The 72,089-nt window shown below is 35.9% G+C and overlaps 5 protein-coding genes and 3 pseudogenes across 6 annotated transcripts; all 8 read right to left on the reverse strand.

Moving 5' to 3' along the window:
- Positions 1-3,943: 3,943 nt before the first annotated feature.
- LOC147279501 ((R)-mandelonitrile beta-glucosyltransferase-like) lies at positions 3,944-5,882 on the reverse strand. Its single transcript, XM_086249599.1, has 2 exons — positions 5,313-5,882; positions 3,944-5,030 (listed from the first exon to the last, which is right to left on the reverse strand). The coding sequence occupies exons 1-2, from the start codon at positions 5,824-5,826 to the stop codon at positions 4,090-4,092; spliced, it is 1,455 nt and encodes a 484-aa protein (XP_086105725.1). The 5' UTR covers positions 5,827-5,882; the 3' UTR covers positions 3,944-4,089.
- Positions 5,883-17,729: 11,847 nt separating this feature from the next.
- LOC147279502 ((R)-mandelonitrile beta-glucosyltransferase-like) lies at positions 17,730-19,287 on the reverse strand (annotated as a pseudogene). The gene is made up of 2 exons (XR_015123637.1): positions 18,773-19,287; positions 17,730-18,682 (listed from the first exon to the last, which is right to left on the reverse strand). The product of XR_015123637.1 is annotated as a (R)-mandelonitrile beta-glucosyltransferase-like (transcript).
- Positions 19,288-20,065: 778 nt separating this feature from the next.
- Positions 20,066-21,543, reverse strand: LOC147279503 ((R)-mandelonitrile beta-glucosyltransferase-like; annotated as a pseudogene).
- Positions 21,544-22,456: 913 nt separating this feature from the next.
- LOC147279504 (putative 2-oxoglutarate-dependent dioxygenase AOP1) lies at positions 22,457-24,355 on the reverse strand. Its single transcript, XM_086252036.1, has 3 exons — positions 23,979-24,355; positions 23,571-23,892; positions 22,457-22,696 (listed from the first exon to the last, which is right to left on the reverse strand). Exons 1-3 carry the CDS (start codon positions 24,353-24,355, stop codon positions 22,457-22,459), a joined length of 939 nt encoding a protein of 312 aa, XP_086108162.1.
- Positions 24,356-24,816: 461 nt separating this feature from the next.
- Positions 24,817-26,358, reverse strand: LOC147279505 ((R)-mandelonitrile beta-glucosyltransferase pseudogene; annotated as a pseudogene).
- A 4,636-nt stretch (positions 26,359-30,994) lies between these two features.
- On the reverse strand, positions 30,995-36,655 carry LOC147279506 (uncharacterized). The gene is made up of 12 exons (XM_086252038.1): positions 35,165-36,655; positions 34,428-35,056; positions 34,047-34,334; positions 33,840-33,951; positions 33,175-33,750; positions 32,868-32,918; positions 32,395-32,772; positions 32,082-32,303; positions 31,880-31,972; positions 31,695-31,793; positions 31,121-31,378; positions 30,995-31,063 (listed from the first exon to the last, which is right to left on the reverse strand). Exons 1-12 carry the CDS (start codon positions 36,653-36,655, stop codon positions 30,995-30,997), a joined length of 4,266 nt encoding a protein of 1,421 aa, XP_086108164.1.
- An 11,111-nt stretch (positions 36,656-47,766) lies between these two features.
- On the reverse strand, positions 47,767-49,658 carry LOC147279507 ((R)-mandelonitrile beta-glucosyltransferase-like). Its single transcript, XM_086249605.1, has 2 exons — positions 49,099-49,658; positions 47,767-48,816 (listed from the first exon to the last, which is right to left on the reverse strand). Exons 1-2 carry the CDS (start codon positions 49,610-49,612, stop codon positions 47,876-47,878), a joined length of 1,455 nt encoding a protein of 484 aa, XP_086105731.1. The 5' UTR covers positions 49,613-49,658; the 3' UTR covers positions 47,767-47,875.
- An 8,762-nt stretch (positions 49,659-58,420) lies between these two features.
- LOC147279508 (protein PHOSPHATE-INDUCED 1-like) lies at positions 58,421-59,641 on the reverse strand. Its single transcript, XM_086251121.1, has one exon. The coding sequence runs from the start codon at positions 59,573-59,575 to the stop codon at positions 58,637-58,639; it is 939 nt and encodes a 312-aa protein (XP_086107247.1). The 5' UTR covers positions 59,576-59,641; the 3' UTR covers positions 58,421-58,636.
- Positions 59,642-72,089: the final 12,448 nt, after the last annotated feature.

A 72,089-nucleotide genomic window follows, 5' to 3' on the forward strand; every position in this document is an offset into this window, starting at 1 on the left:
GGAGAAACTGAGGAGAGGAGAGAAGAAGGAAGAAAGGATCCAAATTAGGTACTTCAAGACTGCGTAAAGCACCAACTAACCACACATGCTTCTATGGTTTGAAGTATATATACGTGCCTCATCAAATGAACTTCATGTCAAACATGCTGCATACTACACCAATGAAACATCATTAGATAGATCCTAGTCCTAAACAAGTTTCCCAAGTTCAAACCTCCTGCAAGTCTCACTCTCTCCTGCAACTCTCTCTCTCTCTTTCATCTGCAGCTTTATCTCTCTCGCCTGTCACTCTCTCTCGCGGCTCGGCTCGGCTTCGGCGGGCAGTAGAGGACGGAACCCGCCACCCAAGCCGCCTCTATCGGGGTGGGTCAGCTTGAGGCTAAACGGCCGGCGGTGCGGTTGGAGTCGAGGGTTGGACGGGTTGATGCCCACCCCTACTTCCCATTTGTAGTTTTGCAAGATACGTATTCATGAAAGTGCACACAATAATAGATGACATGTGCACTGATCACATTTGTGCTCACCATGATAATATTGATTACTGAATAAATCGTAATTTATTATATAACATGAGTCTCGTAGTTCAGGGACTGGACTTCCGTTTCCAACGTTGATTCACTTGAGTGGTTGGTCTTGGATTCACCATTCACTCCACTCTACTTGTTAAGTTTGTCAATTCTTTTAGAATTTAAGAATTAGTTTTTCAATTTTGTGTTGGAGGAATGGAATATGTTTTTGGCCCCGTTTGGGATTGCGGTGGAGGACCCAAAAGCTGCTGTGGATGACAATTCTCAATCTACAGCAGTTTTGGTGTTTGGTAAAAAAATAAAAAACTGCTTTTCCCCACAATTCTCAACTTCTCACAACAAAAACAGAAAGTAAGTTTCTAGGTGCTTTAAAAAACTGCAGTGACTCACAGCAACAATGAATATTTTATTTTACCCATAATACCCTCATTGATTTCTATAATTTTTATTTGTTTATTTTAAATTAAAAAATATGTTCATTATTAGTTATATTTTATATTGTGATAATTAATTATGATATTTTATTTATACGATTAAAATTATAATATACCTAAAAAAATAATAGGCATACTTATTTAATAATGTTGTTCTTAAAAAAATTAATGCTAATAAAAAGTTGTAGTCAAAAATTTCAAAAACAAGTAAAAAAACATTTTATTTTTATCAAACAAATAAGTGAAATGCACTTTCAGCATCATGTCCATTTTAGTTATTATACACAGTTACAGCATTTTTATATTAACAATTACCAAACACTTTGATATTGTTTTTTGCACTCATAGCATTTTTGAAAACATAGTTTACCAAACATTCAACTGCTTTACTTTACAGCTGACTTTACTTCACAACTGTTTTTTCTCACAGCAATACCAAACTGGCCCTTTATTTTAGAGGATGGTCCTGCGTGGTTTAAAGATTCTATTTAATCAATAAATATGTATATTTTTATCTTAATTTTTACTAAAATTCATTTTTTTTTCTAAAAAAACCTATTATCCTTAAATGACAATTTTATATCATAAACTAAAAAATATTGTTACTAAATAGCAGTTAATTTAGTGGTATTTCTCTCCTCAACGTTGAGAGGTCTTGAATTTGAATCCCCCCACTGTCCATAATAAAAAAAAAAAATAAAAAACACTATTAAGACATCTCAAAAAAATCAATATACAAAGTGAGCTCTTAAACGATTTCCTGTATAATTATATCATATGAGAAATACACATCAACTGTTAACCATTATAATTATCAAATTAAGTTAGATTATGTGATTTATGTAGAAGGTTATATAATTTTATAATTGAAAAATCACCAAAGCCAAGAGCCCCAAAACCACATGTCAAAACCACCAACATATATCATAGGAGAATGACACCCAAGCTGGAGTGAACCACAATAACAAACCGTAAAGAAGAACAAACTTGGATAATGGGGGTGAGCATATTTTCTCTTATAAGAATGAATTATATAAGCATATATGTAATTAGGTAAGATTTGAGTTATTAGATTGCGAAACAATTATTTTCTTTAATTCAAAACCTTGCAATCCAATTATTCAAACCTTATATGCTTACGTATACGTATGCTTATACGAGAAAAGCTCCAGGAGTAGATTTAACATGTTACTGCAATGACCATGATATGAGAGTAGGCCAGGTACCCGGGTAATAACAGATCAGGGGCTTTGGGTAATTGGATATGAATAAGAAAATGGAAGAGGAAGAGAGTTATGGATGTGGATGAAAAAATGAGTACCATATAGATCTAGGTTTATAAAAGATGATGTTAGGTAGTTTATATCTTTCTATGGAACGAACCAAAAGTCTTAAAATAACTTCTTTTTTTTTGACAGTACTTGGGAGTTGGGTCACCCCACCTTCCCAAATTCTGATTTCGGCAATGTCAGTGCATGATCGAAACCGTTTACTTTCTAGATAACCTATTAAAGATTATTTCTGAAAAAAAAATTAAATCAATCGGAAATCGTTTGACTATATAACTGTTGTCAATTAAATAGAAAAATGGATGAGTTACAATTAAAGAGTGATTTTTTGAACAAACTGTTAATTTTTTCCATTTAATCAACAACAGTTATATAATAAAATGATTTTCGATTGAGGTTATTTTTTGCAGAGATAATATATAATAAGTGATCTTAAAAGTGGTTTCGATCATGCGCTAGCATTACCGAAATTGCGATTTTAGGGGGTGGGGTGACCCTAAGGACTGTCCTTTTTTTTTTTTTTTTCTTGAAGCCAATAAGTTTTGTTTTATAAATTGAGATAATATATACTAATTGACCATACATATAATAGTTACTTTCAAACAAAAGTTTTTGGATTAGAAACCATTCTTTACTACATTGTTTTTCATTTAAGAAGAGAGATTCGAACTTGAAACATACAACATCTTCCTCTATTGCATCTAATAATAGTTTAAAAACCATACTCTATTTATTTATTTTTCTAAATCTCCTCTGTTTCAGTGTCCTTCAAACCTTAAATAGAGAACATGGTGTTTGGACACAAAATTTTGTCTGGCCACGTGGGAGGGCCAAGACTGATTATGCCTCTCAAAAGATTCTTTTAGCTTATGGGCGTGCCACTGACCGTATATGTTTCTAGCTGGGAATTATAGAGAAACGGCCTTTTGGTCCGGATTTGACTTCCTCTTGACCGATTGTCCGGCCAGGATTCAAATGAACCCAGCCTGGATTCTTTATGCGCCTAAATTATTTCTTAGGACTTTACTAGTCTGTGTAAATTTTTAAACGGCGAATGATAAACTAGTCTAACTTGAGAAAGGAAATAAGCAACTTTTGGGACAAAAAGTGGACGCAATATGAACACAAATGAAACTAGCAACAAGTAAGTGATCTTGATCACTTACTAAGCCAAGAATCTTACCATAGTTATGTCATTTTTCGAGAAACGCCCTAAGTAAAATGAAACGGTGGATTTAAAACTAAATAATCAAGGACTATTTTCAGAGAAGCTTATTATAGCTAAAAGGAAAACCTTGGTTCAAACAAGACATATTAACTTGAAACGAGTGAGCTAATATTTAAGCAACAAATGGCATTCATTGAACTATTGAGATATTTGATAACCCAAAGCAAACAATGATTCCTCAAACTTGTTGGATAACTAATGGGAAAAGAAAAGTTAAATAAAATAGTAACAAATAACAAAGGAGTATCAAACGTCTATCCTTGCGTTCTTGTCATCAGAAATTTCTTTTGTTTTCTTTGAATCATTTCGGCCGGAATTTCTGGAGAAGTTCTAACTTGGCCGGGATGATTGAATTATTGAAATGATTTGTCCGGCCGGGATTTTCGGGGAGTAATAGACACATGTCCATTTTAGGGATTTTTAGGTGTGGTACCAACACATGGGCCTTTTGTAAATGAATCTACTTCAAATCTTCATACCATGTCCAAAAATAAAAAGGTCTAAAAGGTTAAATACTTGAGATTTTCATATCATCTCCAGCCGCATGGTACATTGGTTTGATACATAGATGGGGATCAATTACACCCTTAATACAATAAATTAATCAAATTCTAATTTCTCAGGGACAGAAGCACCTGGTCAACCATTTTGTTCAAACCCAAGAAAGACAACCCATTAGGAGCAGCCACTGCCTCCTTTGCCAACTTCTTCCATTCAATGGCTTTCTTCCTCATCTCCTTGCCCTCCTCTCCCTCCATCAACTTTCTCACAAGCCCCTCTACATAATCCCTTTTGACATCACCCGCTATCTCCATGCCTATACCCCACTCTTTGCAACTGTACCTGCAATTGGTCTGCTGCTCAGCAAAGAATGGCCAACAAATCATAGGCACTCCACCACAAACACTTTCAAGGGTAGAGTTCCATCCACTGTGGGTCAAGAACCCTCCAATAGAAGGGTGGCTCAGGACTTGTTCTTGAGGGCACCAACTTGCAATTAGACACCTATCCTTGGTTTCTTCCACAAACTCTGGTGGAACCACAGCTGAATCCCCTGCAACAAGGTCAGGCCTAATGACCCACAAAAAGGTCTGGTTGCTGTGAGCAAGTCCCCAAGCAAACTCAATCAGCTGCTCGGATGTCATCACTGCGATGCTTCCAAAGTTGACATAAACCACTGAATTGGGTTCTTTAGAGTCAAGCCATTCAAGACACTCTAGTTCCTCTGTCCATAGGTTTGACCCAATCGAGTGCAAATCGCTATCTGCTGGGATCTGATTAACTTGTACATGTAGGGGTCCAATGGAGTAAATGGGTGGTAGCAAATGTGAAAGACCATCTAGAACTTCATGTTCCAAGTCATAGAAGGTGTTCAAAATGATAGCAGAAGCTCTTTGAGCTCGTTTGGTCTCGGACACAACAAAAGCAAGCATTTGGTCATCTGGGTCTGTGGTTCTAATGAAGCTGGGGATGTCCTTCAAACGAATACCTCCCATGCCTGGTATCCAATCTATGACAGTGTCCAAATATCCGTTTGTCAAGTAACTCTCATCTGCAAAATCAATGAAAATAAAATTGTACTGTTAGTGAATGAAACATTCTAATGCAAAATGTTAAAATAGTAATTCATATACAAAAGTAGTAAACAAATCAATAAAGATATTAATTAATAACAAATTAAGTAAATCTTTGACTTCCCAAATGACCTCTCGGAAGTACTTTGAAGTCATTTCCTCATATATATTCCAAACAATATGCACTTTATTAACAAAAAACAGAGAATCAAACAAGTAATTGAGTTTGTCTAGGCTTGAATATTATTATTGTTTAATACCTTTGAGAGGAGTGAGACCCTTTTGAATGAGAAGGTGGTACTGAACGTAGGCCATGAAGCCACAAGCACTAGTAGTCCAGAAAAGAACTTCTGGAACACCCAATTCTTTTGCTGCATCAAGAGTGAAGCTCATGACACCATCAGAGACTATGCAACTCACAGGAGGCGAATTCGGCGAAGAATTGAGGTTGGAAAGAAGGTCTCTGAAGGGTGCCAAGCATGTTCTGCTTGTGGAATCACAGAGAGAAGGTACGTCTTGGGTGGCATTGGCATCATCAGTTGGAGGGAGGCCATCGGGAATGGCCTCGAATTTAAAAGTGGGAAGGCCATCAAGAGAGTTGGGGCCTCTGGATTTGAGCAGACGCTTGTGGTTGTACTCTGTGTTCACAAAGGTTATGTGGAAGCCTTTGTGGTGGAGGAGTTTGGCCACTTTGAGCATTGGGTTTATGTGGCCTTGAGCTGGGAATGGTATGCATACTGCATGTGGCTTCTCTGTCAATGCAATAGAACCCATACTTCTCTCTCTCTCTCTCTCTCTCTCTCTCTCTCTCCCAAACTTTATTGCTAAAGAAAAATGGGATGTGTTGTGGAGAAGAGAAGAGTTATGGTGCCAGTTTATATAGAGCAAAAGGGTAAGTCGGTTCATGTATATATATAATATAATACAATATTTTACAAGTCAAATAAATCCAACTATTGTAAGTGCAAGCAATATTGATCACTGCTTCATTGACAGTACTTTAAAGGAATATTCAGGGTTAAATATGTCAAATACGGCTCTTGGGGTTGGAGATGTTCATTCAAAACTCTTACCAACTTGAATATGAACATCACCGCCGTTGGTGCATGCAACTATCCAAGCTCGTGAGTTGGAGAATTAATGTGCTAATTAGATATAGGGGGTCGGCAGCAGATCAGTATATACGATTTTGTACTCTTTCCCATACTCTGTGGTCCGGGCATTATCTTTTTCTTTATATTTATATATTTTATAATATATTAATTCTTATCTTTATTAGGCTCAACGCTTATCGAAGACAAGAGGCTGAGAAAAGTACAGAGAATTTGTTGTTTCTTACAAAAGAGGCCAAGGAGGTTAAAGGAGATTCAAATTCTGACTTTGATACTAAATACTCGTATTCACTAGAATTATAAATTTTTATATTTATTTTCAAACTAAAGTACAAAACAAATCAATCAACAAATTGACATAAGTACGTAACGGCTTGAAAATTCTAAGTATCAACAAATCAACTATTAAAATTTTTTCTTTAATATGAAGATGGTAAGAAATTTTCAACATTTTGAAGATAAATATAACTAAACTAATAGATTATAGTTGTTGATGATCATTTGGTCTAGTAGATAGCACTTCAGACCAAATAGGTCTTGAATTCATAACTCATGAACGCTAGTTAATTAATTAAAAATATTATACTGTATGATAATTACCGATTAAAATTTTAAAATTCAATTCAAATTTACCTGCAAAATGGGACAGGAAACAATTTTCTTTTCGTCAAAATGCTGAGTTGTTTCCAAAAATTTTGAAAAATGAATTGTTGAAGCAGTGATTTGTTAGTCTTTTAATAAATTTTTCTAGACATGTGTCACAATAGATTGAAGGGTAAATTACAATTAAATAACTTAATTTTACCTCAGATTTCAAGTTAGTACCTCAAGTTCAAAAAGTTGTAATTTAATGCCTCAACTTTCATTTTGTTTCAAGTTAATACCTCTGTTAGTCTTGCTGTCAAAAATGCCGTTATTTGATGACGTGATACACCACTAAAATGCTTTATTTCAATTTAGTACCTCAACTTTATCATATTTTTCAAGTTCATACCTCAAGTTCAAAAACTTGCAAATAAATAAATGTTTTCCAGTTTTTATCTCAACTTCACCCCAGTTTTTTACCCATCAAATCTCTACCAAAATTATCAATCTTATACTCATTTTGAAGCTATGAATATCCTCTTTACAACCATATAAAAATCATGCAAAAAAGAGTTATGAAACCCAAGATAATTGGTCACAAAGTAGGCTACCCGAAAGTGCCAAATTTTCCAAACAAATTGACAATTTCGGATAGCCTAATTTGTGACTACTTCTTTCGCGTTTCATAACTTCTTTTTGAATTATTTCTATATGGTTATAAAGAGGAGATTCATAGCTTCAAAATGAGTATAAAATTGTTGATTTTGGTGAAGATTTGATGAGTTAAAAGTTGGGGTGAAGTTGAGATAAAAACTAGAAAATATTTATTTATTTGCAAGTTTTTTAACTTGAGGTATGAACTTAAAAAACATGGTAAATTTGAGGTACTAAATTGAAATGAAGCCTTTAGTGGTGTGTCACGTCATCAGATAACGACCTTTTTGACGGCAAGACTAACGGAGGTATTAACTTGAAACAAAATGAAAGTTGAGGCATGAAATTGCAACTTTTTGAACTTGAGGTACTAACTTGAAATCCGAGGTAAAGTTGAGGTATTAAATTGTAATTTACCCTAGATTGAAGTAATGTCTTTATTAGTTTTGCTTTAAACACGTGTGATTATATGATAAGTTTTGACCATTTTGAACTTTTACAAATTTATATACGTTAGTGATGTATGGTACATAGCAGTCGCTTTAGCCACTGTCAGACTTTGTTGTTACTGTTACGCTGCAGCCAAAGTTGATTTCTCTTCTCCTCCTTGCCGTCGTGCTCAAACCGACTCCACCCTACTCACCCGTCAAACCGAGGCTGTCACAACTCGAACCGAGCCAAGATGTACTCGGGCAGTTTGGGTGGGGAGTTTTCCAAGCCGACCATTCGGCTCGACTGGTGGGTTGGGCCTCAACCCGACCCTACTCGACCGACGCTCAACCTTATTTTGTACCGTCTGTAATTTAGTTTAATACATTTTAGTCAACATTGACAAAGCTTACTTTCTTTTTTTGAAATATAATTTTTCATCATTAAACCTAAACGTAACATATACAGAATTTTGAGGCCCTTGGACACTAAGTTCAGCAGACCCAAGATACTCTTTTCTATAAGGGTCAATGTCAGTTACTAAGGAAAAAATGAGGCTCAGGTCCAGTGGCGGATCCAGAAATCTTCTGTTATGGGGGCAAGATTAAGAAACTCAAGAATTTTTTTTTTTGGTAGGAAAAAACCCTTCAATATTAATGAACAAAAACTTCATTCATAAAAAATAACACAATATTACAAATCATAATTGTCCACAACGAATTTTCATATTTTGAAAACGCAATATTATAACCTCATTATCAATACTATCAAATACATATTTTTCAATGTACACAATCAAACTATCATTCATCCAATAATCTCTCATTCTGTTACGAAGTTTTTCACAATCTTCATAGCTAATAAACAAATTGTTCCTTGTATGATCCCAATCTCTTAGTCCAAGTGTAGGATGGAACAATTATACATTTAAAGGTTGGTTAGCATAACACCTTTATTCTAATGTGAGGACAAGAATATTAAAGAGTTAGAAGAAGTAGGGGAACAAACACAGTTATCATTAAAAAGTAGACATGGACTTGGAATTATGCAAATATGCAAACATGCAAACCAGTGCCCACCACAACCAAATTATAAAGAAGAATCTCACCCACCCCCTTTACTTCCGTTGATTTCTCTCTATAAGAAGTTCCACTCCCAGTCTACCACCACCCACAAACACCAAGAGCATTAAAAACAAGATGATGCAAAAGCTGTACGTATTGCAATTTCTTCTTGCTTTCTTGCTTTCTTTTCTCTGCTACTCTGGCTCTTTCATGGAGCCAAAGCAGACAATTCAACCAGGCCAAAAACTATGAGGGGTCTTCTGATTTAGTGGACCTTCAGTACCACATGGGTCCTGTCCTTGCTTCTTCTCCTATCAACCTTTACATAATTTGGTATGGCCATTGGAACCCAACCCACCAATCCACAATTAGAGACTTCCTCTATTCCCTCTCTTCACCTGCCCCTTACCCTTCTGTTGCTGACTGGTGGAGCACTGTGAGGCTCTACACTGATCAAACTAGATCAAACATCACCGGGAGCATTTCTCTCTCTGGAGAGTTCTATGACTATGTTTACTCTCATGGAGATTATCTCGGTCGTTTATCAATTCAATCCATCATAAAAAATGTTTTCACTTCACATCCTAGAGCTTTACCTCTCAATCCCAACAATGGCCTCTACTTAGTCCTCACCTCTTCTGATGTTCGAGTTCAAGATTTCTGCAATTCAGCCCTTCATCCCCTTCCTCTGTTCTGGTTCTTCTTGTCTGCAATCTTGCCCCTGCCAACCATGGCTGCCACCAAGACTCAAACTTCTTTTATGGGGTCAAGATTTTTCATCAAGCCCAACCTTTCTGAGTTCATGGGGTCAAGTGACCCCATTGACCCCATTGTAGATCCGCCCCTGCTCAGGTCAGTATAGAAAAAATTTTAAAATATCATAATGTATTTACCCTTTGGATGTTGATAAGGCTTACTTCCTCTTTCTAAAATATACTATTCATCTTTAAATCTGGGCGAAATGATACAAAACAAAATAATTGTGGATTAATAAAATAACATAAAACACCTATGACCTATCTAACTGTTGTTCAATATTACAGCTATGCATTTATAAACTATTAAGTCACGTTCCTAATCACAAAACCATTTTGTTACATATTAGTATATTACGTGATGGAAACGTATTAACGTAAAGCACTAACAGAAAAAACTAATTAATTTTATGATCTATCAATTACAACGTCAAATTGGTCTGCCAAGGAGATTTTCTTTTCTTTTATGGGAAAGGTAAGTCAAATTTTGACTCGTCAATTAATAATGCTCCAGAGTTCAGAGCGTGTTGTTGACTCTAATTAAGTTCAACGTGTTGTTGACTAATTTTGCATGGATGCAAAATTGCAAATCATCGTGATTGGCGCCAGTTGACAACAGCTGGTGTGATCCCCACTATGCCCACATCACATAATAATTAACGGACTGTACTTGGATAACTTAATGCCCACACGATCCAAGAAGTGTAAGATCCAACAAGTGTAATTTCGATTTCGAAGAAATTTGAAATTTCGACAGATCCAGAAGGTGTTGGATGGTGTTTGGTAAAATTGAGTGTGTGTTGAGTGTACATAGGCTTGAGCTGTTTATTGGGTTTGAGTAAGGACATTTTGGAAAAAAAGTGTTTGGTATGTTAATAAATTTTAACAATTTAAAATTTAATATTGAGTATATAAAATATGTTGGGGATATTGATAGATTTGTTGGGTCTAAATAACACCCCTCCATTAGTTATCCAACATTGTCTTCGAAATGTTCAATACTCAAATTCCACCTATTTGAGCGTCTTACTCTTGTTGAGGATTCAACTAGCCCTTCCTTGTTAATTAATTGTCTACCAAGTTATACAATTTCAGATGGGCCATGAATACCAATTAAAATTTGAGGCCTCAAAATGTTAGGACTCCCTTTTAAACTTTATAATGATGATGATGATGATGATGTCAAGTCCAAATTTTTATGAATTTGATTTAGATCAATTGGCTATTTCCATTCTCTTCTCTTTTCAGTGAATCAAAGTAAAATACAAGATCTTGCAAGGTCAAGATCGATAAGAATAAGAATCATATTTATAAAATACTCAGATACAAAGTCTAGAATAAAAATCTTGAAGATTTCAAAATTTTCACTCTGTTAGCTAGTCATGGGCATTCTAATCAAAATCTAATGAGGAACCATATGAATAATGAATTCAAGTACCCATTCATATATGTGATTTGTCAACTCAAATCTCCGGATGTTGCATATGAAAATACTCAATAGTAGTACTTCAAATGTATATATATATATATATATATATATATATACAGGCTCCTTCTGTTGAGGTATATTTCAACTTATTTATGTTGAGGTATACCATGTTGGGGCCCACACGAGTCGTTTTGTGTCGATCCGAACCGTTCAATTTTTACATCTCCATAGATAGATCATCCTTGCAAAAAATTAGCCAAATCGGAAATCATTTGCCTATCTAACTTTGATCAAATAAATGGACGAACCAAATATTTTCGATAAAACCGTCCATTTGTTTTATCAAAGTTAGATAGGCAAATGATTTCCGATTTGGCTAATTTTTTGCAAGGATGATCTATCAATGAAGATGATCCTTGCGAACGGTTCGGATCGACACAAAACGACTCATGTAGGCCCCAACAAGGTTATACCTCAACATAAATAAGTTGAGGTATACCTCAACAGAAGGAGCCTGTATATATATATATATATACAACAGAGTTATGATGTAGCAATGTGTTTAGTACAGGGCTGACACCTTTGAGAGACTTATGATTTGATACCCTATTCAATCAAAGAAAAGATATACTGAAGACAACCCGGGAATTGAAGGCACATGTGCATTCGTGGTTGTGCTTAGGGCTGGGTTGATTTGACCGAAAAACCGAGACCGTATCCAAAACCGTTCCAATCGATGCCGAAAATAACCGTACCGGAGAAAAACCGTACCGAGATATCAGTTTGTCAACCGAACCAGTATATTCGGTTCCGGTTTAGGTTCTCAGATCTTAGAACCGTCGGTTTACCGAACCGAACCGAATATATATAACATTTAATTTAAATATTAAATTTTATACATTTTTATACCCTAAAATACCTTTCTGTAATACATTTATATACATTTTTATAATTTATATAAAATATATATAAATTTATAATCCCTAAACCCTATAATTAATAATTTATATAATAAATTTCTATATAAAAACTAATTAAAAATACCTTAAACTAATATTATACTATATTCTAAACAATTTATACCATATAACTATAAACTGAATACTAAACTCTATATTCTATTCCTATATCCCATACCCTAGACCCTATTGTGTATTTTAAAATTTTTAAATCATATACCTTATAAGGCTTATTATATCCTATACCGATATAATTGATAATAATTCAATAATTTATAATTGGTATATAACTAAAAATCATAGTCTATAGAAATGTTTAGTATGATGTAATATGATAATAGTCTATAACTAATAATTATAGTCTATATAAATATTTAGGGTATTAAAATGTATTATATAAAGTATGTTTTATATAAATTATAAAACATATGTAATACAAAGTAAAAAATCCAAACCCTAAACCCCACCCAAACCCCAAACCAAACCCCAAAATACCCTAATGTATAAATTTTTAATGGATTTTTAACTTTTTTGGGTCAAATGGATTTTTAAAACTTAAAAATCAGAGTTTTTTTTTTAATCTTCTCCTCTCTCCTGCCAACACTCTTATTTCTAACTTTCCCTTTCTCTCTCCCCGACCTCACGCTCGCTCTCTCTCGCCGTGCCTTTGACCGGCGGTATCTTTGTCGTCCGGCGACTGATGGAGGCGAGACCACCTCCGAAATGCTTGCTTCTCCCTCCTCTCTTTGCCCATATGTTTTGATTTTCCAGAAAAGTAAGGATTGCGGCGACTCGAGCTGGGGCAGAGCCGAGCCCTTTGCAGGTGATCTCTGTGCTCCGGCGGCTTCGCGACTTCCCACCACCCAAAACTTATTCTTCTCATCGAGCTGGTCCTTCTGGTACCTTTCCTCACGCCGGCGACGCCCCACGGCGGCGAATCGAAGCCACCCAGTCCGACGGGTTCTCTGCGAATCGAAGAGCAGCTCTTCTCTCTCTCTCTCTCTCTCTCAACTCAAGCCGGTCAAGGCCCATACCGAGCCAAGCCGACCCGAAATGCCGGTCCGACCGAGTGCCGGTTTACCGGCATTTCGGTTCCGGTCTAGGTAACCAAAACTGCCATCCGAGGGGGGTCCGGTCGATTGCCGGTTTGGGGTTCTCGGTTCGGTAACCGAACCGAACCCACCCCTAGTTGTGCTGGTCCTGCTAGTCCTAACTCCTATAATAGCATGTGCAATGGTTGAAATCAATAAGAAATTCAATACAAGCCTATTGATCTCCTTGTTCAATTATGACTTGACACAAGTTTATTTTGTTGTAATGTTTCAAGTTAATAGTATAAGTCAATAGTTATATATTTTTTTAATATTTTCGTATATTCTTTTACAAATCAAAATTTATAAATTTATTACATGGCAAAAAAATTATAAATTTATTTATTTTAAAAATTATACCATTAAAATTATCTCAATGAGATCTTTAAAATGAACCCAATATTTAATATTTTTAATAATTTAAATTAATACCAAAATTTAATTAAAAAATCATAATTCATATTAATACCCAAATATGTTCACAAATCACAAGGCCAAACATCAACAAGCAAGATGACCCAATATCAAGCACGTTTGCAGCAAACCTGAGGGGCCCACGTGCAGGCAGCCATTTACCACTTTCTCTCCTCCTCTCACCCATTTTCACGATGGGTTCCTTTATTAACTCTAGATCAATTTAATTTTTTGATCTCCCAATTACCATTTTAATTTATTTATTGTCAATTGACACCCGATTGCAAATTATTTTTGTTTCAAATTGTCAATAAATGTCATTTGAATTGCCAATTGGTCTCTATTGCACGTACTTTAACGCAGTTAGAGTCATTAACGTCATGGAGCCATCTGCAACATGTTTTTATGAAATGACAAATTACGTATAATTTGATAAAAATCTATTTTCCTACCTTAATCTCTTAATTTAGCTAATCTTTTTATTATAAAATGACAAATGTCCATTGTAAGATCATATAATTTACAATAATTTAGGGGGATTATAACTTCTTCTTTTTTCCAAAATAACAAAACGTGAATTTAACAATTTCACTTGGCTTTTGCTTCTTCGTCTCCTCACCCTTGGCTGCCATAGTCAAATCTTGGCTGCTATAATTTTTCTTTTCTTTGTATGAGGCTTATCACTCTTGAATAAAATTCTCATATTCTTCTCAAAAAAAAAAAAAGGTCACGCTCTCCCTATATCTCACATATTAGCTCTATGTTTTATCCTCACATTGCAGTTGCCTTTAATTTAGTATGAATGTTTGTAATGGAACTGGCTGGGTATCATAATAAATTTTGGCTTTTTTTTTTTTTTTTTTTTCTACACCATTACTTGGTCTCCTCCAAAATCCTTTTCTTCCATGGTTTTCTTTTTCCTCTGCAAAGTTTATTGTTTGATAAACCAACAAAAAAAACATGAAAAATATCTCTCCTATAGACTAGGGTAACAAAAGCTTTTTGAAGAATCCAGTCATCAACTTCGATAAATCCAATAGAATAGAGTATGAGGAACACCCAGATTGAAAAATCGTCCACAACCCAAAAAGCTTGCATCGATATATATCAATAGTTTTTGGCTATTGGATTTCTCTCATTCACAAATTTGTCATAACAATTAATTAATATAATTTGAGAAGCCCTAATCTCATATGGTAGAAGGGAGAGGGGCTGAAGAAAACAAACAGAAAGATATAAAGTGTAACATATAAAATAACACACTAGTAATAAATAGATGCATAAGTTCAACAAGGGAGCCACGACTAGTACTGCAGATCGATGTCTGTCATGCCTTTCAATAATTAATTGCCTTTTAAATTATTATTTTCATGATTACACTTTTCCTTTTTTTGTTTTTTATTTTAAATTTTGAAGTGATTGTCCTTTTTGTTTGTGATTTGTATTTTCATAGAGTAGATTAGCAGAGGATCCGAATTCAAAATTATTGTTGGTCCTTGTTGAAGAAACATTCGGCCTTGTTGCAGAAATATCTGAGACTCAAGTAAATAGTATGTTTTCTTTTGCATAGCAATTATGTACATAGTTTGATAATTTTTTAGAACACCCATGTAATTTTGAAGTGTTTGTAAGGCCTCTTGATTAATTTTTAAATGTACGTGCTGCAATATATATGTTTGGTAGGGATCGGGGTTATACATTGCTCAAAAATTAATCATACACAAAGCCAAAGAAAATGGAGTGCTCTGGGAAATAGAAGCCTTACCAGTTTTATAGAGCTTTAGGGTCAATCAATCTTCCAACATTTTCTTCCTAAATGTCCAGGACACGTGAATCTCACATATTAAAGCATATTGGAGCTTTTCAGACCAAAAACAAAACAGCATATTAAAGCATTTGAGTCGGGCCATAGTCCATTTGCTCCTGATTCTTTTGATTGAGTTGGCCTCTTAATCAGGATACTGCTACAGCAGCTACACCTTCCTTGTTTGAAAGGCTTACCAAGTTATACAACTTCCAGATGGATGGGCCATACCCAATTAAAATTTGAGGCCCCAAAGTTTTAGGATTTTTTCAGTTTTGGTAATTAAATTTTTCTAAATTATTATTTATCCCGATAACATACTCGAAATTATAATTTTTCTAAATTCGGTATATAATATGATTTTTGTCAAGTAATACTAGTACATGGCGTCAAAACCAAAGACATTTTAATCACCCCAAGTTCGTGAATAGACTTGACCTAAAGGGTGGGCCGGGTGGCCTTGATATTTTTGCCTAACATCTAGCCCACCATATGACATTGCATTGCATTTTGTTATGGCATAATACTATTATTTCACAATCATTATGGTTTCCATTTCCATGTCATGATCCCTATGGCAGATGCACATGTGGCCATGTGGGGGAGCAAGAACAACATCAACCACCCAAAGTGTCACGGTCCGCACTTAGAGTTGTGCTTCCGTGACATTAATATGAAGTATGGAGGGTCAAATGGCAAGAGAATGGCATCCATTTGGCGAAGAGTGGCCGGGTTGAGCGCTTATAAAGGTAATTTCGTAATTTGGCTGTTTCGAGGTCTTCCGGTTGGAATTTGAGAAAACTAAAAATATCGGTAAATTCAGGAGGTCGAAACGAGTCTAACGCAACTGACGGTTCGTCATTCGGAGTTCGGATGAATTAATTATGGCAAATTATGACTCATCGCGCATGTTGATGTTTCCTCCTGCTTTGTGAGAAAAGGCATAAAATGCTCTTTAGGGGGAGACATGGTGTCAAGCTCCCACCACCCTCGACGCCCACACCCATGGAGCGTTAAGCGAGCTACTCTAGGAACCTGTGGGGACCTAGGAGGCGGGCACATGACTTCCGGAGGGCGGTCATGTGTCTTCGTGGGACAGGAGGTCCCACGGACAGTACAAGCGAGCGGGAGTGCTTGTATTGCGATGGGCGCGCGCGCGCACACGAGGCTACAAGGAGAATTCCTTTATGTCGCGCCGTATGCACATCACGCCAACTACATGTGAACTCTCGGAGACTTCATGGTGCACATTGGCCATGTAGTACTCAACGAGGGCATCGGCTTGGGTTCGGCCATGCACGAAACATGATGCTAACAGGCACGGGAGGGGCGACCCCGTGCCAACGAGAGAAAGCTAACGTGGGGCATCGGAGAAGAGTTGCTCACTCGGGTGGCATGCATGCAAGTTGGCTTGCATGTTCAACTCCAGGAAAGGACTATGGGCGCGAGCTAGCCCTTAGTGCCATGACGGTCGAGATGTGGAAACAAAGTAAGACCCGACATTTGAGAATGGAATGCCGGCGTCATAAGAACCTATCGATCGGGCGAGTGTCTTGGCTGAGAACCTTGACACAAGGAAGCAATCGTATAGTCGCTACGAACGAGACTCGAGATGAGTAGTTCTTGCTGGCAAACCTCGAGAAAGTAACGAATGGGTTTATATCTTGAAAAGAATAAAGGGAAAGGATGGCTGGCCTTGATTCAGAGGAATCTTGGTGCCGCACGGGCAAATTCCGCTGCGTAAAACAGTGAGCCCGTGATACAAAGCCTCTCAATGACTTCCGGGCTCTGCAGACCAAGAGGAAACATGACATGAAGCCCTTCATGTGCCACAAGTGTGGAAAGCTGCTGGCTTCGAAAGGTAACTGGAGGACCCATAAGAACTGAGAAGAACTGTGGCAACAGCTGGCACTGCATTTATGGTACGGACTTTTGAGTCATTAATATATTATCATGGAGCCATCTGCAATTAATATAATAGACCTCTCTAATCCGCTATCATATTATTGGGAAGTATATTTTTATTAATCTATCAGAAGTTTTTTTTCACAGCAGTTATAATAAATAATTACGTGACTGCATACTGAAAAATAAGAGTGAATTACGTGACTGCATGCTGAAAAATAAGAGTGAGAGACTGAATTGGTGGGACTGCAACTTTGTTGTAACTTGTAACAACGGAGAATCACAGCATCAAAACAACAAGACAAACTTGAAGAATTCGGACATGCCAGATATTGAAAGATTACCACTGCATGGAAATTATTTGAACATTACAGCGATGAAACTCTTGGAACATATACAAATTACAAATACAGGGTACCCTTCATTTAAAAGTACAAAGTAGCAACTAGCTAGATATTAATTTAATTAATCAAATTCTAATTTCTCTGAGAAAGAAGCACCTGATTAACCATTTTGTCCAAATCCAAGAAAGACAAGCCATTAGGAGCAGTAGTGACCTCCTCCGCCAACTTCTTCCATTCCATTGCCTTCTTCTTTATCTCTTTGCCCTCATCTCCTTCCATCAACTTTCTCACAAGCCCCTCTATGTAATCCCTTTTCACATCACCCTCTATCTCCATTCCTATGCCCCATTCTTTGCAACTGTACCTGCAATTGGTAAGTTGGTCAGAATAGAAAGGCCAACAGATCATAGGCTCTCCACCACAAACACTATCAAGGGTAGAGTTCCATCCACAGTGGGTCAAGAACCCTCCAACAGATGGGTAGCTCAGGACTTGTTCTTGCGGACACCAACTTGCCAATAAGCCTCTTCGCTTGGTCTCTTCCACAAACTCTGGTGGAACCACAGCTGATTCCCCTGCAACAAGGTCAGGCCTAATGATCCACAAAAAGGGCTTGTTGCAATTTGCAAGTCCCCAAGCAAACTCAATTAGCTGCTCCGATGTCAAGACTGTGATGCTTCCAAAGTTGACATAAACCACAGAATTGGTTTCTTTAGAGTCAAGCCATTCAATACACTCTTGTTCCTCTGTCCATAGGTTTGACTCAATCCACTTCATCAAATCTTTATTCTCTGCTGGTATTTGACCAAGTTGTAGTTGTAGAGGTCCAATGGAGTAAATATGTGGTAGCAAACTCAAACTCGAAAATGCACCTAGAACCTCATGCTCTAAGGCATCAAATGTGTTCAAAATGATAGCAGAAGCTCTTTGAGCTTGTTGGATGTCGGACACAATAAAATTAAGCATTTGATCATCTGGGTCTGTGGTTCTAATGATGCTGGGGATGTCCTTCAAACGAATACCTCTCATGCCTGGTATCCAATCTATCACAGTGTCCAAATACCCGTTTGTCAAATAACTCTCATCTGCAAAAAAGAAACAACAAAGTCAGTGGTTTCCGAATGACCACTCAGAAATTTGAAGTCATTTCCTTAAAGTGATTGAAACAATTGTACCTTTAAGAGGAAAGAACCCCTTTTGAATGAGAGCGTAATAGTGAAGGTCGGCCACGAAAACACAAGCACTTGTTTTGTGGAAAAGAACGTCAGCAATTCCCAGTTCCTGGGCTGCATCAAGTGTGAAGATCATGCCAATGTCAGAAACTATGCAAGTAACGACAGAGGAATTCGGCGAAGAATTGAGCTTGGAGAGAAGGTCTCTGAAGGGTGGTAAGCAGTTTTTCCTTGTAGAATTGCATAGGGATACTATGTCTTGTGTGGCATTGGCATCACTTGGAGAGAGGCCATCGGGAATGGTTTCGAATTGGAAGGTGGGGAGGCCATCAAGGGAGTTGGGACCTCGGGACTTAAGCAGGCGTTTATGGTTGAACTCTGTGTTGACAAAGGTTATGTGAAAGCCTTTGTAATGGAGGAGTTTGGCTAATTTCATTCAGCATTGGGTTTATGTGACCTTGCGCTGGGAATGGTATGCAAACTACATGTGGCTTCTTTGTCAGGGCACTGGAATCCATTGTTACTTCTCTCTCTCTCTTTTTCTTTCTTCTCAAAAAAAAATTTTGGCCATTGTCTTTCGTCTCAAATTAATCATAGACAAAGCTAAAGAAAATGGGGTGTTCTGTGAAAGACAAGTCCCTATCAGTTTTAAAGTACTATTGGGTCAAAGTGTTTTCCAACATTATCTTCATAAATGTACAGGACACATAAAGTTTACATATTAGCAGTCCCATTATAATCTCTAGCTATCAGACTTTCAATGAGAACGATTGACTCCCTAATCAGAATTAGTGGGCTGTAATCTAGGAGTTAAGGTAAGCCTGCTGTTAGCTATACATGGTTTTTAAGTCCATCCTCCACGTCATTGAATATAGGATGAGGTTGAATAGAGGATGAGGTTCCCTCAAGTTCAAATCTACAGAAGCTAGCTAAGCTTGCAGTCAGCCATGAATGAAATATCCCATTTGGTTAGAAGGATAGCTGCTGGTGTTTACCTGGGGTAGCCTTTGGGTTCTGCTGCTTCTGATTAACTTGTTGCTTTGTGCTTTGGATCTGTAGGCTTGTAACTTGGTTGTTCCTGTTGGTGTGAGGTAATTAGTTGACTGTTGTCTGGCTTCGGGGTATTGTCAATTCTTTTTTGTTTGTTGCTTTGGGTTTTCTGCTTTTTCTTTCTTATTGGTTTCTGCTTTGGGCTTGCTTACGGTTCAAATTCCAGTTTGCTATTATTGGAATGCCTAATGAGAATGTGACTTGACATAAGAATGAAGTTGCTCCAATTAATACAAGTAATCAACTCTAATTTCTTGGAGATTGAAGCACCTGGTTAACCATTTTGTCCAAATCCAAAACAGAGAACCCATTCGGACCAGTAGTAGCCTCCTCTGCCAACTTCTTCCACTCCATGGCTTTCTTCCTCATCTTCTTTCTCTCCTCTCCCTCCATTAACTTCCTCACAAGCCCCTCTATGTGATTTCTCTTAACATCACCCTCTATCTCCATGCCTATGGCCCACTCTTTTCAACAGAACCTACAATTGGTCTGTTGGTCAGCATTGAAGGGCCAACAAATCATGGGCACTCCACCACAACCACTTTCAATGGTAGAGTTCCACCCACTGTGGGTCAAGAACCCTCCAATTGCTTGGTGGCTCAGAACAAGTTCTTGAGGGCACCAACTTGCCAATAGACCTCTTTCCTTGGTCTCTTCCACAAACTCTGGTGGAAGTACCACAGCTGATTCTAATTCCCCTGCTTCCACTAGGTTAGGCCTAATGAGCCACAAAAAGGTCTGGTTGCTGTGTGCAAGCCCCCAAGCAAACTCAATCAGCTGCTCGGATGTCATGACTGTGAGGCTTCCAAAGTTGACATAAAACACAGAATTAGGTTCTTTAGAGTCAAGCCATCCAAGACACTCTGCCTCTTCTGTCCATAGGTTTGATCCAATCAACTTCAAATCGTTATCTATTGGGATTTGAGTAAGTTGTAGGTGTAGAGGTCCAATGGAGTAAATGGGTGGTAGCAAATGTGAAAGTGCACCCAAAACTTCATGCTCTAATGCATGGAAGGTGTTCAAAATGATAGCAGAAGCTCTTTGAGCTCGTTCTGTATCCAATCTATTACAGAATCCAAATACCCGTTTGTCAAATAACTAGCATCTGCAAATCAAAGAAAATAAATAGTACAGTCAGTTGTTTCCAAATGAAGACTCAGAAATTTGATGTCATTTCCTCATTTTGATTGATTAATACAATAGTACCTTTAAGAGGAATGAGGCCCTTTTCAATGAGAGGCCGATACTGAAGGTACCCCATGAAGCCACAAGCACTTGTAGTCCAGAAAAGAAGTTGGGGAAGCCTCAGTTCTTTGGCTACATCAAGAGCAAAGTGCATGATACCATCAGAAACTACGCAGCTCACAGGAGGAACATCCCGCGAAGAATTGAGTTTGGACACAAGGTCTCTGAAGGGTGCCAAGCAGGTCTTCCTTGTGGATTCGCATACCGAAGGCATGTGTTGGGTGGCAATATGGGCATGATCATCAGCTGGAAGGAGGCCATCAGGAATGGTTTTGAATCTAAAAGTGGGGAGGCCATTGAGGGAGTTGGGGCCTTGGGATTTCAGCAGGCGCTTGTGGATGAACTCTGTGTTCACAAAGGTTATGTGGAAGCCTTTCAGCCTTGGCTAATTTCAGCATTGGGTTTATGTGACCTTGAGTTGGGAATGGTACGCAAACTGCATGTGGCTTAATCTCTGATGTCAAGGCATTGGAACCCATTAATTCAGAAATTGCTAATACTGTGTGGGGAAGACAAGTCTGATTTACAAGTTTTATAATCATCCCCAATGGCCACTTTTGAAAAGATTTTCATAATGTGAGCCACTTAACCCGTATATATAGATTCCCATATAATACAGGTGCTTTTTCTTTTATGTGGGATACGAGAATCTTTCAAGGGCTCAGATTTAACTGAGACAAAAAGAAGGATTTTAAGACCCCAATTACGATTAGAGGAGCAAAATTGGATAAGAGAAGCAGAAAAACAAGCACAGTTTTTGCAGCATCATCAAGACATCAACATCTTTTTTCTGACGATTTGTGTTATCTTTTGGAAGTCTATTTAGGTAGTTCATGTATTTCCCATAACACTTAAATCTGTCTTCCAGATTCTTTTTTGACATTATATGTAAGATCCTTATAGAATAGTCACTTGAGGGGATGTATATTAAAGGAGAGTAATCAGCTCTCAATTAAGTGGGCTTCTTCTTGGAGAAATAATAATTACTTTTCCACTTTTTTTTAAGCTTTTCTTTGAACAGATTGTGGTTGCCCATATCTTTAAGGAACCAATATTCATAGGGTCAAGCAGCAAGCATTAAAATCCTCTTTAGTTTGTTTCCTGATTTTAATTAATGTTTGAGAAATGGCGTGGAACTGATATATCCATCCCCAACATTAATAGAGTGAATATTATATATACAGCCTAGCAAACCCTTAAAATCTCAAATATAATAAGAAACCATGTATAATGACATCAAAACAATAGTTAAGATCGAAAACATGCATGCGTAACGTTTTTATTAATTGGGAAAAAAAGCAAAGAAAATATATTCCAGCTATATTATATTGTTATATTCTGAAATCATTATACAAATCCTACTTCTTTATTGATTCCCAAAAAAATAAAAAATCAAATGCCAAAATATGCCTTGACGGTAAGGGATGATCCAGAAGTGCCGATGAGTTGTGCTTTAAGATATTCTGACTGATCAAGTGGCTTATATCTTAAGGGATTGTCCTTGTCCACAAGCTCCTTCGGTATGTATGTTACCCCTTTTTTGAGTGAAGCAAGCCCGAATGAATATCTAACCTTAGTTTCCTTCACAACGACTCTATGTCTACAAGACCGTATTCTATCATTGCTCCAAACCTAGTATGAAAAATAAAATAAAATTTGGAATTACACTAGAACTACAAACAAAAAAATAAAGAACTAATTAATTAATGATATATATCTCATAGTATGGATAAACATTGGTTGGACAAAAAAGTTCTTTCAAAATTTTTAGTGATTAAAAATAAGGAGATTTAGAGTTTAGTCCATTTTTTAAGTCTTTCTTAGACTAAGACCGGTAGTGATTTAGAGTTTTTAATCAAGTCCTTTTATTTTTCTTCTTTGACGGCTTTATGTTAGGGTTTAGGGTTTATGTTAAAACCTAATATACAGCCTCTATAAAGCCCACTCTACACCTTAGGAGGAGAAATGCCCTTCAAATCGAGAGAAAACTTTATTATGAATTAAAAGAATTTTCTTACAAATTAAAAGAACTTTATTATGAATTTAAAAAAATTTCTTATAAATTTTAAAACACCCCCGGTCTCAATCTAAAAACTATTTTTCTAAAGAATCCAAACCTAATTATCTCTTAAAAACATCTGTGTTTTATTAGAACGAGAGATTGGAATTTTGGAACTCTTCCATAAAGTGGACAAAAATATTATTAGACAATAGCTAATTGGTAATTGTTGAAAAATACGTTATTTATACTATAGATAATCACCTCAATTGGATGCCGATGGATTAATATTGGTTTCACATGAATTTCATCATCAAGCTAGAAAATTGATTTTTCATCTATTAAATGAAAGAGTAGTGTGGGCTTATAACTACGTGGAATTTTCAAAGTTGCAACTCACTTATATTACGTATGCATGTGAGAGATGTGATATATACATATATTAGTGGTGAATGCAGTACAAATATATATAGTTATATTAAATGAAAATTTATGGCATATACATACCTGAAACACATCACTTGCTAGGAATATGAAAGATGAAGGAGGAAGATCAACACATATCCATTGATCATCCTTTGTCTTTATCTCCAAACCATTGACATGATTTTGACAGAGAATGGTGGAAAAGTTCTTGTCCGTATGACTAGCTAGGCTCACATCGCTTTCACCTTTCTTCGGTTCTTTGTATTTAGTAAATTTCATGGAGTAAAAACTCGATTGAATGTGATCATCATGATACTTCTCTACACCATAGTTCTCGAATACCATTCTCGTCACAACTTCATTTAGTTCTGCCAACACTTTCATATACATATTAACACTGTCACTGGCTCAACAAAAAAAACAACAACAATTAAAATTAGACAACAATTAAAATGAACAATCCAAAAACATATGTTTTGAAAAGTATACCGAAACTGATGGTTTCCGTTGGGCCAAAAAATATGTGAGAATCTCTGAAGTTCTTCTGGGTTTGAAACATTATCGAGGAACATGGATTCATGGGCAAGATTCTTAGTGAAATAGCCAGGGAAAGGCTTGTCTTGGTAAGCATGTTGGGCTTTGATTTCGGTGGGGAAATCAAACATCTCGCTCAATGTACCAAACAAAGTGTTGTGAAGCTCCAAAGACACTCTGTTTGACAGGATTGCAATGAAACAACCAAACTCTTCAAGTGCATGGCAAACTTCTCTGCGAGCGGAGAGCCAAGAACTTGTCCCTGGATTCGAGCAGTCCTCTGATTTGGAGAAATCTACCAACGGAATTTTGGTCACTGTTTGGGTGCTCATGGTGTTCTTTTTCTGCTCACAAGCTAAGGAAAAGATGGAGAAAGAATTGTAGGAGAAGAGAGATCTCGCAAGGTGTTAAATGCTATGGAAAAGGTGGTGCATGCTAGCCATCTGTTTAGTGGTGGGCGCATGTATTACATGTATGAATTCTAGTCTTCTAGTTGAACCATAGGATACTCATCTCAATTCTTTACTAATCTTATCTCATATTTTCATGTCCTTTATTTGGTTATATGATACAGTTTGCAATAGTAAAAAGAAACGAAAAATCCATGTGCTTTATTTGATTATTTGACATGGCCTGTTTTAATCATTAGACCACATTTTACAATAGAAAATTGTAGGACCGCAAGCTACATTGGTTTGATACATAGATGGGAATCCACTTCACCCTTAATACAATCATTAATCAAAATCCTAAATATCCACTTCACTCTTAATGCAGTCAATTAATCAAAATTCTAAATTCTGGGAGACAGAAGCACCTTGTCAACCATTTTGTCCAAATCCAGAAAAGACAGCCCATTAGGACCAGTCACTGCCTCCTTTGCCAACTTCTTCCATTCAATGGCTTTCTTCCTCATTTCTTTGCCCTCCTCTCCTTCCATCAACTTTCTCACAAGCCCCTCTATGTAATCCCTTTTCACATCACCCTCTATCTCCATGCCTATGCCCCACTCTTTGTAACAGTACCTGCAATTGGTCTGTTGCTCAGCAAAGAAAGGCCAACAAATCATAGGTACCCCACCACAAACACTTTCAAGGGTAGAGTTCCACCCACTGTGAGTCAAGAACCCTCCAATAGAAGGGTGGCTCAGGACTTGTTCTTGAGGACACCAACTTGCCAATAGACCCCTTCCCTTGGTCTCTTCCACAAACTCTGGTGGAACCACTGCTGAATCCCCTGCAACAAGGTCAGGCCTAATGACCCACAAAAAGGTCTGGTTGCTGTGTGCAAGTCCCCAAGCAAACTCAACCAGCTGCTCGGATGTCATCACTGTGATGCTTCCAAAGTTGACATAAACCACTGAATTGGGTTCTTTAGAGTCAAGCCATTCAAGACACTCTGGTTCCTCTGTCCATAGGTTTGACCCAATCGACTTCAAATCGTTATCTGCCGGGAGCTGATTAACTTGTAGATGTAGGGGTCCAATGGAGTAAATGGGTGGTAGCAAACTCAAAAGTCCATCTAAAACTTCATGTTCCAAGTCATGGAAGGTGTTCAAAATAATAGCAGAAGCTCTTTGAGCTCGTTTGGTCTCAGACACAACAAAATCCAGCATAATGTCATCTGGGTCTGTGGTCCTAATGAAGCTGGGGATGTCCTTCAAACGAATACCTCCCATGCCTGGTATCCAATCTACCTCAGTTTCCAAATACCCGTTTGTCAAATAACTCTCATCTGCAAATCAAAGAAAATAGAATAGTATTATTAGTGAAAGAAACATTCTTATCAAAATGTTTAATAAGTACAAGTTATTCATATGCATAAAAATAAATAAATAAATTTATTCATAAATTACAAATTAAATAAGTCTTTGACTTCCTAAATCACCTCTCAGAAGCTTGAAGTCATTTCCTCAAATACATTACAAACAACATGCATGCAGTTTATCAACGTCTAGTAGAGCAAGTCAACTAGCAAATGGAAATTATCCGGCAACAAAAATTCCACATCAAACCTCATCACCCAAGCACGAGGGACAGCTCTTTACCCACCTAAGCCAAAGCGATTAGAGCCAAACAATCAAGTTTCAAAGCCTTTTTAGATAAAAGTAGTGAATTAAAGCGTATCATAATAAATGAATTGAATAAAAAAAATTTAAATCGTAGATGAAATCAGAGAAATGATATACTAGGTTTTTAGGGTTCTAAAATTGGGGCAAAACTTTGTTAAGAGATGAACGTATGTTTTGATGGGTTTTTTAAAGATACATTGATTTTAACTACTAAATTTTAATAATTTTTTAGTTTAGGTATTAAAATTAGAAATAATTACTCATAACTACATATTTGCTATGGTTTTTAACTTGTAATACCACTATTATTAATATATAATAATTAGGTTAGTTTTATTAACAATTAGGTTAGTTTGACTGCATGTGCTTTAGTTGACTGCAGCTGAGTGGGCTGCTTACCAGCTGGCGTGTGTTAAGTGATGCAGTTTTACAATTTTACCCTTATGACAGTTTTTAGTTATTTTTAACTTATCTGTGCCCTTTCCCCGATTATGTTTAGGTTCTTGATTTTTTTTGTTTAGTTCAGTTTCTGAAACTGCAGTTATCTGCAAATTTTTGCATTTTTCTGCAGTTTCTAGAACTGCAGTTTTTTGCAATTTCTGAAACTGCAATTGAACTGAAACTGCATAAAAAACTGTAGTTTATGCAGTTTACAGTGAACTGAAACTGCAGTTTCTGGAATTACAAGTGAACTTTCTGCAGTTTCTAAAACTGCAAGTGAACTGAAACTGCAGAAACTGCAATTTATTAGAGTTGAAACTGCAGTTTATTGGAGTTGCTGACTTGCAGTTTCAGTTTATTGGTGTTTTGGCATGTTGCAGCTGGTGAGGACACGGCAGGTATTTTTAATTTTTGTTATCCCTATTTTCGTCAAAACAATGCGCTGACAGAGGGATCCAGTGGATGTGGTGTCCGCAAAGGAATAATAGAATTGTGGTAGTTGGCCCGCAAAGAAAGAAAGGGGTTTTGGGTGGTTTTGGTTAATAAATTTAGGTGCTAATACCTGTATGTTAACGGACCCTTAAAATTAAATACCATTTTAGATTAGATACTAGTTAAAAAATCAAACAAAATAATAAAGTAAAAGGTATTAAAATTTACAAATATTACATCACATGCCACTACAATAAAAAAATAAAAATAATATTACATCACAAATATTATATTAATTTATACTATATTGTATTAAAAAAAAATCAATCAAGTCACAACTTAAGTGTGACTGTCTTGGTAAATTGAAAAAGACAACTCACACTATACTATATATTATTTTGAGTAAAAGTATTGTTTTGACATCTATTTATATTATATTGTAGTATAATTTCTCTAAAAAATATTCAATTAAGTCACAACTTAACTGTAACTGTCTCACAACTTAGATGTGATTGTCGTACAGTCACAACTAAATGTCAAGTTAAGACTACATTAACAAATTTTCAAGATAATATAAAAGCCTCAAGGACAATTTTGTCAAAACTTTATAAATTTTAACTAACATTCATCATATGTGGGCCAAAGAATAAAAATGTCAAATGGAAAATGCTCAAATCAAAGGGGCCAACATATTTGTGACCTAATCTAAAAAACTACATTTAAATTTGGTAGTTCAATTGAAATATTATATGGTATTCATGATATACCAAAAAATTATTGAAATTTGATATTTAATCCTAATTTTCTATATATGCTATTTATGGAACATTAATATATTACTGCATCACATTAAAAAATCCAAAAATATATTATTATAATTGTTATTAGTCATAATATATTATTGACGAACAATTATAAAAGTGTTAGAAGCACACAAAAACTACTCAAATGCTTAATTAAATTGTGGATCAGATCGACATAAATGTACTCTCTTTGTCTCTACCTACATGATATTGAAGGGTATAATAACACTTAATTATAAATTAATATGTCTATATGTATATAGAGTCTTTTTCCAAGCAAGACGTCTGTTTTTTAATTAAAGAATATACGTATAGATTTTATGGCTTTTTTTGACCATTTGATTTTATTTTTGATAGAGTTTAATATTTGACGGTATAAATCATTCATCGAGACATAGTCTTTTGTTTTAAGATCCATTGATTTTAACTACTAAATTTCAATAACTTTTTAGTTTAGGTACCAAAATTAAATAGCATTTTAGATTAGGTACTAGTTGAAAAGTCAAATAAATTAACAAAGTAAAAGGTATTAGAATTTACAAATATTACATCACATGTCATTACAATAAAAAAAATAAAAATAATATTACATTAATTTATACTATATTGTATTAAAAAAAAAAATCAATTCAGTCACAACGTAACTGTGACTATTTTGGTAAATGAAAGAGACAACTCACACCACTATACTATATATTATTTTGAGTAAAAGTATTGTTTTGACCTCTATTTATACTATATTGTAGTATAATTTCTCTAAAAAAAATTCAATTAATCACAACTTAACTGTGACTTTCTCATAACTTAAATGTGACTGTCGTTCAGTCACAACTAAATTTGAAGTTGTGAGTGTCGTACAGTCACAACTAAATGTGAAGTTGAGACTACATTAGCAAATTTTCAAGATAATATAAAAGCCTTAAGGACAATTTTGTCAAAACCTTTTAAATTTTAACTAACACTCATCGTATGTGGGCCAAAGGATAAAAATGTCAAATAGAAAAGGCTCAAATCAAATAGGTCAACGTATTTATGACCTAATCTAAAAAATTACATTTAAATTTGGTAGTTCAATTGAAATATTATATAGTCTTCATGATATATCAAAAAATTATTGAGATTTGGTATTTAATCCTCATTTTCTAGTTTTTTAATGAAGAAATTACAAATGTGGTCTACTTATTTTACAAATAGTATAAATTAATGTAATATTTGTGATATAATATTATTTTTATTTTTTTATCGTAATAGCATGTAATGTAATATTTGTAAATTTTAATACCTTTTACTTTATTATTTTGTTTAATTTTTTAACTAGTATTTAATCTAAAATACCATTTAATTTTGATACATAAATTAAAAAATTATTAAAATTTAATAATTAAAATCAACGTGCCTTAGCATATATAACAAACAATCATGTAAGTAATTATTACTTTAATATAATTATTGGATGCAAGATTCTCAACGTAATCAAATAATTTGATTGGACGGAGCCAAGTATATTATTTCGGAGGGATATAAATACCATTTTGTTTCGTTCTTAAAAATTATTTTAGTATTTATGTCACTACAAGAAAAGTACTCATTTGCAGCATTCCATAAACGCTGCAAATTATCATTTGCAGCGTTTTCTTAAACGCTGTATATTGAGACGTTGCAAAAGATACCTTGTTTTTGCAACGTTTATTTCATGTTACTAAGAAATGCTGCAAATGATATTTTATAACATTTTTTCATCGTTGGATATTGACTTTTATAACAGTTGGATAACGTTGCAAAAGTTCCATTTACAACATATTTTTAACGTTGCAAAAGAGGTCTTACATCCCCCACAAATATTATTCATAACATATTTTTAACGTTGCTAAAGATATTAGATTGCAAATGTTGTTATGTATTACTCAACTTGCAACATTGTTTAAATGCTGCGAATATTGGTTTTTTTTTTTTTTTTTACATCCTTATTCTCTTGATTAACCATTATTGTTCAATTAGAAATATTTTAATACACCCACTAACTTCTAAAATGTTCCTCTCAAAGTCATGCATTAATCAAAATAGACATTGAAAAAATTAAATAAAATCAAGTGAATAATAGATCACATTCTTACAATTAATTATAAAATATCACATAGTAAAATAATTACATCATTTCGCCACCTTAGTTTTTAGTGGAAATTACAGAAGAACTTAAATACATTCAACTAGAAGTTAAATATATTCTACATCAGACCAACTATGTAGAACAAAATAAGGTCACCTACTTCTAACATATACCAAATGCATGTGTAGACCACAAAAAGGTCAATATATACATTATCAACTAGAGTCAAAATAATGGTCAAAATGGAGTTGCAAAAGACCAAATATGCACAAACTCAAAAAACATATCCTGCATTGGTATAGCTAGACCATGTGTAGAACCAAAAACACTTTAGTTAGACTTTGGACCTAGAGATCACCCCTCTGCATAATAGCCAAAAACTACATTGTTCTAAATTAAGTACTTAATTTAGAACAATGTAGTTTTTGGGCCAAGCAATAGTACTTCCAATTGCATCATCAACCACATTAAACTCTGACGTTGGACGATATAATGGAGCATCTTCTAATACTATAAGTGTCACCCAAACCTTCCAACAATCTGGTCCAAGACAAACATGGTGTACCTTTGAAAGAGGATCTTTTGATGCAACTGTTCCTTCAGCTACAACTTCTCCAGTTCCCATCCATGATAGTAATTTACATCGACCATTTTCCACATTCCTTGCATCTGATATAGTTGGATTCATGTGCTGCAAATAGAGTAATTACAAAGAAAAATAGAATGCGGTCAATTTTCTCCAAGAAGAAGATGTGACCAAATTGAATAAGCATATATATAATGCAAACCTGTGAAGTTTCCTTAGAATGTTGCATGCTATCCTTAGGAGTAGTAGTTTGATCCTATAAAGATTTTAGCATTTGTGTATCAAATTAAAATCACAGTAATACAGATAGTTGTTCTTCAAATCATAAGACAATTGGAATCTTTTACACACCAAATAGACACACACACACACATACAACACCTGTAGAATATCTTCAGAATGCTCCAATGTGTCCTCTGTAGTAGTTTGATCCTAAAAAAAATTAATAAAATGTCATATATATGGTAATTGAACATGAAGTAATCATATATTTTGTTCATCATTTGGTGTCAATTAAAATTGAACCACAGCTCACATCACAGCAAACATGTAAGGGCCTTGGTTGTACATGAATTTAACATTTTTCATGCTAGTGTATTTCTATAATTAGATTAATAGAGTTCATTGCTTTTAGATAAAGAAAAAAAATAAAATTACCTTTTGTCTGCTGCCTTGTTTAATAAACAAGGCTTTCAGCTCATCAAATTGTGATTGAAGATCTTTAATCTTACCCTCAAGACATGCAACATTGGACCTATTATGTGCTTGTAAAGTGAATCTTGTTGATGTCGCTCCAAACCCGAGTGCTCGAACCCGCCCTGGTCGTTCAGCTCCAAATACATGGGTTAGAGCATCGTCCTTGAGAGATTGAGCAGCTTCACTTGCATGTTTTTTGTTATATTCACTCACTTTTTGCTGAATGTAAGCAAATATTTTGCTTAATAGTGTAAGGCTAAAAATTAACAAATTTACTGCTTGTATTTATATTGCTAACTCAAAAGGGACAAACAAATCAACACTTAGATGGAGTGGATAGAAGTTGCAAAAATCAACACCTCATATCCAAACAAATAAAGAACATTGCAGATTCGAAAAACTTTATAATTAAAAAAAAAAAAGCAAACTAACATTAAATAAAAGAATAGACAATGTATAACTGTTAAGAGATTGAAATAAACCATTCCCATAAGGGATTCCAACCCCTTTCGGTCTATTAATTAATGTATATTACCGTTGCATCAGCAAGTGCCTCACTAATTGGCTTTCCTGTTTTCTTTGAATATCCACGAAGCCACACATCAACTCTAGACACTGATCCATTCTCTTCTCTCTTAAGAAACATAGAAATAATTAGTGGATAACTCATTAATTTCAATTTTAGAAGAACTAAAGATTGATAGACAATACAAGTTTTACCATTTCATCTTCTAAACGAGCAAAGCCTTTCCGACCTGTGGTGTGAATGAGAGTCTGGTTTGCCTTCATGTCTTGAAACTTTTTACTCTTTTCCTAAAATAAAAAAAAATAGTAAACATGTAATTAAGAAGGCATCAATCTTTGTTTTACTTAATAAAAAATGTCAACATTTGCATTATTATATATAGAAGAACATGCTAACCTTGAAGGTATCAGACAGTCTCTCTTTGACAAACTTCGCCCAATGTTTTTCGGTAGTGCTTTTGGGTTTCAAGTCCTTGAATGCACCAATATGTCTGGAAAGATCCTCACTTTCAGCTAATTCTCGTATTTTTCGTGTTAGAACAGATTTGTGAGTCCTCCAGCTCCTTCCCATTGACATTAAAACAATTTTTTTATGGCATTCCTCTAACTTGAATTGTTGCTACATTATAAAAGAAAATGATTTATGAAAAAGTTATAATGTAATAAACTTAATAATAGTAAAAAGCAACAGTATGCGTTACAATACTTACCTTAACACAAATCCAAAGTCGTTCTTCTGTTTCATCATCAAGACCATGCCAATTATCTAATGTTATGGGCACCACTTGTCGTGCCAAACAACCAATATAAGAAGATAGCTTATTAGAACTTTTCTTCACAGGTTGACCCAAAGGATTAAATTCAACATTGACAAGTCTTCCATCTTTGGGAGGACCGATAATATCAATCGTTGCAGGGCCCCTGGTCTTTTTTTTCAGTGGAAAGGAATCAGGTATCTCATCTACATTAGGCGCTGAATTATCAGAATCATCACGGATTCTAATTCCACGATTTTCAGTATTATTTCTAAGAGCTGCAACACTAGCATCTTGTTCTTTCCTTGCTCTTTTGTTCCCCTGTTTAGACGACTGTGTAATCATAGATAATGAAATTTAGAGACTTTTATATTATCAAAATTCCAATACTGATAATATGTGCAAATTAACTGTACAGTGGAGTTTACCTCTGGGTTGGTTTTGGACATCTCTGAAAATCTGGTTTCAATTACAAGATCCTGCATACATGCCAATTTAAATAGAGATATACCTTTTTTTTTTCCAATGAACCTCAATAGATGAAGTTTATTAATGAAAAACAATAGGGAAAAAGATAATATGACATTTCAAAGCAAAAGCAACCAATAATTAACAACAAAAAGTGCTTAATCAATAGATGAAATAGTACCCTAAATATAATTTTTTTAATAAAAATCTAGGTTATTACACTAACATTAGAAGTTACACTAAGATTCCATCACGATCCTCCCTTACATACTGGACATCTTCACTAATATAAGTAGACTCAATTGTTTCTTTATCTAGAGTTGCGTATGGAGAAAAATCACTCTCATTGGACATCTCTACATCATGAATGCCTCTAGGTGGTGCTTTTAGTACAACATACCATGATGATGTATCACTTTCCCTAGAATAAAAGACTTGCTTCGCTTGTGGTGCCAAAATAAAAGGATCTTTTTCAAAGGCTGATTTTCCATCAGGGAGGTTAACTAATATAAAACCATCTTCTACCTTGACACCATTTGAAATATTAGCCCAATCACACTTAAACACAGGAACACTAAATTTGTGGTAATCTAGTAAAATGATATCCTTTAGAATCCCATAGTAAGAGATGTTTCCCATAACTTGATTGGGATCTTTTGCACTAGATCTACAAAGAGTGTTAGCTTCAATGGATACACCGCTATTTTGTGTTGACTTCTCAGTATCCTTTGTACGAAAACGGAGTCTGTTAATAATATATCCAGAATAAGACATAGCATAACTTCTAGGTCCATATGCAAGCCAATAAAGTGTGTCACTGATCCCATCTTCTTGGACCTTAATCTGTTTAAGTAAAAATTTAGTTAGAGATCACTAACTAAATGTAAATGCAAAAGGCAGATTGGCAGCAAATTAAAAAAATACTCAACCACCTTATTTGACAACCATTCCCTAAATTGGTCTGTGTGCCTCTTTTCTAATAGGCTTTCATACTTTGGATTTCTAAGTCTGGCATCTTCTTGTTTCAACTCCTCTTTGTGCATTCTAATATATCAAACCAAATAGAAATTAACAAAATTAAAAAAAAAAAAACTTAAGATAATTGTTCCTAAAATAAGGGTTATAGTCATCTAACTTACTCAAAATACGGCTCAACTTCTGCACTATTACGTAACACATAACAATGAGCAATTTCTCTCATATCATCATCCAAAATAATTGGTACCCCAGTAGTGAATGTATGTCCTCCAAATAATATTCTTTCATCATCCCAATCTTCATTGCGATCATGTCGAGTACCAATTATACTTGCTTGTTCCATGTATCCACTACAAAACCTCATACATTCTTCAGCTAGATAACGCTCAGCTATGCACCCTTCGGGTCGTGCACGATTTTTTACATACCCCTTCAATACTTTCATATATCTAGAGAAATGGTGTATGGGATAAAAATTATGTTAGTTAGATTTGAGATAAGTGAATTTTATAAATAAAAATAAAATTCAATAATGATAGTACCTTTCAAATGGGTACATCCAACGATATTGTACTGGACCACACCGTTGAGCTTCCCGTGCTAAGTGAATCGTCAAGTGAATCATAATGTCGAAAAAAGAAGGAGGAAAAAACCTTTCAAACATGCACAAAGTCTCTACAACTTCTGTTTCCATTTCTTCTAATTTATTACCATCAATCACCCTCTGGCACAATTCATTAAAAAATGCAGACAGCCTGAAGATTGCATTCCTTGTCCCATTTGGTAAGAGGCCTCTTATTGCTACTGACAATAGTTGCTGCATTAGAACATGATGATCATGAGATTTAAGGCCCATTATTTTGCATTCCTCTAATGAGATGCAATTCCCAATATTGGATCCATATCCGTCTGGTAACTTTAAAGTATATAACCTCTTAAGAAATGTTTCTTTCTCATTCTTGGAAAGCATGTGCATTGCTGCTGGCAAATACATCCTGCTGCCTCTTTCTACTGGATGCAAAGCATGCCTAATGTTCATCACTTGCAAATCTCTACGAGATTTCAACCCATCTTTTGATTTTCCTTTTATATTCAACAATGTGCTAACAATGCTATCACAAACATTTTTTTCCACATGCATAACATCCAAGTTATGACGCAAGAGTAATCCCTACAAAATTATCAAAAGAAAATAATTGCATCATGGTTTAAATTAACACCCAAAATAAAAACTGATGGTCTAAAATATTAAACAAGTAATATAGTGTTAAACATATACCTCCCAATATGGCAAGTCAAAAAAAATTGACTTTTTTTTCCACATTTGTACCTCTTTTGGGTCTCTCTTCCTTTTCTTCTTTGTTTTCTTTCCCCAATCATTCACAATATCTTTCACTTCTTGTAAGACTTGTTGACTGGTTAATGGTTTAGGCCTTCTTTTAGTTTCTTCATGTCCATCAAACCAACTTTTCTTTTTTCGAAAAGGATGAGTTGCTGCAAGAAACCGTCGGTGATCCATATACACCACCTTCTTACTGTGGAGTAAATATTTTGAGCATGTACCAAGACCACATATAGGACAAGCTGCTTTCCCTTTTGTTGTACATCCAGCTAAGTTTCCATATGCTGGAAAATCATTTATTGTCCACATTAAAATAGCTTTCAATTTGAACATTGCCTTATTGTATGAATCATACATGTCCACCCCGTTGTTCCATAGTTCCTTCAAGTCCTCTATAAGGGGCTCTAAATAAACATCTATATCATTCCCTGGCTGTTTTGGACCTGGAATTAATAGACTCAACATTAAGTTTTCCTTCAACATGCTTAACCCTGGGGGAAGGTTATAAATCACTAGTATCACTGGCCAGCAACTATATCTAGAACTAAGGTCACCGAAAGGGTTAAATCCATCAGTTGCTAGTCCAAGTCTAAGATTGCGTGCTTCCAAACCAAATTCAGGCCATTTCCTATTAATTGTATTCCATGCTGGTGAATCAACTGGATGACGCATCTTTCCGTCTTGACTTTGATTATTAGAATGCCAAGTTAACTGCTGTGCTTTTTCCACTGACTTGAACATCCTCTTAAATCTTGGTATTATAGGAAAGTAGCGTAAAATTTTCACTGGAACTCCCTTTTGAACCTTTTTAGTGCGTTGGTTTAACTTCCATCTTGAAGTGCTGCATTTTGGGCATGTCTCCATATCTTTTTTTTCTTTCCAAAATAAACAACAATCGTTGGAGCATGCATCTATCTTCTCATACCCTAGATCAAATGCTTTCAATAACCTTTTTGTTGAGTAAATCGAATCAGGAAGACTGTTTCCATCAGGCAGCATATCTCGAAATATCTGAAGATATTCTGTAAAACCAATATCAGACAAACCATGTACAGCTTTAAGCTTGTACAAAAGTACAACTGCAGACAGCCTAGTGTACTTTTTACATCCTGTATAAAGGGGAGACTCAGCATCTTCCAACTTTTGCGTGAAATCTTCCTCTGCTCTTTCACCAAATGGTTCTCCATGACGTAAATCTTGATCATACACATCTTTATACATTCTATATGTGTCTGATATATCAACATCTTCACATTCTACATTCATGTGTGGACTTTCCCCATGAAGGACCCATGTAGTATATCTAGGATCCATTCCTTTGATAACCAAGTGTTCATAAACAACATCAGCATGGTGAGAGCGAAGGTTTCGACATTTAGTGCAAGGGCATATGATATTACCAAAATTCCCTGCGCTTGTCTGAGCCATATTGACAAAGTTTCTAGCTGCATCTTGGTATTCTTTAGAACGTCTACACATAAAACTAATCATTATTATTGTTTAAAATTGACTATACTATGTTTTAGTATTTTCTATAACAAAGTAATTGGAAAGACCTTTCAAGATACACCCATGTCTTGTCCATCATATATAAAGCCTGCTCTCACGTGTGCACATATATCCTGATTTGAATATATTGGATCATATTATACCATGTACCAGTTAGCTTAACATAGATATCCATGTACTAATGAAGAAAAGGATGAGAGAATATGCAATTTATACTTTCTAACTATTGGGTTGCTAATATGCAATTTTGTGGTTGAAGCAATTATAAAGAAGCAAGTCTAGTTTAAATAAAATAGTGAGTATAATGTTGCAATGCCATTGTTATATTCAACAATTCAATTAAGGGCTTTCAAATGTTACCTGAGAATGGAATTAGCAATAATGAGTTTTATTAGCTGATTTTGTGCCCTCTGTTTTTTTCCTTCAAAAACCTGTAACAGAAAGGCAATTCCCAATTGACTTATTTCTAAGATATCACATAAAAAAGACAGCAACCAAAATCTATTTGATGCAGACAAGTATACATTCAATATTCACACATGTTTAATAAAAAAAGTACAAGAGAATGCTTGATCAAGACAAAAGTAGCCTCTTTATAAACATATATAGTCAATTTGATAAAACAGCCACAAGTACAAAAAATTATTTGTTATGGTTTTAATCAGTATATATAGATTACTCTATGAATAACAAACATTGTGATACAAGATTTACGAGGGTCTATCAAAAGTCACTCTATGATTAGTAATGAAGGTGCATGAGATAGAATAGTAATAACACTCCAATCACAAGAAAATTGCTATAACCCACAAGCCACCACAGATAGAATAGTAAAAACTTGAATGCCTTCAGGGAAAAATATCTCAAGAGAACATTAAAAATGTCACATTTTTATTTGTACACATCTAATTTCATTCCTCCCAGGCTTCAATCGAGGCTAGATTAATTGCATAATTCATTTAAAAGAGTAATTCACTGTTGTAAATTGTGTGATGTAGCCATACCCAAAAGAAAAGTTTATGGTGTATCATCATATACATCTAAGGCAATGAATCCAGGAGGTAATAGTTTATTGCTGAAAAATAGTATCTTATAAAATCTACCTGCCATCCTTGGTCAAGAAATAGTTTTTCCTTGCCTCTAATGTTGGTGTATCATGTATGCCCAAGAGTGCACAGCCTCGACTCTGAAAATACAAACACTAGCATTATTATGTGCATATCAAATATTTATTGCAGATAAGATGAGATAGTGTTGAGCAACATAGTTTCACCAAAAGCAATAAACGGTTAAAATTTTACAAGTTTCACAAGCAGTGACACAGACCAACAAGGTGTAAGTGTCTAGCCTAGACGATCTTCAAATGATAAGCATGTGTTTTAATTAATTTATCTATTTATTCTTTTCTTTACAAGAGATTTTATTGAAAAAAAAAACAGGAAAAAAAGAAAAAAGAAAAAGAGATGGTACAGTACACAAAAGGTAAACATTATTGCATTTATTTGCCCTGTTCTCAGGCAAACGCTGGCAAATGGGAGGAAAGGAAATTTTTTCCTGCTTATCACAGAAACACTTTGCAATCAATATAATGAGTCTAATTTTTTCATGATAATATTGGATTATAGCATCATTATAATCCATCTCCTTGAAAAGAATCGCCATGAATACATTAGACTCCATCTCCTTTAATGTTAGACTGCAAATCAAAAGCCTTACACATCCTTGAATATCTTCTAAAACTCAGGTACAATACAAAAATTCGTATGAATTTCAAGTTCCCATAGATTTGGTTCTCACCAAATTTCCAATTAAATCTTTTTTGGTTCTATGATACAGAGACATACAAACAGAGTGTGTGAGGGATTCATCAACAGAAAAAAGAAAGAAACAAAAGAGGGAGCAATAAAAAGGAAAAAAAATAAAATTGCTATCATGAATGATGATACCCACACCCATAAAAATTACTATCATGAATGATGATACCCACATCCAATTTCGTCTGATCCATAGTACCCACTACTCAAGCGCGATTGTCCAAAGCTCTAACCACTGGAACAGTGTGAGCTACTGAAACAACTGGATCGACTAGTGTGAGCTATTTCCAAACAAAGAAACAAAAAATGAAAAGTAAGAAGAAGAAGAGAAACGTACAGATTTTTTACTTCTTAACACATGCCACTGACGTCGTACCAAGATCACTGGGTAAGAGAAACAGAAAGCACCACTGGATTTTGGGTATTTTTGAAGAACCTCATACCTCTAAGGTTTAGGGTTGAATTCTAAGTCACTTTTGTACGATCATGATTTGAGAGATGATAACCCATTATAATGATGAAATTTTTGCGCGCGAAGAATGAAATTGGCGGAAGAATGAAAACTCATAAAAAAATCTGGAGTTAACAACATTTCTCTTGCGTGGTAAAGGTTAGGGATTTTAAGGCGTAAAGGTAACGTTGCAAATAAACAATATCAGGTGTTTTGTTTAAATTAGACAAACTTAACATCTTATGCAACATTTTATCAAGTAAATGTTATAAATATTTATGATTAACAGCATTTATGTATTAAATGTTGTAAATTTAATGTTGCAAAAAGTTACTTTTCTTGTAGTGTGTCCTCAGTTTTGACGTGGACAAATGAGAGATTGCCATGTGTCTAAAGGGAAAAACCATTCTGAAACCAAACACCCCCTTTCTGTTCCCTTTCTGTCTTTTCTCTTCTTTCCTATGCCATGACAGATCTGCGCCATCTGCCATTAGCTGCCTTCATTGCTCATAAGCAAGGAATAAAATTTCAAATTTCGAGAAAATTTTAATGAAAATTTCCACGGAAATTTCGAAGATTTTTAAATTTCGACAAAAATTAGACGGAAACGATGAAAATTATTATCAAAATACGGAAATTTTGAATAAAATTTTACCATATGTTTATTTAACATATTATCTACTACATTGATAAAAAATATTGAAAAAACCAAATTATATGATAGATTTCATGTAATATGTGATGAATATAATGCGCGCTGGAGGTAAATACTGTTAAATAAAATTAATATAATGAATAAATAAAATTACTATATTTTTTATACTCTATAATCTATACACTAAACCTTATACTTTATATGCCTTAATATTACATTAAACCCTATATACTCTATATTCTTTAAGATATTGTATAAGATATTAAAATTTATGCCCTTTAGAGTATTTTTAATTATTTTTTATATAAAAATGTATTATAATTTATGGTTTAAAAATAGCTAAACGAAATCTCAAAAGAATCAAACGAAACCTCAAACTCTTTTTTTTCTTTCCAATTACCCAAAAACCTCAAACCTTAATCAACCCTAAACCTTTTTTTTTTTTTCTTTTTCTTTTTTCTTTTCTTTTTTTTCTTTTTCTTTTCTTTTTTTTATTTTTCTTCTTTTTCTTTCCTTTTCTTTCTTTTTCTTTTTTTCTTTTTTTCTTCTTTCCTTCCTGGCTTCCACTTCTTCTCGTGGGGCGTGAGTGCATGACCTACAGACCTTCCTTCTTCCCTTGCCTTTTTTTTTCTTTTTCTTTCCTTTTCTTTCCTCTTCTTTTTTTCTTCTTTCCTTCCTGGCTTCCACTTCTTCCCTTTCATTTCTATCTCTCCCAAGTCTCAGCCGCCACTGCTAGCAGCGACTCAGCATATCTGCATATGGCATATCAATATATCATTGATATCTATTTGTCTTCTCTCTCCTTCGGTCCTCCTTCTCCAGCGCCGATCTGATTTTCTCCCTCACCGATCTGATTTTCTTTTCTCTCTGTTCTCTCTGTTCTCTCTCTTCCCTCACCAATCATGCCGGTGCTGAGTTTGTAATTGCCAAGGAGAAGACAGAGCAAAATGGCTGGGTTTTGTTGATCGGAGCGAAATTTCGTCAAATTTCGGCGAAATTTCAAAAAATTCGATAATTTCGGCGAAATATTAGCGAAAAATTCATAAACTAGTGTTAAAATTTCCATACCCCTAAATAACGAAATTTTCGGCGAAATTTCGCCGAAAATTTCGAAATTTAACTCACTGCTCATAAGTCATAAGTTATAACCTTGTAATTAAATTTCATGGCATTAAAAAAAAAAAACCTTGTAATTACATTTCAAAAATTTCTTTTTTTTGAGATTTTGAAATATTATCCATATAATTTTGTAGTTAGTGGACTAAAATTTGGTTTTCAAAATTTATTTTTTATAATTAATGAATCAAAATTTTTATATTTTTTAATTCTTAAAATTCAAAATTTAATTCCTTTAACCTATTATGGGCAATTCTGGCAGCTTTTGATTTGTTCACGTCAAAACTGAGGACATATGAGGACCAAGTATTTCCCTTTTAGGAGAAAAAACAATTTGGGGCTCTTCGACCGATATGTCTTAGCCGGCCCTATAGCAGACAAAAAAATCTACATAACGTGTTGATTCATTTGGTTATAAAAAATAATTGCCCAAAGAAAAAACGCCCAATAATGATGATTTCTGCCAGTTGACAAACAGCTGGTGTGCTATGAGGAGAGATGATAGAGGCAAAGTAGATCAAAATTGACTACTTGTATCATTAAGTAGAAGAAAAAAAAAAGTTAGTTTCTAATATTATTGTTAATGTAAACAAGCCACTTCAAATGCGGCACCGCAAATACTGCCGTTAATTTATCAGCTATTTTTTTTTAGCCAAGGTCAATTTATCAGCTATGTAAAGCTTTATGAGAGAAACTTGGTTGTCCCCATTATACGAAATGTGATGCATCACATGCAAAAGAGGAAAAGAGGAGAGAGAGAGAGAGAGAGAGAGAGAGAGAGAGAGAGAGAGAGAGAGAGAGAATTTTCTCTCTTTTCCTCTCTTTCTTATTTTCTTGTGATGCGACGTTCTTTATAACGGAAACAAACAAGTTTTTCTCAAGAAGCTTTATAGCACAAATCAATAGACATTGGTTCTTGGTTTCTTTCTTTTTTTTGGGCAAAACAAGCCTATTTGAGTTTGAAGTTGACTAATTCTTGAGCTTCCTACGCCTCCTTCCCATTTGTAGTTTTTGTGATGCCACATCCCCTATAACGGAGAGAGACAAGTTTTTCTCAAGCTTTATAGCACAACTCAATAGACATTAGTTCTTTTCTTTTCTTTTATGGGCAAAACAAGCCCATTTGAGTTCGAAGTTGACTTATTCTTGAGCTTCCTACGCCTCATTCTCATTTGTAGTTTTTGTGATGCCACGTCCCCTATAACGGAGACAGACAAGTTTTTCTCAAGCTTTATAGCACAAATCAATAGACATTGGTTCTTTTCTCTTCTTTTTTTTGGGCAAAACAAGCCCATTTGAGTTTGAAGTTGACTTATTCTTGAGCTTCTTACGCCTCCTTCCCATTAGGCCTGGGCATTGGGCGGGTGGGTCGGCTTGGAGCCCAACCCATCTCTGACTATACGGGTCGGTGAGAGTTGGCTCGGCTCTTTGTCGGGGACGGGTCGGAAGCAATCGGAAACGACTCGGCCGAGAAGGAGAAGGAGAAGGAGAAACTGAGGATAGGAGAGAAGAAGGAAGAAAGGATCCAAATTAGGTACTTCAAGACTGCGTAAAGCACCAACTAACCACACATGCTTCTATGGTTTGAAGTATATATACGTGCCTCATCAAATGAACTTCATGTCAAACATGCTGCATACTACACCAATGAAACATCATTAGATAGATCCTAGTCCTAAACAAGTTTCCCAAGTTCAAACCTCCTGCAAGTCTCACTCTCTCCTGCAACTCTCTCTCTCTTTCATCTGCAGCTTTATCTCTCTCGCCTGTCACTCTCTCTCGCGGCTCGGCTCGGCTTCGGCGGGCAGTAGAGGACGGAACCCGCCACCCAAGCCGCCTCTATCGGGGTGGGTCAGCTTGAGGCTAAACGGCCGGCGGTGCGGTTGGAGTCGAGGGTTGGACGGGTTGATGCCCACCCCTACTTCCCATTTGTAGTTTTGCAAGATACGTATTCATGAAAGTGCACACAATAATAGATGACATGTGCACTGATCACATTTGTGCTCACCATGATAATATTGATTACTGAATAAATCGTAATTTATTATATAACATGAGTCTCGTAGTTCAGGGACTGGACTTCCGTTTCCAACGTTGATTCACTTGAGTGGTTGGTCTTGGATTCACCATTCACTCCACTCTACTTGTTAAGTTTGTCAATTCCTTTAGAATTTAAGAATTAGTTTTTCAATTTTGTGTTGGAGGAATGGAATATGTTTTTGGCCCCGTTTGGGATTGCGGTGGAGGACCCAAAAGCTGCTGTGGATGACAATTCTCAATCTACAGCAGTTTTGGTGTTTGGTAAAAAAATAAAAAACTGTTTTTCCCCACAATTCTCAACTTCTCACAACAAAAACAGAAAGTAGGTTTCTAGGTGCTTTAGAAAACTGCAGTGACTCACAACAACAATGAATATTTTATTTTACCCATAATACCCTCATTGATTTCTATAATTTTTATTTGTTTATTTTAAATTAAAAAATATGTTCATTATTAGTTATATTTTATATTGTGATAATTAATTATGATATTTTATTTATACGATTAAAATTATAATATACCCAAGGAATAAAATTTCGGGTTTCGAGGAAATTTCGATGGAAATTTCGACGGAAATTTCGAAGATTTTTAAATTTCGACAAAAATTCGACGGAAACGATGGAAATTATTATCAAAATACGGAAATTTTGAATGAAACTTCACAATATGTTTATTTAACATATTATCTACTACATTGAAAAAAACCAAATTATATGGTAGGTTTCATGTGATATGTGATGAATATAATGCGCGCTGGAGGCAAATACTGTTAAATAAAATTAGTATAATGAATAAATGAAATTAGTATATTCTTTATACTTTATAATCTATACACTAAATCCTAATATTAAACTCTATATACCCTAATTTTATACTCTATAATTTATACACTAAACCCTATATATTTTATAATGTATACTCTATATTATTTAGAATATAATATATAATATTAGAGTTTAGGCCTTTTAAGATATTTTAAATTATTTTTTTATATAAAAATATATTAGATTTAAAAACAACTAAACAAAACCCCAAAACGGCCAAACGAAACTCCAAACATTTTTTTTTCTTTCCAATTGCCCAAAGGCCCTAAACCCCAATCAATCCTAAATCTTTTTTTTTTTTTCTTTCCTTTTCTTTTATTTTCTTTTTTCTTTTTATTTTCTTTTTTCTTTTCTTTTCTTTTCTTTTCTTTTTTTCTTTTCCTTTCTTTTTTCTTTTTTTTCTTCTTTTCCTTTCTTTTTTCTTTCTTTCCTTCTTTTCCCATCTCTTTCGGTGTAGCTCAGGTGTAATTTGTACAAGCACTGAAGCACATGGTGAAAAAAATTTATGTATGTAAGTATGTATATTTGATTGGCAAAAAAAAAAACTATGTATATTTGATTGTTAATTTGTACTTAAAAATAACTTTGTGGGTTTTATTTATTTAAATATATATTTAAAAAGCAATGATGGTTTTTGATTGTGATTAGTGTACTCTGCTACAAGCCTACATCTCTGCAAGTTCCTAAGGTGTTGACACATTGGCTTTGCGTTGGTTTTCTAGTTTATTGGAATTTGCAATGAGTCCTTCCTTTTCTCCCCGTAAGAAGACTCCAGACTCCCCACTTTTTTCTTTTTTCTTTTTCCTTTCTTTTTTTCCTTCCTCTTCCTTTTCCTTTCCTATTTCCTTCCTTTTCTCCCTATAAGCCTTCATCCAGTGGCTATTCTCCCTGTAAGTCTTCCTCCAGTGGCCATTCTCGCCATAAGTCTTCTTCCAGTGGCCATCTTTTCTCTCCATTTCCATTATTTCAGTTACCTTTTCTTTCTCTCTCCCTCTAACTCATCTAATCTCTTCTCTCTCCTCCCTCTCTTCTCTCCGCGCCGATCTCCTCTCCCCGGCGACGACAGGCGACAAGGCCGGCTCTCATTTTTCTCCCGTCTCTTCCACTGGTCGCTGCCTCCTCTCAGTCGAAAATTTCGCCGAAATTTCGGCGAAATTTTTTGAAATATTTGTAATATAGTGTTAAAATTTCCATACCCCTAAAAATCGAAATTTAACACCTTGAATATACCTAAAAAAATAATAGGCATACTTATTTAATAATGTTGTTCTTAAAAAAATTAATGCTAATAAAAAGTTGTAGTCAAAAATTTCAAAAACAAGTAAAAAAACATTTTATTTTTACCAAACAAATAAGTGAAATGCACTTTCAGCATCATGTCCATTTAGTAATTATACACAGTTACAGCATTTTTATATTAACAATTACCAAACACTTTGATATTGTTTTTTACACTCATAGCATTTTTTAAAACATAGTTTACCAAACACTCAACTGCTTTACTTTACAGCTGACTTTACTTCACAACTGTTTTTTCTCACAACAATACCAAACTGGCCCTTTATTTTAGAGGATGGTCCTGCGTGGTTTAAAGATTCTATTTAATCAATAAATATGTATATTTTTATCTTAATTTTTACTAAAATTCATTTTTTTTTCTAAAAAAACCTATTATCCTTAAATGACAATTTTATATCATAAACTAAAAAATATTGTTACTAAATAGCAGTTAATTTAGTGGTATTTCTCTCCTCAACGTTGAGAGGTCTTGAATTTGAATCCCCCCACTGTCCATAATAAAAAAAAATATAAAAAACACTATTAAGACATCTCAAAAAAATCAATATACAAAGTGAGCTCTTAAACGATTTCCTGTATAATTATATCATATGAGAAATACACATCAACTGTTAACCATTATAATTATCAAATTAAGTTAGATTATGTGATTTATGTAGAAGGTTATATAATTTTATAATTGAAAAATCACCAAAGCCAAGAGCCCCAAAACCACATGTCAAAACCACCAACATATATCATAGGAGAATGACACCCAAGCTGGAGTGAACCACAATAACAAACCGTAAAGAAGAACAAACTTGGATAATGGGGGTGAGCATATTTTCTCTTATAAGAATGAATTATATAAGCATATATGTAATTAGGTAAGGTTTGAGTTATTAGATTGCGAAACAATTATTTTCTTTAATTCAAAACCTTGCAATCCAATTATTCAAACCTTATATGCTTACGTATACGTATGCTTATACGAGAAAAGCTCCAGGAGTAGATTTAACATGTTACTGCAATGACCACGATATGAGAGTAGGCCAGGTACCCGGGTAATAACAGATCAGGGGCTTTGGGTAATTGGATATGAATAAGAAAATGGAAGAGGAAGAGAGTTATGGATGTGGATGAAAAAATGAGTACCATATAGATCTAGGTTTATAAAAGATGATGTTAGGTAGTTTATATCTTTCTATGGAACGAACCAAAAGTCTTAAAATAAGTTTTTTTTTTTTGACAGTACTTGGGAGTTGGGTCACCCCACCTTCCCAAATTCTGATTTCGGCAATGTCAGTGCATGATCGAAACCGTTTACTTTTTAGATAACCTATTAAAGATTATTTCTGAAAAAAAAATTAAATCAATCGGAAATCGTTTGACTATATAACTGTTGTCAATTAAATAGAAAAATGGATGAGTTACAATTAAAGAGTGATTTTTTGAACAAACTGTTAATTTTTTCCATTTAATCAACAACAGTTATATAATAAAACGATTTTCGATTGAGGTTATTTTTTGCAGAGATAATATATAATAAGTGATCTAAAAAGTGGTTTCGATCATGCGCTGGCATTACCGAAATTGCGATTTTAGGGGGTGGGGTGACCCTAAGGACTGTCCTTTTTTTTTTTTTTTTCTTGAAGCCAATAAGTTTTGTTTTATAAATTGAGATAATATATACTAATTGACCATACATATAATAGTTACTTTCAAACAAAAGTTTTTGGATTAGAAACCATTCTTTACTACATTGTTTTTCATTTAAGAAGAGAGATTCGAACTTGAAACATACAACATCTTCCTCTATTGCATCTAATAATAGTTTAAAAACCATACTCTATTTATTTATTTTTCTAAATCTCCTCTGTTTCAGTGTCCTTCAAACCTTAAATAGAGAACATGGTGTTTGGACACAAAATTTTGTCTGGCCACGTGGGAGGGCCAAGACTGATTATGCCTCTCAAAAGATTCTTTTAGCTTATGGGCGTGCCACTGGCCGTATATGTTTCTAGCTGGGAATTATAGAGAAACGGCCTTTTGGTCCGGATTTGACTTCCTCTTGACCGATTGTCCGGCCAGGATTCAAATGAACCCAGCCTGGATTCTTTATGCGCCTAAATTATTTCTTAGGACTTCACTAGTCTGTGTAAATTTTTAAACGGCGAATGATAAACTAGTCTAACTTGAGAAAGGAAATAAGCAACTTTTGGGACAAAAAGTGGACGCAATATGAACACAAATGAAACTAGCAACAAGTAAGTGATCTTGATCACTTACTAAGCCAAGAATCTTACCATAGTTATGTCATTTTTCGAGAAACGCCCTAAGTAAAAGGAAACGGTGGATTTAAAACTAAATAATCAAGGACTATTTTCAGAGAAGCTTATTATAGCTAAAAGGAAAACCTTGGTTCAAACAAGACATATTAACTTGAAACGAGTGAGCTAATATTTAAGCAACAAATGGCATTCATTGAACTATTGAGATATTTGATAACCCAAAGCAAACAATGATTCCTCAAACTTGTTGGATAACTAATTTGAAAAGAAAAGTTAAATAAAATAGTAACAAATAACAAAGGAGTATCAAACGTCTATCCTTGCGTTCTTGTCATCAGAAATTTCTTTTGTTTTCTTTGAATCATTTCGGCCGGAATTTCTGGAGAAGTTCTAACTTGGCCGGGATGATTGAATTATTGAAATGATTTGTCCGGCCGGGATTTTCGGGGAGTAATAGACACATGTCCATTTTAGGGATTTTTAGGTGTGGTACCAACACATGGGGCTTTTGTAAATGAATCTACTTCAAATCTTCATACCATGTCCAAAAATAAAAAGGTCTAAAAGGTTAAATACTTGAGATTTTCATATCATCTCCAGCCGCATGGTACATTGGTTTGATACATAGATGGGGATCAATTACACCCTTAATACAATAATTAATCAAAATCTAATTTCTCAGGGACAGAAGCACCTGGTCAACCATTTTGTTCAAACCCAAGAAAGACAACCCATTAGGAGCAGCCACTGCCTCCTTTGCCAACTTCTTCCATTCAATGGCTTTCTTCCTCATCTCCTTGCCCTCCTCTCCCTCCATCAACTTTCTCACAAGCCCCTCTACATAATCCCTTTTGACATCACCCGCTATCTCCATGCCTATACCCCACTCTTTGCAACTGTACCTGCAATTGGTCTGCTGCTCAGCAAAGAATGGCCAACAAATCATAGGCACTCCACCACAAACACTTTCAAGGGTAGAGTTCCATCCACTGTGGGTCAAGAACCCTCCAATAGAAGGGTGGCTCAGGACTTGTTCTTGAGGGCACCAACTTGCAATTAGACACCTATCCTTGGTTTCTTCCACAAACTCTGGTGGAACCACAGCTGAATCCCCTGCAACAAGGTCAGGCCTAATGACCCACAAAAAGGTCTGGTTGCTGTGAGCAAGTCCCCAAGCAAACTCAATCAGCTGCTCGGATGTCATCACTGCGATGCTTCCAAAGTTGACATAAACCACTGAATTGGGTTCTTTAGAGTCAAGCCATTCAAGACACTCTAGTTCCTCTGTCCATAGGTTTGACCCAATCGAGTGCAAATCGCTATCTGCTGGGATCTGATTAACTTGTACATGTAGGGGTCCAATGGAGTAAATGGGTGGTAGCAAATGTGAAAGACCATCTAAAACTTCATGTTCCAAGTCATAGAAGGTGTTCAAAATGATAGCAGAAGCTCTTTGAGCTCGTTTGGTCTCGGACACAACAAAAGCAAGCATTTGGTCATCTGGGTCTGTGGTTCTAATGAAGCTGGGGATGTCCTTCAAACGAATACCTCCCATGCCTGGTATCCAATCTATGACAGTGTCCAAATATCCGTTTGTCAAGTAACTCTCATCTGCAAAATCAATGAAAATAAAATTGTACTGTTAGTGAATGAAACATTCTAATGCAAAATGTTAAAATAGTAATTCATATACAAAAGTAGTAAACAAATCAATAAAGATATTAATTAATAACAAATTAAGTAAATCTTTGACTTCCCAAATGACCTCTCGGAAGTACTTTGAAGTCATTTCCTCATATATATTCCAAACAATATGCACTTTATTAACAAAAAACAGAGAATCAAACAAGTAGTTGAGTTTGTCTAGGCTTGAATATTATTATTGTTTAATACCTTTGAGAGGAGTGAGACCCTTTTGAATGAGAAGGTGGAACTGAACGTAGGCCATGAAGCCACAAGCACTAGTAGTCCAGAAAAGAACTTCTGGAACACCCAATTCTTTTGCTGCATCAAGAGTGAAGCTCATGGCACCATCAGAGACTATGCAACTCACAGGAGGCGAATTCGGCGAAGAATTGAGGTTGGAAAGAAGGTCTCTGAAGGGTGCCAAGCATGTTCTGCTTGTGGAATCACAGAGAGAAGGTACGTCTTGGGTGGCATTGGCATCATCAGTTGGAGGGAGGCCATCGGGAATGGCCTCGAATTTAAAAGTGGGAAGGCCATCAAGAGAGTTGGGGCCTCTGGATTTGAGCAGACGTTTGTGGTTGTACTCTGTGTTCACAAAGGTTATATGGAAGCCTTTGTGGTGGAGGAGTTTGGCCACTTTGAGCATTGGGTTTATGTGGCCTTGAGCTGGGCATGGTATGCATACTGCATGTGGCTTCTCTGTCAATGCAATAGAACCCATACTTCTCTCTCTCTCTCTCTCTCTCTCTCTCTCTCTCTCTCTCTCTCTCTCTCTCTCTCTCCCAAACTTTATTGCTAAAGAAAAATGGGATGTGTTGTGGAGAAGAGAAGAGTTATGGTGCCAGTTTATATAGAGCAAAAGGGTAAGTCGGTTCATGTATATATATAATATAATACAATATTTTACAAGTCAAATAAATCCAACTATTGTAAGTGCAAGCAATATTGATCACTGCTTCATTGACAGTACTTTAAAGGAATATTCAGGGTTAAATATGTCAAATACGGCTCTTGGGGTTGGAGATGTTCATTCAAAACTCTTACCAACTTGAATATGAACATCAACGCCGTTGGTGCATGCAACTATCCAAGCTCGTGAGTTGGAGAATTAATGTGCTAATTAGATATAGGGGGTCGGCAGCAGATCAGTATATACGATTTTGTACTCTTTCCCATACTAGCTCTGTGGTCCGGGCATTATCTTTTTCTTTATATTTATATATTTTATAATATATTAATTCTTATCTTTATTAGGCTCAACGCTTGATCGAGGACAAGAGGCTGAGAAAAGTATAGAGAATTTGTTGTTTCTTACGAAAGAGGCCAAGGAGGTTAAAGGGAGATTCGAATTCTGACTTTGATACTAAATACTCGTATTCACTAGAACTATAAGTTTTTATATTTATTTTCAAACTAAAGTACAAAACAAATTAATCAACAAATTGACATAAGTACATAACGGTTTGAAAATTTTGAGTATCGACAAATCAATTATTAAAACTTTTTCTTTAATATGAAGAGGGTGAGAAATTTTCAACATTTTGAAAATAAATATAACTAAATTAATAAATTATAGTTGTCAAAATAATTATTTGATCTAGTAGATAGCACTGCAGACGAAATAAGTCTTGAATTCATAACTCATGAACGTTAGTTAATTAATTAAAAATATTATATTGTGTGACAATTACCGATTAAAATTTTAAAATTCAATTCAAATTTACCTGCAAAATGGGACTGAGATTAGGAAACAACTTTCTTTTCGTCAAAATGCTGAGTCGTTTCCAAAAATTTTGAAAAATGAATTGTTGAAGCAGTGATTTGTTAGTTTTTTAATAAATTTTTCTAGACATGTGTCACAATAGATTGAAGTAATGTCTTTATTTAGTTTTGCTTTAAACACGTGTCATTATATGATACGTTTTGACCATTTTGTAACTTTTACAAATTTACATACGTTAGTGATGTATGGTACATAGCAGTTGCTTTAGCCACTGTCAGACTTTGTTGTTACTGTTACGATGCCGCAAAAGTTGATTTCTCTTCTCCTCCTTGCCGTCGGGCTCAAACCGACTCCACCCGACTCGCCCGCCAAACCGAGGCTGTCACAACCTGAATCGAGCCGAGATGTACTTGAGCAGTTTGGGTGGGGATCGAGTTTTCCAAGCCGACCATTCGGCTCAGCTGGTGGGTTGGGCCTCAACTCGACCAACGCTCAACCTTATTTTGTACCGTTTGTAATTTCGTTTAATACATTTTAGTCAATGTTAACTATTATGTTAGTTTAAAAATATTTATTAACTAATTTGTAATATTAAAAATTTTTATTAATTTATTTATAAATGACCCAAATACCCTATAATGTTGACAAAGCTTACTTTCTTTTTTTTGAAATATAATTTTTTATCATTAAACCTAAATGTAACATATACAGAATTTTGAGGCACTTGGACACTAAGTTCAGCAGACCCAAGATACTCTTTTCTATAAGGGTCAATGTCAGTTACTTGGGAAAAAATAAGAGTTAATTACACTTACAACCCCTGAGGTTTATCGTCTTTTCACATACACCTCATGGGGTTTCAATAATTACACATACACCCCCTGAGGTTTTAAAACTGTTGTATATAACCCCCTACAAGAAAAATAAATAAATAAATAAAAAAGAAAATATTTGTATTCAGGTTGGACCTTACACCTTGAATAATCTTATTAGGCTATTTAATCCCTTAGCATGCTTTTTTGCATAATTTCTCATCATTTTCGTCTCACTATAGGGGGTTATATGCAACAGTTTTAAAACCTCAGGGGGTGTATGTGTAATTATTGAAATCTCAGGGGGTGTATGTGAAAAGACGATAAACCTCAGGGGGTGTAAGTGTAATTAACTCGAAAAAATAAGGGTCAGTATAGAAAAAATTTTAAAATATCATAATGTATTTACCCTTTGGATGTTGATAAGGCTTACTTCTTCTTTCTAAAATATACGATTCATCTTTAAATTTGGGCGAAATGATACAAAACAAAATAATTGTGGATTAATAAAATAACATAAAACACCTATGACCTATCTAACTGTTGTTCAATATTACAGCTATGCATTTATAAACTATTAAGTCACGTTTCTAATCACAAAACCATTTTGTTACATATTACGTGATGGAAACGTATTAACGTAAAGCACTAACAGAAAAAACTAATTGATTGACTCGGCTAATTTCTTATAGGAGTCAAGCTCGACCGAGCCAAAAAAAAAAAATCAAGCTCGATATGACTTGAGTTGTATCAATCCAATTTACATACCCATACTACAAGCCTACAACTGCAAGTCTGCAACACAGTTTTCTTTTTGTTATGAATTTTTTGGTGATTCATCCTTAAAAAGAAAAAATAATTCATTTACTTGGCATACTAATTTTCTTTGATATTATTCTTAACTCTTTATTTTTGTATACAAATTGTATTTGGATTTTTTTTTTTTAAAAGGTCAGATCTAGAACCCATAGAACCAGCTGGCCCGATTGCAAAAAACCAGTACTAAGCCGGTCCTCTGGCATTGGGGGAGGTGACCGGAGCCATAGACGAGTCAAAGACGTTGGGTTTCGAGGGGAGATGTGGTCTTCAGGGGGACGGCGGCGGTCGGAGCTGGGGGAGATGTGGGGTTTCAAGGCTAAGAGAAAGATGAGAGGCAGAGAGAGAGGATGCGGGGGGAGGGGGAGGTGGCGGTCGAGGCTGGGGGAGATGTGGGGTTTCGGGGTTGAGAGTAAGAGGAGAGGCATAGACATATGAGAGAGAAGTAAGGCAGATAGAGAAAGGATGTGGGGGGAGGGGGAGAGAAACAATTGGGCCTAAGTGAAAATGTGTTGCTAGTTGGGTTGGGTCAGTTAACAGTTGGGCAATCATTGTCACTACGGGACAGTAACAAATTAAATTGCACAAAACAGTGAAACACTATTAATTACTACTGTTTGGCAGTGACAATTATTGTTAATATATGACAATAATTATTTAAATTGTAAAAATACTTTATTAATTGCTATTGCCAACAGTAGCAATCATTGTTACTGTGACAATTTTCTTAGTTAAAAAAAATTCATAAAAAAAAATATAACGTGGACATTATTTGTATAAAGTGTGGACTTTATTTGTACAAAGTGAATCTATTTTTCATTCTAACTTTTTAGGTGTACAAAGAGTTCTAAAAATGGACGTTTTAGTAATTTACTTTTGTATTTGACATATTTAACATATAATTACCATAATTTAAACACTTATATAACTTCCATTGGCCAAAAAATAAAAACACTTTTATAACTTATAACACTTGCATAGACTTTCATTAAAAAAACAAAGGCATGAGGTAGTAAAAGCCCCGTAACCAAGCAGTACAAAAAACAACTAGAAAACTGTAAAAGCAAGCCCTCAAATAAGCAATGGCAGAGGAGGGGCAAACATAAATAAAAAATATGAGTTGCTCATGAGTTTTGCCAACTATAGATACCAAAATTTAAGTTTGGCTTTGCCTTGTTTCTTTTACAAGTCGAGTTTAAATAATCTAAATACAAACCAAATTTGATATGAACTTGAGCGATATCAAATCAATTTATAGCCTTAATTCATATGTTGAGGGCTCAATTATTTAAGATTTAGTTCTCGAAATCTTGGTCCCTAATTAGGCTGTTTGCCATAAAATTAGGTATTCTAAACCAATTTAATTCAAAAATCATATCACAAATCACAATCAGAATCACAAAAGATAATAATAATAATAATAATTCAAATCAGAAAGTTATAATGTCATTGGGCTGTCGGCTGTCCCTCACAAACGCCTATTTCTCTTGTCCCATTAATTTGTTGGCTCTAAATTCTAATTATGAATTGAAGGTGACATTGGGGGGGTCCATGCGTGTGAGACCTAATACCTATGCATTACGGATTTACGGCATTAGAAAAGGTAGGTAATTTGCCAACGTCCACAATCATGAGCTCTTCATTTATTTATTGTTTCGTTTCGATTTTGGTGTTCAGAAACCAAAATCATTTGGGCCCATCACCTCTCATTTTCACCCATATGGCCATATGTCAGCTTGAATAATGAAGTTTCATTTATGATGGGCTTATATCAGTTTCATTTAGATAATGAAGTTTCATTTATGACTAAAAAATAAATAAACAAATAAAAGAAAAACTATGAAAAATGGCGCCCGATTATATGGGTGAAAATGTATGGAACTGTTAAAAAGATATATTATTTTATGTTAACTTATTAAAAAAATTTAATGTGAAGACATGCATATCGGAGTTCCAATAAATGGATAAAAATATTTTATTTCTTTCTTCTAAAATCATTGAGTTTGTTATGATTTTATCTGCAGAGATTGCAGTTGAAATGTGAATAAACCAATATGTCATGAAAATCATATATTTTTATATTAAAAAAAAAAAGAACAACTTGACGGGAATGTTGATAAGTGAACATACTCAAGTTAAGAATCCATTAAAATTGGTTAGTACATATATAGAATAGATTAAACTGGTTCTTAAATTCATGATAGATTTTAACAATTTCAAATATATGATTTTTTTTAGAGTTTTGTATAATTTAAAAATATTGTCTTCATCTTAAACCTTTCGAAAACATGGAACATTTTTCAATGTCTTATTTATGTTTTGGGGTCAATAGTGAAAATTTACACTAGAAAGAACCGCTTAAAGCAAATGGACCTACAAGAATAGCCCAAATCCCCAAATCCCCAAAACCCAAACTACCAGGCCAATTCAACTCCACAAAACAAAAGAGGCCACGGCACACAACAATGGTAAACAAAAGGGGCATGTACTTCAATAAATTCAGAAAACACCAAAAACAAGCAAACCCATCACAACCAATTAAGGTCAGCCACTGCATATGACACGATTCACATCTTCTGTTTTGGATATATGGGTGAGGCATTGAATTTGAACCAAGAAAACTCTGGAAAGTGAGCTTCTGCTGCCTAACATTTAGGTGAAGATAGAGATGGCTTAAACAATTTAGATCAGAGATAAAAGCTGCTGGTTTTGGTTGCATAGCTGTATCTCAGTCTGCGTTGATGATTGGTCTTTTATGAATAATATACATCTAATGTGTCTATCTTTCTCAATATGTGATAAGCTGATAGTTTTGAGTGTATGAATGGTTTTTTATGGGACGGTTTTATACGTCCAATGTGTCTATTTCTCTCATTATGCGACAAGTCATGTGATGAATGAGATATACACAACATCATATAGAACCGTCCCATTGAAAATTTTCTCCACTTTGTGGAGTCAATTTTCCCCCTCTGGTTGCTCCTATTGTATTTAGAAGATTCAGCCTCTATTATAGTTTGCCACTTTGCCTCTTTGTTTTTGGTGCTTTGAATTGTTTGTTCTTGTATGGGCTTTCAGTCGCTTTACTCGGCCTGTTTGGCCTTTTGGGCCATTTGTTAATGAATCTACTTGAGATCTTCAACAAATCCGTTGGGTGGATTTGGAAGGTAATGATTGTGAAATTCTTTAAGCCTATTAATAGTGCACTTTTGGTTTGACTTTAACTTAGGATAATTTTAAAAAGTCCTCACTTTTTTATTTAAAAATAAGGGCTGTTATATGCACACCCCTCTTTTTCTCATTACACACCCCTCGCATTTATTTAGTGAAATACAATTTTAACCCTAACAGAAAATGACCATAAAGGACAATCCACCTCAACCCAACCACCCCAAGTCCCGACCCTGAACCCACCACACACCACTATTGTCGACGACGGTTCAACCCGCCGACCTCCTTTCTCTCTCCTTCCCTCTCTTTCTCTTTCCTTTTCTCTCATCTTTTCTCTCTCGCTTCTCTCCTCTGTCACTTTCTCTCTGGTCAGTTGTAAGGGCAAACGACATCCACCAATCTAGAGGCCGGAAAAGTTGCCACCCCCTGCAATTGACCAGAGAGAAGCGAGAGAGAGAAAGGGAGAGAGAAGAGAAAAGAGAGAGAGAGAGAGAGAGAGAGAGAGAGAGAGAGAGAGAGGGAAGGAAAGAGAAAGCGAGGCCGGCGGGTTGAACCGATGGCGATAGTGGCGGCGCATGGTGGGGTCAAGGTCGGAGGTGGAGTTAGGACTTGGGGTAGTTGGGTTTTATTTTATTTTTAATGAGGGTATTTTAAAAGTTTTAGTGGTGTGTATTGAGAAATTAAATAAATTAAAAAGAAAAAATGGGTGTGTAATGAGGAAGAGGGGTGTGCATATAGCAACCCTCTTTAAAACCCCACAAACATTTTATTTTCCAATATTTCATCTTTACCTTCAAATAAGTAAAAATAATTAAAAAAATTTAAATACGTCATTATGCCCTTCACTCAAGCCCCACCACTCCCCTCCCCTTCTTCCAGCCACCCCATCGGCGGCCCTACCATCGGCGGCAACCTGCTCGCCTTACCCTCACGATCTCTTTCTCTTTCCCTCTTTCTCTATTTCTCCATCTTTCCCTCTTTCTCTCTTTTCTCTTTCTCCTTATTTCCCTCACTACTTCTGACCAAGGAGTGAAATTTCAAAAATTTCGGCGAAATTTTCGTTTTTTTGGGATCCTGAAATTTTATCACATAACCACGAAATTTCGGTAAGGTTTAACGTGCAATTCTGTAAAATGTCGTCGAAATTTCGCGACTATGTCTCTGCCCTTCGGTCGTCCACATCACCTTGGCGCCGAGAAAGTCGTCTTCGATGGTCTGGCTGTTGGGGTCAAGCTTGAGGATGATCTCGTTGTGCTTTTTGCCGGTGACGAGGTGGGGGAGGAGGCGAGCGACGGCGCGAGCCTGGCTGAGGAAGGAGGGATGAGGCGAGCAGCGCTAGGCTGGCTGGGGAAGGAGGGATGAGGCACGTCGCAGGCGCGGGCGGCGCAAGCAGTGGGTTTTGGTCGCGGGAGGTGGGCGCAGATCTAGTGGCTGGGGAAGGAGGGAGAAGGAAGGGAAGAGTGGAAGACCACTGGGGGAAGAAGAGGAAAAGGAAAAAAAAGAGGAAGGTCACAGGGGAAGAAGAGGAAAAGGAAAAAAAAAAAAAAAAAAGAGAAAAGAAAGGAAAAGGAAAAAAAAAAAAAAAAAAAGAAGAGAAAAGAAAAAAAAAGAAAAAAAAAAGAAAAGAAAAGGAAAGAAAAAAAAGAAGAGAAAAGAAAAAAAAAAAAAAAAAAGAGAAAAAAGGAAAGAATTTTTTTTTTTTTTTTTTAAGGTAGATTGAGATTTGGAGTCTTTAGTCAATTGGAAAGAAAAAAAAAAGTTTGAGATTTTATTTGAGGTTTGATCTGATCATTTTGGTGTTTCGTTTAGTTGTAACTTGTAACTTGTAAACATAAATTATGAAAAAGAAATTTATCCTCTTATCATGAAGTTTCATTTACTTAATGTTTTGGTTTTTCAATTTTGATAATTTGTAAAATTGAAATTTTAGGTAAACAGTTGTCGCCGCTGCTGCCATCGAATTGGTTCTATTTTAACCCAATTCGGCTTAATTTAACTATTGAAGACCATTTCCAAGTCCGTTTGAGTAAACTTGCTACTTTCCGTTGCCACATTAGTGATTTATTCGTGTAATTCTATTATGTAATTATTAATTAGTGAAGTATTTTTTCACAGTATTGTCTTCGGCGCACATTATATTCATCACATATCACATGAAATCTACTATATTATTTGATTTCTTCAATATTTTTTAACAATGTAGTAGATAATATGTTAAATAAACATATGGTCAAGTTTCATTCAAAATTTTCATATTTTGATAGCAATTTTCGTCATTTTTTGTCTAATTTTATCAAAATCGAAATTTTAATCGAAATTTCCATCGAAAATTTCCCCGAAACCAAAATTTTACTCCTTGCTTCGGACTATTATATAGCTAAGAGAGAATGAAATTAATTAGAAGAGAGGGAGAAAGTGAGAGAGAAAGGAAAGAGGATCGCCGACGGTGATGGAGCCACCAGTGCAATGGCTCTATATTAGGGAAAGAGTGTTGGGGGTTTGGTTCGGGGGAGAGGGTTTCAATCTTGTTTTTATTTATTATTATTTTCATTTTTAATAACTAATTAAGAAAAAAAGATGGAAAGTTTGGGAGAAAAATTTCTTTATGGGGTTTTGAAAGAAAATAATAGGGTTTTTTTAGAATTATCGTTACCTCAATTAATTATCATTTGCATTTGTAAAATAGTTTTATGTAGTCCTTTTACAACTTGACAAAAAAAAAAAATCGTACTTTTGACCTTTTTAATTTTTAATTTTTTTTTTTATAATTTGTGCTTGTAATTTCATTAATGTTACCACATTTGATCTTTTTTTTTTTGTCGGTACCATATTTGATCTAAATCATTAATTGGGTTTATTTTCGTCCATTATATTATCATTTTTGTACCCTTACAACCTCATTTTGTTATCATTTTTATTCTTATAGTTTCATTTTGTTACGATAACAAAAGTGCAAATTCGATCAAATTAGTACAAGGACTTGGTATATATCTTTTGGCCATTTTTATAGATAGTCCAACACTCTTAAAACGTATTTACAATAGCAGTATCATATTTACTAATGACTACATTTTCTAATATAAGTACAATCAACCTATATTGATCGCAATGTGTCACAAGTTTGTAAGTCGCACACCATTTGTAGTTTTATTATATGTACACCTATATATAATACAAACATCACTTATCAAAGTGCCACGTGTCCTTCTAGTCTCAACTCTCTTCACATAAGGGTTGAACACTGAGAAGTAACAGGATCAAACAAGGCAGGCAAGAGGAACTTCCTCCCATTCACTCCAATCGCATTGTAGCTCGCACCGGAGCTGGGATCCAGTAAAAGCTCCCCAGCGTAACCCGGATACGCCCCCTTACCGTACACTCCCGGACAAGCCGAAGCCGCCTCCAGCGGCGCCTCAGCTGAGCCCACATAGTAGCCGCTCGCGAACGGGTTCGTTACAGTTCCAGCCAAAAGACTCGCGATATTTACGACCATGCCATCCACCCCCACGTCCCCGTTGGGCGCACCCAGTGGAGGACTCTGCGGTCCGTACACGGGTTGGTGGAACGGCCACGCGCACTGACCCGGGCACTGAGTCACCGAGTTGCCGACCCAGATGAAGACCGAGTTTCTTTTGCGGTCCGAGTTATGGAATCCGCAGTTGCTCATGCAAAAGCCCTCCACTGCCACGTCATGGGCTGTCAGGACAAGAGTCAACCCGCCGGGTGGCGAGTTGACCCGGTGAGCCAACTCGGAGATGTGGGATTTCTTCAGGGTTTTGCCGAGGGAGCAGTTGTTGTCCGAGACTTGGGTTGAGAGAGAAATGTGGGTTTCTGTTTTGGAAGCTTTTTTGACGTAGGTTTGGACTGTGCTCCACCATTGGGAGACTGAGGGGTCAATTACCTTTTTACCCTTGTGTGGTTTGAGAGAGAGAAGAAAGTCAGCAACAATGGATTTTTGGGGTGGTGAGAAATTTCCATACCAGAGTATGGAGATGGGGAGGCCACCTTGGAGAAGAGCACCACCGTGGTAAGTTAGAGCCATAGATGGAGGTTGGTACAGTGATGCTAGCTTTCTTGATCCAAGACACATGTTTATTATTGATATCAATTGAACAAGAACAAGGAAAAGAGATGATGCTTTAGAAAATTGAGAGGAACCCATTTTCAGATACTTGAATTTAAAAAGATAGATTGTCAGAGTTTGAAAGATTCTCTAAGGGGGAGAGAGATTTTGGTTTTGAATGGTGAGACTTGGGAGAGAGAATAAGTAAGAGCAATATATATATAGTAGTGGTGGTGCATGCACCGAGCCAAGTGTTGGGATGGCCATTTTGGATACCAGAGAGCTTTTCACAACTACAATTAATAAACTCTTGGTACCAAAAAAAATTATTAAATTCTTAATCATAATCAACTATATATATTATAAAAGTTCTAGCCATGTTGTGCAAAATTAACTGATAAATCCGACCACATATTTTTGTTGAAGTGAGTCAATTGTGCAGATATTATAGAGAGATTTGTGGGATTTGTAGCTTAATTTATGTAGTTGACTTACCATACTTGTATATCTGTATTTCTATATAATTCCTCTAATTGAGAAGAATAAAATATCAGAAAATTATCCCTAAACCTAGAGTTTTATCATGGTATCAGAGCATGGTCTATGAACTGGGCTTTTTTACTTGATTTCTAGGTTTTATTTACCTATCCTACTGGTTTTTTGAAGAATTTTTTCCAAAAAAATTCTATTACTCTACCTAGTTGTTTGTATTTTTCCGCTGCAAAACCTGCCACTGTCAGTACTAGGTTCTATTACCCTGCTGCATCTACCGCTCTAAGTCGATCTCTGATCGTCGTTCCTCTGCCGCCGGCGACTCCGATCTCGCGTCCATCTCTCCAATCTTGCATCTACCCCACGCCAGCCTCTCGGTCTAGTTGGTCCTGCTGTGCGACGGTCTGCGCGACGGCTGTGGGTGTCTCTCGGTCAAGTTGGTCATGCTGTGCGACGGTCTGAGCCATTCTCGCCGAGCCCAGCCACGCCCCTAAAGCCCAGCCCGTCCGCCTGCCTGTGCGCGCCGACCCCATCCAGAGACGCCGACCACTTCCCGAGCGTCGTCTGCTCACTGGTGCGCCGATCTCTCACTCGCCGTGACGCCGTTCGCTACGCACCGCCCAGTCGCTGCCAGTGCACTGCGCGCCCCACCTGCACTTCAGTTTTCTGCGCCTGCCCTTCGCCCAGCCTTGCCGAGCCCATCCTCGCCGAGCCGATCACAGCGTTACTCATTGACTTTGGTGTATTCCAAAGACCCATCAGGTTCTGTGTTCGATTGGCAGATATATATATATATTTGTTATTTCATATTTTTACAAAAAAAAAAAAAAAAGGAAATTTTTTTTGACTAGATACTCATGATATATCTTTCTTAATTTCTTCCGATAAGATATATTTGGCAGCTTCTGACTCTAAGGTGGAGATGTCAGTTCTTAGTCAAAATTTTGTCTCGACTTCCGACTTTGTTGCCACGTCAGGTACACCTAATTCTGCTTTGAGTACTCCTCAATTTACATGTGATAATGCTTGGATAATTGATTCTGGTGCTTCTGACCATATGACTAATAATCAGTATGTGATTCAGTCTTTGTCAACACCTATTTCTCCATATTTTATTACTAATGCCAATGGTGTGTCCTCTCCCGTTGTAGGAGTCAGTACTGTGTCCTTGTCTCCATCTTTATCTTTATCCAATACGCTCTTTGTTCCGTCGCTCAATTGCAATCTTATTTCTGTTAGTCAACTAACCAAGTCCCTAAATTGTGTTGCCACTTTTTTTCCCACTCATTGTATTTTTCAAGACATCCGCACACAGGAGAGAATTGGTAGTGGTACTAGAAAAGGGGGCTTGTATTATCTAGACAGTGATGGACATTTAGGCCGCTTTGGACATGCTCATTTAGTTGATGACAAAGTCTTGGAGAATAAGAAGTTGGTTTGGTTGTGGCATCGGCGATTAGGCCATCCTTCGTTTTTTTTATCTTCGACGGTTATTTCCCTCCTTGTTCATTGGTTGTAGTGCTTCAGACTTTCGGTGTGCAACTTGTGTGATGGCTAAGAGTCATCGTACTTCGTTTACTCCCAGTGATCATCGGGCTACTACTCCTTTCCAACTCGTTCATTCTGATGTTTGGGGGCCCGCTCCACTGACTACTACTCACGGTATGCGCTGGTTTATTACTTTCATTGATGATTGTACCAGAATGGTGTGGGTTCAGTTTCTCCGATATAAATCTGATGCTTGTGCTGCCATTAAGACTTTTTATCACATGGTTCAAACTCAATTTCAGTCTCGTATTCAAATTCTTCGTTCTGATAATGGAGGTGAATTTGTCAATCACGAGTTACGTGATTTTTTTGATTCTCATGGCGTCCTTCATCAGACTTCATGCCCTCACACTCCCCAACAAAATGGGGTTGCTGAGAGAAAAAATCGACATTTGTTGGAAGTTGCTCGAGCATTGTTGATTGGTGGACGTGTACCTACTTATTTGTGGGGTGCTGCCCTTAGTTCTGCTGTTTATCTCATTAATCGAACTCCGTCCAGTGTTTTGGAGTTTCGTCGGCCTTTGGATGTTTTGTCTGATAACTTTGCTCTTCCCTCTATTTTACATTTGGAGCCTCGGGTATTTGGTTGTGTGGTTTTCGTCCACATACATCCTCATCAGCGTGACAAACTTCACCCTCGTGCTCTCAAATGTATCTTTGTGGGTTATGGCTCTAACCAAAAAGGTTATCAATGTTATGATCCTTCAACTCAGAGATTCTATGTGACTATGGACGTTACCTTCCATGAACATGAGTTATTTTATCCTATGACAAGTACTGATTCTTCCCTTCCGGGGGAGATGAATGGTGAAGGGACGACTCAGACCGAATGGGTTTTAGACTTGGGGTTTTATGATACATTCAAGATGAAAGAGTCTTTAGAAGAGACAAAGGCAGTTGAATCTGAGCATTCTACTTCTTCTAGTGATCACGGTTGTCCTGAACGCTCATCCGAACACTCAACTCCAGAAGGGGATGGTGAACAACATGCTTCTGAACATATTATTTATGGTGATGTCCATGATAATACAACTCCCTCTACTGAACCACTAGTACAATCACCTCCAGATGTGCTTCTTGAGGTACCTTCTTCTTCTGATTTGTTTGATTCTGTGTCTAATTCTCCAAAATATCAACTTCCACCTCGTAGTACTCGAGGTATTCCTCCTGTTATGTATGAACCTGATCCTAAAGCCAAAGTCAAATATCCAATGAATAATCACGTTTCATCCCATAGGTTATCCAAGTCATATGCATCTTATGTACATCAATTATCTTCTGCATCTATCCCTAGTAAATTGCAGAATGCTCTAGCAGATTCTAGGTGGACTAAAGCGATGACAGAGGAAATGGAAGCATTGGAGAAAAATGGAACTTGGGAACTTGTTTCCCTACCAAAGGGAAAGAGAACCGTAGGATGTAGATGGGTATTTGCAGTGAAACATAGAGCAGATGGATCCATTGAAAGGTTCAAAGCTCGGTTGGTGGCAAAAGGGTACACTCAGTCTTATGGTGTTGACTATCAAGAGACTTTTGCACCAGTTGCCAAGCTGAATAGTCAGAGTACTTTTATCGTTAGCTGCCAATCAGAATTGGCCACTTCTTCAGTTTGATGTCAAAAATGCTTTTTTGCATGGAGACCTTACTGAAGAAGTATATATGGATCCTCCTCCAGGTATATCAGAGTATTCAGACACAGGAATGGTGTGTAGACTGAAGAAGGCACTGTATGGATTGAAGCAGTCACCAAGGGCCTGGTTTGGTAGGTTCACCAAAGCTATGAGGAATTTTGGCTACAAACAAAGTAATTCATATCATACTTTGTTCTTGAAGCAAAGAAGAGGTAAAATCACTGCTTTGATTATCTATGTTGATGATATGGTGGTCACAGGCGATGATCATGAGGAGATGACTAGTTTACAGCAGTATTTAGCTTCTGAGTTTGAGATGAAGCAACTTGGAGACTTGAAATATTTTCTTGGGATTGAAGTGGCTCGATCGAAGCATGGTATCTTCTTATCCCAACGAAAATATGTCCTTGACTTGCTATCTGAAACAGGGATGCTTGGATGTAAACCGTGTGACACACCCATTGAGCAAAATCACAAGTTATTTGAGTATTTGAGTGCATCTCCTACTGACAAAGGGAGATACCAAAGGCTTGTGGGAAAATTGATCTATTTATCTCATACCAGACCTGATATTGCATATGCAGTAAGCGTGGTAAGTCAGTTCATGCATGATCCTCAGAAACCTCACATGGATGCTGTAGATCACATACTGAGATATTTGAAGGCTGCTCCAAGCAAGGGTCTATTGTTTTCTAATCATGGCCACCTGAAGGTGGAAGGCTACACTGATGCTGATTGGGCAGGTTCGGCTGACGATAGAAGGTCTACCTCTGGGTACTTCACCTTTGTCGGTGGTAATCTGGTAACTTGGAGAAGTAAAAAGCAACCAGTAGTAGCAAGGTCAAGTGCTGAAGCTGAGTATAGAGGTATGGCACTTGGAGTATGTGAGTTACTATGGCTACGGAACTTACTTAGGGACTTGGGTTTAAAACCAAGAACTGCTATGAATTTATATTGTGATAATAAGTCAGCCATAAATATTGCACATAATCCAGTCCAGCATGATCGGACTAAACATGTGGAGGTTGACAGACATTTTATTAAAGAGAAGCTTGAAGCTGGAATTGTTAACTTTCCATTTGTGAAGTCCGAAGATCAATTAGCAGATGTACTTACTAAAGCAGTGGCCAGCTGGGTATTTAATGACTCACTAGTCAAGTTGGGTATGTGCGATATCCACTCACCAACTTGAGGGGGAGTGTTGAAGTGAGTCAATTGTGCAGATATTATAGAGAGATTTGTGGGATTTGTAGCTTAATTTATGTAGTTGACTTACCATACTTGTATATCTGTATTTCTATATAATTCCTCTAATTGAGAAGAATAAAATATCAGAAAATTATCCCTAAACCTAGAGTTTTATCAATTAAGAGCTCACTCAATCACATTACATATATGGATATTCTTTTTAATTTAGTCATTCTATTTATTAAATAAATATGAGGTTTTACAAAAAGACATTAGGTTGTATATCAATTGATAACTCTTCACTTTTCTAATATAGAATTGGACCAATCCTCCAATCGAGCCACTTTTCTCCACCGATGAACAATATTAATTTGAGAAGTGTAAAGAATCTAAAACCCTAATTCATAGGATCTGCTAGGTGCTGCATGCAATGAACTTGTTATTGGTGGGGTCCTTAATTGGTACCTTTCATTAGTAATTTCACATATACATATAATTTAATTTAGGGATCACGGGAATGTAAGTAAAAAGATAAGATAAGAAAAGAATCTCTCCCTAGCTTAGTTTGTGTAAATACTATTAGTATTGAGATTTGGAACCACAGACTTTGCTTTGCCTTTACTTTGCTGACGCCATGCAACTTCGATTTCCTGGCTAGCAAATTTAATGGCGCCATGCATACAGGGAAGTACAAAGAGTGAATAATAATATTAACGAACCGGCCAGCCGGCCAGGGTTCAACGTACTATATATGGGCTAACTGCATGTGCTTAATTGCTTAAACCACTTTACTAGGTATGCAATTTTAATGTTTGTTATTTACTTCTTTCCCACAGATGTTTCCTATTCTTGCGACTACCTTAATCCGTATGCATGCATCTCAAGCCTAGTGAGCTTCAACTTGTAAAACATATAGGTAAGTTGGCCAACCACCCTTGAAAATCGATATGAAATTTCCACATTGCTTGTTTGAAGTATTGCAATGTATTTTTTTTATTATCAATTAATTTTGAATTGAATGTTCAAATTTTTATTCAGTATTAGTATCAAATTAACTGACTTTATTCTTGGGGTTATTCTGGTTTAATACATTGCATGAGTAAGGATTGGAAACAAAAATAGTTCTTGATCACCCTCTGGAGTTTCAATAATACACGATTTTTACATGGTAAAGCATGGGTAAGTGGACTTTAATTATCTGGACACATTTTGTCTCCCTTTACAATAAAGGTGGAGGTTAAAATTAGAAATGGGTCATTTTCTGTATTTATCATGTTTCTAAAAGAAATGGCAAAGGAGCTATGTATATGCATGAATGATTTGTCCAGTTCTGGAATATGTAGGCCCAAATGGAGGAGCTAGCTAGCTAGAGGTCCATGACTTGGTGAGCCTACCTGCAGCAAAAGTGCAATGCAGTACTTGATTTAACATCATGGTATTCCCAGAACTTCGAAAGGTCGCCCATGCTGCCATATATATATGCATGCATTCTCCTGTGGGGTCTCATGCCAATGTGCCATGCCTGCTACCTCAAGTTCCATAACTGATGTGGTACTGGTCACTGCTACTATATATGAATGCTATTGAATTATTGATTATGTATTAATGAATGGATAACACCTAAAAGTTTGAACTCTCCATTGTTTAGATCTGTCTAGAGCTGTAAAATGGATTGAGTTTGTGCTAGTACGGCACGATTGAAAAACTGAATGGTTGGGCTGAAATTTTTTGCCAGTCAAACATTACACAAGTACAAAATGGATCGTTACAAGCATAAAATAGACGCCACACCAACTCTCATTTAATAATATTTTTTCAAAAAAGAAAATTCAACAAGAAAATGGAAATTCTAAAACAAAACATCTTAAAATTTAATTTAAAAAAAAAAGGAAAAATAATCTAAAATATATTTCAAACACAGAAAAAATTAAGGTTAATTAGTTCATGTTTAGGTACAAATTCGACTCATTTAAAGCACGACAGGAATACACATACATGATTATTAAATGGGCTAGTAGCTAAGAATACCGCAGCAAGTTGGAATGAGTTAATTGAAATGAAGTATCGGGTCTGACACCTCTAGATCTACCCACTGCATAAATGTCATTAAAGAGTAAATGAAGACAGACACCAATTTTCCATCAGTGGCCAGCTGCTGTTCATTTCGAATATGCTATATGTGAATAAATTAATTTGAACTTGAACATCACAATGTCTATATATGTAACAAAGGCTAAGCACATGCCAGCTTTTAAGTTAAATAAGTATTGGTTGAATAATATTAATTAATCTGATCATAGAAATGAGAGTGAGCTAGCTTGGTTCCCAAAGCACACACTGCACCCACTCGTGCGAGAATATAGTAAAATTAAATTTTCATTTGTGAGGGTGACCATGCATGTTTGAAAGTATAGCTACAAACGTGAACTCATCACCCATTAGACAGGCTAGCTGGATCATTGCTCAGCTGGTGGCATCCGAGGAGACTAAGCATGCACCCTCCTAATGAAATTTAATTATTGTTAATATTAAAAACACCTATTATTATTTTAAACTTTTTATTATATACTAATTGATATGATATATGATATGTTAGTTTAATTGATCAGGATTTTAAAAATTAAGATAACAATTTTTATCTCAAATACTATTCGCGATATGTATTATATTTATTAATCGATCACATGTTTTATAAAAAAAAACAATACATAAATGAGTTATGCATGTATCTCAAATATGTGGCAATTTGATTAGTAAACTTCGTAAAAATAGTTTTATTCATTATATATCAAATGTTAATTAGATAATGAATCGATCAGCTCCTCCTTAATGCTTTAGCAGAGTATATACCTGCTCCGTGATGACCATATATACGAATTAGTATATCCATTAGACATTGTTAAACAAAATTTTAAAATAAATAATAAATATTACCCAACATAATTTCACCCAAATTCATTTATGGAATAAGGGTTTTTATTATTTTGGGTACGACCCATTCAAGATGGAGTACATCTCTTAATTATAGTCCCTTGACTCAAGGGAACACCCTTTGATTCCAAATGCAATGAAACCAACGGATCACTTTGTGAGTGTTTAGATTTCCAATAGATAGAAGACCTATTGAAATGGAATTTATTTGCGATTGCGGTTGCACCCGTATTTTAGGTTGCCTACGTACCCACAACAGGATCAAACCACACGTAGTTCACACAATGAAATTTGAGAAATTGCGAAATTAATTCGGTAACTTTGTGTGAGAATTAATTTCAAAGAAATTTGGAGTAATAGAAATTTGATTTGACCGCGGTTGTATGCGAATTTAATTCACATTGCCTACGTACCCATTGTGGGATCAAACCGGACGTAGTTCACAGATTTGAGAGATTTTATTTGGGGTTTTTTTTTGTTTTGACTTGGTTGGCTTTATGCCATTTTGGAGGGTTGGTTTTGTACCAATTTGAGAGGTGGTTTTGTACCATTTTTTTTAGCTTTTTGAATTTTGGGGTTTAGGATTTGAATTTTTGAAAGAGGAATAACTTTATAATTTAGCTTGATTGGTTTTGTACCAAAAGAAGACTTAATATTTTTTTTACATCTGGGTACGTGAACTTGACCCAATAAATTAAATTAATCACTGTAAGTGTAAGTAATTAATTTAGATTAGTTGAGGTCACTTAAAATTTTGGGCTTGTAGAATACTAAGATGGGTAGAAATTTTGCGAACCCATCCAATAAGGCCCGATTTGCAAATTAGTTTTCTTCTTCTGCTGCCTTAACGATCTTGTCAGCCCATTTATCCAAACTTTGGCCAATTTGAATTGAAACCCAGCGCACATAAGTTTCATTGCCTCCATGGACTTCTAGATTGGAAGAGTAAGCAACCATCAATACTTCCAGTCCCACTGAAATTGGGAAAAGAAGTCATAGTTGAACCTGCCAGGCTTGAAGCGGCGGCTATAAATGAAAGCCATGAACCTTTGCACAATTCACGCCTCCTTCAATTGTGTTTTGTAGAGAACTCCCAGAGAAAAAAAAGAGTATGCGACCTCTCTTTCTATCACATTTTTTCATACTTCCTCTTACTTCTTGAAAACAACAACCGACTTCCTCTTACTTCTTGAAAACAACAGCCGACATCTTTTTTTATTTGCAGAAAATTCCCAAGGAGAAAAAGATAAAGCTTGCTGCGGGTTCACAGTGGACAGAGCCATTGCACATCTGCAAGGTTCTTTTGTGAGGCTCTGGGGTAAGAAAAATTGTCCGTGTCCTTTTCCTTTTATTGCCACCCACAACAATTAGATTAACTTGGCAAGCCTTATAACAGCCAAAGAAATCTCCAGTCAATTTGTTACGTGGAGCTCTCAAAAGCAAAACAAATATCTTTCTCCTTCCTTTTACCTTTTTCAAAGGTCTGATTCCTTTTTTTTTTCTTTCACATATTTTCTCTTTTGTTTGGTTAGCTGCAGTCCTTTTTTTTTTATTTTTCTTTCCTTTGACAAAACACAAGACTAACTCTCATTATTTTCTTGCAGGAAAAGGACCGATGTCGATGTCAGCTATCTTTTGTTCTTTTGAAGTTTCAAGTGAAAGAGGTTTAGAGGCCTATGTTACATACTTTTTTTTTTTTGCTTTGCTGCAGAGGAAAGTGAAACATTTTTCCTTTATGTTTATTTTGTCTCATTCCAAGATATTTCTCCTTTTGTTTGCAGCAAACCATTGAAACAAGATAACAAGGCTTTCAACAAGTCCAAGAGGTGGTCTTGATGCTTCCTTCAACTTCTACTTTTTCACTTTATGCCATAAGTCACCAACGTGAACCATCAATTAAACTTGCAACTTGATCAATCCTCTCACTTAAAGCTCTTTCTAGCCCACTGAAGCTACACCAATTTAATTCTTCTTGCAGGTGTTTGACAAAATCAAAAGCCTTGGCGTCAGAAAAAAGGTCCCCTCATTTATCTCCAAGTTGCAACCTTTTATTTTTCACAGACAACCTTTCCTCACATACCTTCAATCAAACAATCTACAGGTATAGCAAGCGAGCCCATTTTCTTTTCTTATGTATTTTGCAGGCGTATGACCTTACTAACTCTCTTTTCCTTATTTCTTTGTTTGCAGGTAAGTTTTGGTTCTCACTTCGATATTTTCTTTTGTTGAAAGTGAGATTAATTTATGAGGGTTCAGTGTCAGAACCCTCTAAAGAGAAAGGAAAAATTTTTTTGTGAAGAAGTTCAGAACAGAATTCTCATCTTGAGGCGACATCATTTATGGGGGGGGTTCAGATCAGAACCCCCATCTTGAAATGAAAGGAATTTATGGGGGGTTCAGGCCAGAACCCCCATCTTGAGATGAAAACATTTTTATGGGGGGTTCAGATCAGAACCCCCATCTTGAAATGAAAGGAATTTATGGGGGGTTCAGGCCAGAACCCCCATCTTGAGATGAGATCATTTTTTATAGGGGTTCAGACCAGAACCCCAATCTTAAAAGAAAGAACACTGTCGTGGGGCCACTACCTTGAGATTGAACGGCAACGGTCTTACAGTAACTCCTCTTTGGATTGCCAAAAATTCTCTCCTTCCTGTCCTCTCTTCTCTTCAGCCTTTCGGTACTTTTGTTATTTTCTCAATGACCTCTTTCTAGCTCTCCACCTCTTTTTATAGGCAACATGAGAAGCTTAAGAGATAAAAATCATCCACCTAAATTTGAAATGCTGATAATAATCTTTATTTTGAATTTTGAAAAGATTACTTATCAATACATTTATCTGCTTTATTTTTTTTTACACACATTTATCTCATTTCTTTTTTTTTCAGGTCTTTAATATCTACAGGAGATAAACAGGTGAGATAGTCTTATCCCTTTTTTTTTTTGAATTTTGAAATCTTTCATTTCTCATTTTTTTTTTTTTACGCTTCAACAGTTGCCCCCTCAAGCATTGTTTGTGAAACATCCTTGTACATACGATGCTTGATAGACTTTGCTTCATTTTTGCTACTTCTATTATTTCAGGCAATGGACACACGCGGTCAAATTTCCATGGAACAAATCTTTGACCAACATGGGATGATACTTGCCAATAGTCCCGAGTATAGGAGATCTTCATCCTTGAATTCTATCAATCTTACCACCACAGCCTCTAACGACTCTGTAGTCCTATACTCAACTGATAAATTGAATTCTGGGGTTCTGACATTTCAACCTCATGACACAGACAAAGAGAAGGTCATCAAACTTTGCCAAGCATACGGACCTTACTTCGAAGCTCGCACTTTGATGAAAGTAAACAACAAGCCTGATGGTGATTGTGATGTCCCTGTCAGAGAGGAATTTTATCCTGCTCTATATAGGATGCTGAAAGACAAGAAGGATTGGGATCAAAGTCTCAACTGCGAAGGCCGGGCTACTTACGACAAGTACACCTCTGAGTGGACTGCACAAGTCTTGAATATATTTGGGGATCAATTACACAAGGCAGACATATTTGGCGCTGTAGGTGTCTCCCGCTATTCTTACTACCAGTGCATAAATATCTGGAGGGCATTTTGCGAGCTATGGGGCCCTTTATCTAATACCCTCCATCACGCAGCTGGTGAGATGAGCATATCTCTGTATGATTTGAAGATTATTGGTGGTCTACCGATTCTGGGCAAACCTTATGAGGAATTCATTCCCGAGAACCAAGAACTTGTACCTGGGGGGCGTTATCCTTCAACGCTTGCAGAGCTTTTAAGGATCCATTCTGAATTATGTATCCATCACAAGTGGAATTTTGTATACTGGCATCAGTGGGTATCACATTTTCATCGTGTACCACACAAAAGGCGTCAAGGAATGCCGTTGAATGTCTCAAAGGAAGGTGCCCTTGCTGCTTTTCTTGCGTTTTGGCTTAGCAGATTCGTTCTACCTTCCAAGAGATCAAAAATGAGACCCGAGACCTTCTACATGGCTTGTTTAATGGCACGAGGGGTCAAAATTTCTCTTGCACCGACAGTTTTAGGCTACATTTATCATGGTCTTGGGCAAATTGCTACTGAACCCAGAGGTCCTGGTAAATCTGGAGCTTGCTTACCGGTACATTACCTAATTGGGTGGCTGGGCGAATACTTTCCCAATTTGTATACACGTTTTGCTGACAGCAAATTTCCTGATTGTTACCCACGCTTAGCCAGATATGCCGGTGTAAAGGGCAAAGCTATGAGTATGGATAGTGCCAGAGTTATTTTCAAAACCCATGAGGAAGTAAACTACCGCCCTATCAGCTTTAATGCGAAAAAGGATGAGTCTTTCATGGACGATGGCCGATTATCTACAGATCATTTTGAAATGCTTATCAGCACACGCTCTGCAGTATTGCCTATAAGAGTGGGCAGTTATCTATGGTTGGAACCTTATTATCCGAACAGATTTGCCCGCCAGTTTGGTTTTGACCAAAGCATTCCTTCGAACAATCTTCGCTTCCATTTTCCTTTAAGGGAGCAATGCAGCCTTGAAGACATGGCCAAGGCCCAATATTTGCTTCAGAGGAACAATACCATGACACGATTTTACATACCTCGCTCCGTTCGTATTGGGCAATGCACGTGGTGGTATTGTAGATGGTGGATGAAATCTTGTGCACCGTACTTGAAACTATCTGTGGGGAATATCTTTGAGGTCTTAAATAAAGACCGAGATTCTACCGTAAAAAAGAAACAGGAACTTGACGCACTGAAAAGAAAGGCAATTTCTGCATGTTTTGAGGAAGACAA

The sequence above is a fragment of the Dryas octopetala genome, chromosome 7 (genome assembly GCF_963921425.1).
Source record: "Dryas octopetala chromosome 7, drDryOcto1.1, whole genome shotgun sequence".
NCBI lineage: Eukaryota > Viridiplantae > Streptophyta > Magnoliopsida > Rosales > Rosaceae > Dryas > Dryas octopetala.

Coding starts and splice junctions, on each gene's coding strand:
- LOC147279501 (XM_086249599.1), bottom strand. CDS start 5,826: ATGGGTTCTATTGCATTGACAGAGAAGCCACATGCAGTATGCATACCA. Junction 5,031..5,312: donor GGGTCTCACTCCTCTCAAAG/GTATTAAACAAT, acceptor TTGATTTTGCAG/ATGAGAGTTACTTGACAAAC.
- LOC147279504 (XM_086252036.1), bottom strand. CDS start 24,355: ATGAGCACCCAAACAGTGACCAAAATTCCGTTGGTAGATTTCTCCAAA. Junction 23,893..23,978: donor AACGGAAACCATCAGTTTCG/GTATACTTTTCA, acceptor TTGTTGAGCCAG/TGACAGTGTTAATATGTATA. Junction 22,697..23,570: donor TAGCAAGTGATGTGTTTCAG/GTATGTATATGC, acceptor TTTTCATACTAG/GTTTGGAGCAATGATAGAAT.
- LOC147279506 (XM_086252038.1), bottom strand. CDS start 36,655: ATGGCTCAGACAAGCGCAGGGAATTTTGGTAATATCATATGCCCTTGC. Junction 35,057..35,164: donor TTGACTTGCCATATTGGGAG/GTATATGTTTAA, acceptor ATAATTTTGTAG/GGATTACTCTTGCGTCATAA. Junction 32,304..32,394: donor GACTTTGGATTTGTGTTAAG/GTAAGTATTGTA, acceptor TTTATAATGTAG/CAACAATTCAAGTTAGAGGA.
- LOC147279507 (XM_086249605.1), bottom strand. CDS start 49,612: ATGGGTTCTATTGCATTGACAGAGAAGCCACATGCAGTATGCATACCA. Junction 48,817..49,098: donor GGGTCTCACTCCTCTCAAAG/GTATTAAACAAT, acceptor TTGATTTTGCAG/ATGAGAGTTACTTGACAAAC.
- LOC147279508 (XM_086251121.1), bottom strand. CDS start 59,575: ATGGGTTCCTCTCAATTTTCTAAAGCATCATCTCTTTTCCTTGTTCTT.